Raw genomic sequence first — 60,948 nt, 5'->3', positions numbered from 1 at the left:
TTCTTGTTAAAGATAATATTATCCCGCTTATTTCAGATAAAACTTTATGGCAAGACTCCTTCATAGTAAAGGGTGCGTACTTCCTATCTCAGCGCATTAGGCGGCACATAATGCCTGGGCTCCCTGATTTTGAGCCCACGACAACAACAGTCCGCCGTGCGTCGTCTTTGGAAAGGACCTTAGGGGGCGAGGCCGATGCGCAGGTGTGGGCGGGCGCGTGCGCAGAGGGTGCACCATCTCGGCTGCCGTAGTTCGTCTTTGCACGTGGGCTCCCGTCGTCATGGCGGCTGTCCGGAAGCCAGTGCTACTCGGGCTTCCAGATGCCGCGGTGCACGGTCGCCCGACTGGGCCCGGCGCCTGGAGTGCCAGCAAGCTGGGCGGCCTTCCGGTGAGATGGGGCGCTGCAGTCGGGTTCGGCGGGTGCTGATAAGGGCTACGGGGTGAGGGAGTGGGCGAGGTACCGGGGCAGAGTCAGAGTTTGAGTGCCTCCTCTATCCTCAGGACGCCCTGCCCGCCGTAGCAGCGCCAAGGCCAGTGTGTGGACGTTGCAGGCAGTTGCTTGCCTTGGTCGTGCAAGTGTACTGCCCGCTGGAAGGTTCCCCGTTTCATCGGCTATTGCACGTGTTCACTTGCCCCCGCCCCAGGTGCGGCAGCTGCGGAGCGCGCAGGTTGGTGAGGAAGCCCCAGAGCTGACCCCGGGATTTTATACGGAGTGGGCGGGAGCGGGAGCCCGCACCCGGCGCGCTGGGATGGGGCTGGCCAGCCGGTTGGCGGTCAAGAGTGGAACCCTGACGGCCGTTTGTCTTTATCCTAAAGCTGGAAGGTGTTCCGCTCCCAGTGCCTGCAGATGCGAGAGAAAGAGGCGCCAGACACTCAGGTAAAGCCGTTGTGACTAACATGATTTGCTGTAAGTTGAGGGTATTTTCTAGATTATCCTTTAAGCTATGTTCTTTCAAGTACGTTGGAATGGTTTTTGCTCTTTTTCTGAATCGTAAAATGTTATTTCCTTAAGATTTTGTAGTTGTTTCTTTTAATACACACTGAAGGTCTTGAGGCACATAACTTACTGATTTTTCTGTTTGGGAAAACATATGGGTGTATACATATACACGGGCGTGTGTAATACATATATGTTTGCAGTAAATATACCTACTGTGATATGTATATAATACATTTAATAAGACGAAATCTGAACTTAATCGAAGTCAGGCAAGTTGGTAGCTGCAGAAGTAAATTCAGCCTCCCTTTGCCTGTAAATATTGCTTTACAAATATGCTGAACTCTTAATATGTGCCAGGCATGGTAATAGCAATACTGGGAAGCAAAACATGATGGTTCTGTCTTTCTGTATTTGCCAGGCTTCAACTTCAGATAATAGAAAAAACACTTTGACTTTTTAAAGGTGAGACACTTAAAATTAGGTTTTACTACCTTATTAGATAGGCTGGAGGAGGCAACTCCAGGAATGACCTCCAGAACCACACCTCAGAACTGGCTTTGGAGGAGCTGCTATGCTTCCTCTGCTACAGTCAGGAAGCTGAGGTGTGTGGTCTGGTGAACTGGAAGCTGCTCTTGTCAGAACTGTTGACTCCAGAGCCTTGCTCTGTCTCCTTCTACAGACTGGCTGCCTTTTGCTTCATGGACTTTCTTTCCACTTCACTCTGTCTCAAGTTTGTTTCTGTCTCTTTGTCTATCTCTCTGTCTTGTCTCTCTTTTTTTTTTCTCTCTCTCTCATCTGATCTGATTACCTGATTAGCAGACCCTTGATCACCTTTGGACCCCTAGATGCTCAGGAGCCTGGGAAATGTAGTTCTTTTTTGCCAGCATAAAGCACAGCTGAAAGAGTTTTAAACAGATAGTTAAGGAAGCCACTGTATTGTATTTGCCACACTGCCCATGAAAAGGAAAGCAACATGCTTTTGTGTAAAGGGGGTCCAGGAAGTGAATCAGAGTATGCTAGAGGGGAAGTGGCTGGTGCAAAGCCTGCCTCAGGAAGGTGAAGAGATGGGAAGGCTAAGGAAATAGATCAGATTACCCAAGTGTGCTTGGACCTCATTCACTGGGTATTCTTCCAGAGACAAGAGAATGGCCTTGCAGCTGAGGATTGGTGTGAAGGTGCAGATGACTGGGGAAGTGACAATGAGGAGATGTCTTCACCACAGCTTACCTTGGATTTTGGAAATGATTCTAACAGTGCCAAAGACTTAGACTGTACTGCCCAGCTCCAAGACCTCTGCCTGCAGGAGGCTGTCCTGGCTGCTGCTCTTACTGTGCCTCCTGGAGAAGAGACGGCCTTGCCTTCTGTAGTGCCACAGTTCCTGCCCTACTACATCTGTGTCGTAGATGAGGACGATTACAGGGATGTGGTCAGTCTAGATCATGCTCATAACCTTCTGAGGGAATATCAACAGAGAGAAGGAATTGATATGGAACAGTTGATTTCCCAAAGGTGAGAACGTGTGCTGCTGTTGTCTAAAGTGACTTGATCAGGAAGCTGCCACAGTAGATACACTTCGATTTTTACCCTGGTCCCTGGGGAAACTCTTTCAGGCAGAACTTGCGTGTATAGGACCTTTCTGCTTCACTCTTCTTGGAGGAGAAAGAAAGACAAACAAGGGGATTTTATCACCCACCCTTGAGTTAGCTTGAATATACTTTGTCCTGTTTATAAGTACCCTCAAGAAAATGAACAAAAAGAAGTTAGGGATGCCAAGTATTTACGGAATAAAATGTCCACTATCTCTTTAATTTGTTTTCTATTTTTAAATTTATAGCTGATACAGATAAGTTAGAAAAATACCATCTGTTTATTAACTCTTGGCTGTGACTCAAGAAATGGCCTAGGACCTCAGAGACCCTTCCAGACGCTCAGTTCTCACTTGTAAAATGGAAGTGATGTTGATATTTGTTGTCTGTCTCATCAGATGGCTTGGGAGTCAAGAGAGAGAATAGGTCTTGAAAGGCTTTATAAGCCAAAACCTTCTAAAGATGTAAGAATGATCATTTTTGCTGTTATAATAGAATTACAATAGTAAATTTGGAGAGATGACCTGGTTCTTTACCAGAGCTGTCTCTTTCATAAGGTTTTTCAGAATATTGGGTTGCATCAAGACGTGTTGGTATTTGAAAATAATCCACAATACAGAAATCAAGAGAGTCAGTGGGCATAATGACTTTTTAAATTGCAAATAGTCTGCAGCCATGCCACCCTGAGTGTGAGATAGATAGATAGATAAGATAGATAGATTGCAGATAATTATCCCAGAGTTGAAAATGGCTAGGGAGCAGAGTTTGGGAGAAAGGTGGACAGGGGATTACTGTTATACTTAATAACATGTTAAATTTATGATATTTAAATTGTGCGCCAGGTCCCGGGTATGCGTGGTAAATTTTTAAAAATTATCTTGTTCTAAATACTGAGAGTCTCAGGATATAGAGACTCAAAAGTATTTTCTGCTTCTCTTTGTAGTCTTCCTGGTGATGGTAATGAAAAATATGAGAAGACCACAATTAAAAGTGGAGATAAGATATTTTACAAATTCAAGAAAAGAATTGCTGCTTGTCAGGAGCAGATTTTGAGGTAAAGGTACATTTTCTTTTATTATTTCTCTTGATTATAAAAGTAATACATGTTAGTTTGGAAAACACAGGAAAGTATAACAAGAAAACCAAAATTGACAATATTCCCCAGACCAAGAAGTTAAGATTTTAGTATATTACATTCACTTATTTTTATGCATTTGGATGCATGCATGTAGATAGGTATTGTGTATTTTTAAAAAACATAATTGAGATTATAGAATATAACTTTTCAATAAACATTTATTGATATTGAATGTTTAATATATTAAAAATTCTTCAAAGTTTTTTCTGCTTTCAAAATAATTTTTTAATTTTTAAATTATAGTTGGCATACAGTATTAATTTCAGGTGTACACATAGCGATTAGACATTCATATAACTTATGAAGTGATCATTTTGATAAATCCAGTACCCATCTGACACCATACAGAGTTATTACAATATTATTGACTGTATTCCTTATGCTATACTATGACTATTTGGTAATTACCAATTTGTACTTCTTATTCTCTTCCCCTTTTTTACCCACCCTCTCAATCCCCTTCCCATTTGGCAGCCATGAAAATGTTCTCTGTATCTATGATTTTGTTTCTGTTTTGTTTGTTTATTTTGTTCTTTAGATTCCTCATGTAAATGAAATCACATGGCATTTGCCTCTCTCTGTCTCACTTACTCCACTCTGCAAAATACCTTCTAGGCCAATCCATGTTGTTACAGATGGCAAGATTTCATTCTTTTTTTATGGTGGAGTAATATTCCTTTATAAATATGCACCACCTCTTTCTTATCCATTTATCTATTGATGGAAACCTAGGTTCTATCCATATCTTGACTATTGTAAATACTACTGCAGTGAACATATGGATGTACATGTCCCTTTGAAGTAGTGTTTTCAGTTTCTTTAGCTTAATACCCAGAAGTGGGATTACTGGGTTCTTCTTTGTCTCCTATTATAGCCTTTATTTTAAAGTTTATTTTGTTCTGTATAAGTGTTGCTACCCCAGCTTTTTTTGTTTGTTTCTATTTTCATGATATACATTTTTCCATCCTTTTACTTTCAGTCTGATTGTATCTTTTGATCTGAAGTGAATCTTGTAGGCAGCATACGTAAGGGTCTTATTTTCTTATGCATTCATCCACCCTGTGTCTTTCAATTGGAGCATTTAGTCCATTTACATTTAAAGTTAATGTAGTTATTGCCATTTTATTCATATTTTTAACCTTTTTTTCTCTTCTCAAAGAAGTCTCTCAAACATCTCCTGTAATACTGACTTGGTGATGATGAACTCCTTTAGCTTTTTCTTGTCTGGGAAGCTCTTTATCTGTCCTTCAATTCTAAATGGCAGCTTTGCTGGGTAGAGTAATTTTGGCTATAGGTCCTGTCTTTTCATCACTTTGAATATTTCATGTCAGTCCCTCTGGCCTGCAAAGTTTTTGTTGAGAAATCAGCTGACAGTCTTATGGGAGCTCTCTTGTAGGTAACTAACTGCTTTTCTCTTGGTGCTCTTAAGATTCTCTCTTTGTCTTTAACTTTTGGCATTTTAGTTATGATGTGTCTCAGTATGGGCCTCTTTGGTTTCATTTTGTTTGGGCCTCTCTGCTTCCTGGGCTTGTATGTCTGTTTCCATATCCAGGTTAGGAAAGTTTTCAGTCATTGTTTCTTCAATTAGGTTTTCAATTCCCTGCTCTCTCTCTTCTCGTCTGATACCCCTATGATGTGAATGTTGGTACACTTGATGTTGTCCCAGAGGCCCGGCCCCTTAAACTATCCTCATTTTTTTGGATTCTTCTTTCCTGTTGCTATTCTGATTGGGTGTTTTCTGCTACCTTAATCGTTGATTAGATCCTCTGCTTCATCTAATCTGTTGATTTCTCCTAAGGTCTTCTTCATTTCAATTATTGTAGTCTTTATTTCTTACCAGTTCTTTTTTATGTTTTCTATCCATTTTAATGTTTTCTATCTCTTTGTTAAAGTTCTAACAGAGTTCATCTACTCTCCCTAAGTTTACTGACCATCCTTATAACAAGTGTTTTGAACTATGCATCTGATAGATTGCTTAGTTTTGTTTAGTTCTTTGTCTGGAGCTTTGTTCTCTTCTCTCATTTCATACACGCTTGTCTCCCCATTTCGGCTGTCTCCCTGTGTTTATTTCTGTGTGTTAGGTAGGGCTGCTATGTCTCCTGGTCTTAGTAGAGTGGCCTTAAGTAGTAGATGTCCTGTGGGGCCCAGTGGTGCAGTATCCCCGGTCACCTGAGCTGGGTGCTCCAGGTGTATGCCTCTTGTATGGGTTGTGTGTGCCCACTTATTATAGTTGAGCTTTGGTTGCAGTTTGCACATCAGCGGGAGGGACTGACCCTCGGACTGACTGGTTGTGAGGACTGGCCGGTGAATATAGTAGAGGAGCTGTTCTGCAGGAACTGATCTTACAACATAGGGTTCACTTTAGCAGGGTTCTGGTGCCTGCCCAGTCTGCCCTCGGGGTGTTGTTTGTGGAGGTGGCTGCTGGTGCTCTTACTGCTCAGAAGCTGGCCACTGGGTGTGCTGGCCCCAAGGCCTCCTGAGGAGCCTGCTACAGGCCAAGTTCAGCCACAGCCTGAGCTCTGCTCAGGGCTACCTGGCATGAGTCACCAAGCAGTCCACAGATGGACACCACCTATGTTGGGCTTGGAGGTGCCTGAAGAGGCCAAGCCGGAACCGAGACCAGTGCTACTAGTGTTGGGCTTAGGGCTGCTCAGCAAGAGGTATGGGACATGCTGAGGCCACTTGCTGCTTGCTTGGAGTTTGTGAACCTTTGAGAGACTTTAAGAAAGTCTGCAGCATGAGCCAAGTCAGGCCATTTGTAGGGAAAATCCACTAGAAGCAACTTGGGTGGGCCCACAAGTTCTGTGGGATGGGGTCTCAGAGAATCACCAGAGCCAGCTGATAAGTGTTAGCTAGGTTGATGGAAACTCATATGTGGCTGCTGCCTGAGTCTGCGTGCTGGGTGTGGGGAGGGCCCAACAAAGGAATAGTCAGTGGCCTCTGCCAGCACTTCTAACTGGGAGAAAGCCTCCCTGAAGCCAGACAATTTTGTTCCTCCTTGTATGTCTCTGGCACCCCAGAGCTGCTGCCCCAGCACTAGAGCTCAGAGCCAGCGATTCTGCCAGTGGGTTAGTTTGTGCTCCAGCCCTCCAAAAGGAATACCTGGGACTCCAGCAGCCTTCTGTCCCACTGATTTTCACATCCAGATTTTGTGAGGACTTGTCTTCCTGGCATTGGAGCTGTGGGTTGGGAAACCTGGTATGGGGCTGGGAACCCTTGCTTCTCTGGGAGGATCTCCGCAGCCGAGACATCCCGATTTTTAACCACCACATGTGGGTATGGGACCAGCCTGTTCTGCATCTCCACCCTTCCTACCAGTCTAAATGTGGTTTATTCTGTATGTTCATAATTGTAGGACTTCTGTTTAGCTAGACTTCAGGAGATTTTCAGTGATGGTTGTTCTGTAGTTTGCTTGTAATTTTGATGTGGTCGTGAGAGGAAGCAAGCACAGTGTTTACCTACTCTGCCATCTTGACCAGAAATCCCTTTCTGCTTTTTTTTTTTAAACTTAAATTTTAAATAGATAATGTATTCCTGACACTCAAAAATATAAAAATAAATACATCTTCATATATGTATAAATACAATGAAATAGTTACATTTCTGCCTTCCCGAATCTACTAGGTTACTACTATTGTTAGTTTCCTATGTGTGCTTACAGTTTCTTTATGCATGTATAAGCAAATATAATTACATATTATTTTTCTTTTTTTCACACAAAAGGAAGCATTCTAGGCACATTTTGTAGCCTGCTTTTTTAACTCTACCCTGTAGGTAGCAGTAATGTGTCGTCTTAGTACATAGAGAACTTTTTTTTAAACCTTTATAGTACTGTAGTCCCTTATCCATTTGCCTTGTCGATATACATTTAATGTTGTTTCCAAACTTTTATTGCAAATTATGCTAATGAACGAACTTACGCCTATGGTATTTTGTATAGGGTACTTTCTCTGAAGTGGTATAATTAAGCAAAAGGTATATGCAATTGTAATTTTGATGATAGCATCAAAGCGACTCCCATAGGACTTTGGCAAGGTATAAGTGCCTGTTTTCTCGTAGCCTTACCAATAGTGTGAGCTTCATGCTTCTGTATTTCTGCCAATTCAAGGTGAAAATGGCATCACAAAGTATAATTTTACTTTGCTTTTTTTCTTATTAGCATCATTCTCTGTGTTGTTGAATAATTTCGATCTATTCATATCCTTCACTCATTTTTTTCATAAGTTCTTAGTCCTTTTGATTTTTTAGGAACTCTTTATATATTAGGGAGATTAGCCCTTTAAGATGAGTAGTTTTCTTGGTTTGTTGTTTAACTTCGTTACGGAAATACTGGGTGTTTAAGTGCTCCCATCCAGTTTGCTTCAGTTTTGCAGTTTTAGAGCCGCGTTACACATCTCCTTCATAAATCGTAGAATTTTTTAATGATTTCCCCATAATCTAGTTCTAGAAGTGAATATCAGGATCAAAGGTTTGGCGTTTAAAGGTTCTTAATATGTATTGTTCGACCATCGTTTTTACTACTTAGTACAAAGTCAAACATTACTCTTGATTTCTGCATCCTAATTTTATTGATGAAAATCCAGTTTATTGTGTTTCTCCTTGTTTTAATTAGGTATGGCAACTAGAGATCTCATAACACAAATCCCTCACGGAAATATGCCCAACTTATGATACCTTCAATAGAATTTTCTGATTAAACAAATATTTTTAAGCATGTGGCACCTCAGTAGTGGCAGTGATTCTCAGCTGGAGACTACCCTGTAGAAGGGACTTCTTCCCCAGTGAGACTCACTGCTTCTGAAGGGGTGAGTTGCTGTGTCCTGGGGTGAGAGGAGAACCAATAACCCTGACCCTGGTGCTGGCCACAAAAATACCTTATCTGGTCAGGGAGACACAACGCTGTATGCTATGACAAGTGCCCAGTAGAGCTATGAATAGGTATGCAGGAAACAGGAGGGATGCGAGAGAGGCCTGTGCCTTGGTGCATCAGGGAAGGCATCATGCAGGAGGGACACACTTGGGCCCTGAGCTCTGCAGAAGAGACTAAAGGGAAAGGAAGCTCCAAGTCACAGGGGAATCACTGATTAAAGAAAAAGGTACCCAAGTGCATAGTGGTGTGTTGGAGGCAAGTCATTGAGCTGGACGTCATGGTGTCTGAAGTGAGAGCAGTTTGACTGAACAACTGCCCATTCCCTTCTGCTCCTACAGCTCCATACCTTGGCCTCCTTTAGGACACATACCCCTGTTGTCTTTCTTCCTTGCCAGACTAGGTGCTCCTGATACCTGGTACCTAGTACTGGCATGGATTGGGTCCTCAACTGTTATGTTTTCAGCACATTTTTACTAAAGAATTTATACTTTATTCCATGGCCAGTGGATACCAGGGATATGTTTTGATCACTCAGAGAAAAGGAATCCAGGTGAGAGGTAGTGAAAGGCTTTGGATCAAGGTAGAGGATATGGGAAGGAGGGGATAAATTTGGGAGATACTCGTATAATTAAATGACAAGTCTTGGTGACCATTTGATGTGAGCGTAAAATATTGTAAGACAACAAAAATGGTTTTGAGGCACTGGCTGGTAAAGTTGGACGAGTATTGATGCTATTCTGGAAATGGAGGTTTAGAAGGCTATTATCTGGAGTACAGGAGTCTTGATTTTTCTTGGACTACAGAATATGTCCTTGTCAGTTTGATTTACATCCTTATAATTAAATCTTTGTTACTTAAATAATTTTGATTTATTTCCTTTGTGCAGTCTATAAGTTTCCTGTATAAAGACATATTGCTTTTGTAGTAATAAGTGCTCATAGAATATTGAATCCGAGGCCTTGGAAGTTCAAAGCCTATGTCTTCCATTTCTAATTGTGGATCCTTTGGCAAGTCACTTAACCTTCTTATCCTCAGTGCCTCATCTCTAAAATAAGGATGATGATACAACTACGTATTTCATAGGATTTCTATGAGAAATGAGGTGGTGAGTGAAAATACTTTGTAAAACACATATAAATACTAACTTTTGTTTGAAATCGGTTCCCCGTTTTGGGGGAGCAGAGTTCTGTTAACATCTCTTACTAGTATTGGAATATCGATGGATTCTTCATGATCTTAGGATAACAGTCTACTGAAATACCTGATTTCTATAAATTCTTTGGCAGTAAGAACAGTATATAATTTAAGTGCAAAGCACCGTGCCCATATATGGTAGGTACTTCACTAAGTCTTGTTGGAGCCAACAACTTTTCAAACAAGGTGAGGATGAGAAGAGCCTTGGTTTTGGCATCAAAAGACTTGGCCTTGGGCACATGACTTTATCTTCGTTTTCACTTCTGTAAAATGAACCTAATACCTACTTTACAGGGAGGATTCAAATGATGTGTAAAGCATGTTTATTCACCCAACAAATATTTATTGAATCTGTTCTAGATGCAAGGCACTGTTATAGGTGCTACAAAAAATCACAAAGATAAAGTTCATGTTTTATAGATTTTACATTCTAGTGAGATTAAAAATAGATGTATGATTTCTGGAAGTGATAAATGAGGAAAATAAAACAGCTGTTTTAAATAGGATATCAGGGAGGTCTCAGAGGAAATAACATACCCAGCAGGTGTCGTATATAAAAATAGTGACATAGTGAAAACTTGTAAAAATTGGTATGGATAAAGTGAGCAGAGTGAAATCAAATGGTCTTCATTCCCTAATACCTGACACAATGAAGACAAAAGGTAAAAGTCAGCCAAAAATAAAATAGAAAAAACAAATGTAGTTGACCCTTGCCCCTTGCACAACATGAATTTGAACTGCATGAGTCCACTTACACTGGGATTTTTTTTTTTTCCTTTTTTGAAAAATATTCAATTGGCCATCAGATCTGTGGATTTCACATCCTCCGATTCAACCAACCACAGATCAAAGGACAGTATTTTTCATCTGAGATGGGGAAACTGCGGCTACAGAGGGCCAACTATATGTATTGTTCATGTCATTTCATATAAGGAACTTGAGCATTTCTGGATTTTGGTATCCGAGGAAGTCCTAGAACCATATAATTTCTGACTCCCCAAACATTTAGTCATCCCATGTATGCCAAGAGATGACTAAATGGGGAGTCAGAAATTATATGCAGATTTTTGACTGTGCACGGAAGTGGAGGAGGTGGCGTCCCTAAACCCTGCTGTTCAAGGCTCATCTGTAAATATTAAGAAAATTCCTTCCATTAGCACTGAAATTAGAAGAGAAACTTAATACCATAAAACTCGAAGTGGCAGCCTAGGCATAATATCACTAAATGTGTAACACAGTTCGAGTGCCTCACCCGTATTTGTATATGTAATTAATTTACTCCTCACAGAGAAAGGTACAGAAATTTCTGGTATGGTTTAGTACAAGTTCTAACCATGCAACCCTCTCTCTCACCTCTGTAAAATATACCAATTAATTCACAAAATCATGAGAATCGTAAGTAATCATCTTGAATCTGGAAAGAAACAGGAGGGGAGAATCTGTTATCTTCTGATGTGGGGGATAGTGGAACTGGTCGTTGGACAAAGAACTGGGTGCAGTGGGGCGGAATTAGGGGTTACCTCCCAGAAATAAAAGTTGCTGGGTTCCATGATGAGTTAGAGTAATGATAAGAAAGTCAAGATCAGTTTGTCCCTCATTTGAATGGGCTCTGTCCCAATATATAAGACATTTCACTCTATCTCAGAAGTAAAAACAAAGCCCAGCTGTTCTCGTAAAGATTGTATCCAGTCTTAGCAGATCTATCTTGCTACCCTAATTCCCTGTCTTTTACCACCTACTTTTCTAAGTAGAGGAAATGAAAACTACCCTTGGAGAAGGGGAAAAGAACAAACTGCAGATAGGAGATTGACAGGAAATCAGGAAGAAACCAGGAGTAAATAGATGGTCTAAACAGAGTTACCCCCTGTAGGCATGAGCTAGATGAAAAGTGACATACCACCCACATAATCATACTGTGGGCAATAAAATTAAAGAAATGAATAGTGCATACAAAAATGAGCCGAGAACCAAGTCTGGAAGAACACATAATCTAAGGAACACCTAACTCCCAGCAGATTTTTCAAAATACAGAAGAATCAAGAGCTCAAAGGTAAGAAAATAAAGTATGAGATGCCAAAGGAAATTGAAATGTTAAGCCACACAATATGATGTATCTAATAAACCTAGAACATGTAAGAAACTTAGTAGACTTGACTAAAAAATCAAAGTACTGATGTAGAGAAAGACTTGAAATAATCTAGTCAGTGCAGAAAAAGAAGACAAGCAACCAGAAAATGATATCTATGGAGGACTGATAAAAATAATTACAGTGAGGATAATTGATGTCCAAAATAGAGAACCCAACAAGTGGATCAAAAATAATATGCAAACATGAAATAGGAAATTTACCCCAAATAAGAACTAAATCTACAAATATTAAAGTTCATTGAGTAGAGAGCGATTGACAATGAGAGACTTATCCTGGTGGTGGTTTTAAAAATATTGTCAATCTTTTTAATTTTAACCATTCTAGTATATGGTAGTGATATTTCACTGTAGTTTTAATTTTCATTTTCCTAATAACTAATATTGAGCATCTTTTCATGAGCTTGTTTGGCATTTGTATATCTTATGTAATGAAGTGTGTCTTTACATCCATGTTTAAACACTTCTATTGAGGTACAGTTGACAAAATCAACTGTCCATATTTAAAATCCTTTGCGTCCTGATCTCTGCTGCTGCCACCGCCTTACACCACAACCACGCCACCCTACACCATCATCTGCTTCCCTGCTCGAGGCTGGAGTATCCCACTTGAGTGCTATGAGTTTATTGGAAGAACCCTCATCCCCATGGCCTCCTCCCAGGGCTCCGTGAGGCTGAGGTCTCTGTGTCCCAACACTCCTGTCTCCCGCCCCCCAGGGCACAGAAAGGGCATGCTCATGCGGGGGCTGACCAGGGCCAGAGCAGGAAGGAGGAGGTGGTGACCAAGGAGACCTGGCTGTAGGGCTCACTCAAGGCCTCCTGTCTCTACTGGCAGCTCCCCAAGCTACAGGACGGAGACCTCAGACCAGTCCAATGCCATTCTACACCACCTGGGCCACTCCTTCTGGCTGTGTGGGAAGGACTTGCGGGAGGCGGCTCCGGTGTATGGGTGAAGGGATGGTGTGGACCTCCGCTGCCAATAAGTCACACTCATCCGCGCCTTGCCTTTCATTTTATTAGTAGAACCTTTTGAAGAGACGTTTTAAATTTTGACCAAGTCCAATTTAACAGTTGTTTTGTTTTGTTTTGTTTTCAATGGTTCATACTTTTTATTTCCTAAGAAATTTCTGCCTAACCCAAGATAACAGGATTTTTCCTGTGTTCTTGTAGAAGTTTTTAGTTTTATTTCTTATATTTAGGTCTGTGATCCATTTTCAGTTAATTTTTGTATATGATATATGAGAGTCAAGGTTCATTTTTTTCCAAATGAATAGCCAATTGTTGTAATGCCAGTTTTTATTTATTACTGATTACCTTTTTCTTCTCGCTTATCAGTTACTGAGAAGAATGTTAAAACCTCCAACTGTGATTATGGATATGTCTTTATCTTCTGTCAGATTTATGTCTTATGAATTTCGTGCCGTTTTAAGATATGTGTACTTGTATTATATTTATCTGATGAATTAATCCTGTTATAATTATGACATGTTCTTATTTATTTCTGATCATACTCCTTCCTTGGAGTATATTTTGTCTGCTAATGTAGCCACATTAGCTTTCTTTTGTTTAGTCTTTGTATAGTTGATTTTTTTTCACCCTTTTACTTTCAACCTCTTCTTTTAAATACAAAGTATTTTTTTACATAAATTATTCCACTTATTTAAACTAAAAAGAAAGTTCACCTGTTTCTCCTACCTCCCACCCCACAGCAACCAGTCTATTCTCTGTATCTATGAGCTTGGTTTTGGTTTGGTTTTGTTTAGATTCCACATATAAGAGAGATCATATGGCATTTGTCTTTCTCTGACTTATTTCACTTAGTATAATGCCCTCCAGGTCAATCCATGTTGTTACGAATGGCACAATTGCATTCTTTTTTATGTGTACTTTATTGTATATATATGTGTGTGTGTGTCACAATTTATCCATTCATCTATCGATGGACATGTTTTCATATCTTGGCTAGTATAAATAACATTGCAGTGAACATGGGAGTGCATATATCTTTTTGAGTTAATGTTTTTATTATCTTTGGATAAATACCAAGAAGTGGAATTGCTGGATCATACGATACATCTATTTTTGATTTTTTGAGGAACTTCCATACTCTTTTCCCTAGTGGCTGTACCAATTTACAATCCCACCAACAGTGCAAAAGTGTTTCCTTTTTTCTACATCCTTGCCAACACTTGTTACTTCTTGTCTTTTTGATAATAGCCTAGTATGAGGTGATATCTAAAATGTTTTTCTTAAACGGCTTAAATATATGGCTCTTGTCTTTTTAAAAATCCATCTGTTTGCCTTTTACATGACATTTTAGTCCATTTAATGTAATTATTGGTGGTAGTGGGTTAATTTTATTCTGCTATTGACCTTTCCAGCTTTTATTTATTTATTTTTTTGCCCCTTTTTTGTTTAAACTTTTCAGTGAATTGAATATTCTTTTTTTTTGCGTTTTTTTTTCTTTTTTTAAGTTTAAGGGGTAACATTGGTTAATGCAATTATATAATTTTCAGGTGTACATTATCATTTGATATCTATATATTCTATTGTGTGTTTACCACCCAAAGTCCAGTTTCCTTCAGCCACCATATATTTGATCCCCTTTACCCACTTCACCCTCCCCCTAACTCCCTATATTTGTCCCCCTTTACCCTGTCCCCCCCTCCTCCCCCACCCCACTAATAACCACTACTCTATAGTCCTCTGGTAACCACTAGTCTATAGTCCATGTCCATGAGTCTCTGTTTGTTTGTCCTGCTAATTTGTTGCCTTTAGGTTTATATCTACATATAAGTGATATCATGTGATTTTCAACTTTTTCTAGCTGGCTTATTTTGCTTAGCATGATTATCTCAAGGTCCATCTATGTTGTCACAAATGGCAGTATTTCATCTCTTCTTATGACTGAGTAATATTCCATTGTATATATGTACCACAGCTTCTTTAGCCAATCATCTATCGTAGGACACTTTGGTTGCTTCCATGTCCTGGCCACTGTGAATAATGCTGCTGTGAACATTGGTGTGCAAATATCTTTTTGGATATGGGTTTTCAAGTCTTTGGGGAAAATATCCAGTAGAAAGATTGCTGGATCATATAGTAGATCAATTCTTAGTTTTTTGAGGAACCTCCATACTGTTTTCCATAGTGGCTGTACCAATTTGCAGTCCCACCAGCAGTATAAGAGGGTTCTTTTTGAATTGAATATTCTTAGTTTATGTTTTTGTCTCCTTTTGTGACTTTCCGTAGTGCCTCTCTTACCTTTTTTGTGTTAGCTTTGTGATTATAATATACTTCTCTGAGCTATTGCAGTCTACCTTCACATAATAGTTTACTACTTTATGAACTAAGAACCATCCAGATTCCCATTTACCTTCTCCTGCCCTTTGTGATCTTGTTTTCATATATCCACTTCTATATATGCTGTATACCCATAATACAGTATTATTTTTGCTTGAAATAATAGTTTTTAAGGAAAAGAAGTCTGTATATATTAAATGAAAATAATTATCAGAAGATCTTTTATGTTTGTTCATAAAAGGGTGCTCCACATTCCTTCACGCAGGTGTAAGCTTCCATCTGATATTTCCCTTCATCTTGAAGAACTACTTTTAATTTTTTTTGAAGTATAGATTTATTGGAGACAAATCTCTCAGGTTATGTCTGTCTAAAAATGTATTAATATTGCTTTTAATGGACATTTTCATTGCATATGAATCTTATTTTTTTACTTTTCTTCTTTCAGCTCTGAAAAGATTTGTCCCATTGTCTTCTTGCCTTTGTATTAAAAACTAGCTGTATTTCTTATTGTTCTATTTGTAATATATATGTGTACTTTATGTACTTTGTGTATTTTAATTTATCCTGCTAGGAATTTGCTGAGCCTTTTTGATTTGTAGGTTTGATGTCTTTTCACTAATTTGGGGGAAATTTTGGCTATTATCTCTTCAAATATTTTTTCTATCTTCTTTCTTCTAGGACTCCAGTTAATTATATGTTACAGTACTTGAAGTCGTCTCATGGTTTTTAAATGCTGTTTCTTTTTTAGTTTACACTTTTTGTTTCATTTTGGATATTTCTTATTTTCCTTAAATTCAGTTTTTGTTGTTTGTTTCCAGTCTGCTGTTAACTTTTATTGAATGAAATTCTTTATTTCTGATACACATTTCTGTTTCAGTCTCTCATGGTTTCCATTTCTGTGCTAAATTCCTCATCTGTTTATGCATGTTCACCTTTTCCACTAGATTCTTTTACATGTTTATTATTGGTACTTTAAAGTAGCAGTTCCCAACCTTTTTGGCACTAGGGACTGGTGCTGCTATGAGAATCTAATGATCTGAGATGGAGCTGAGGCGGTGATGAGTGCAAATACAGATGAAACTTTGGTCGCTCACCTACTATGTGGCCTGGTACCTAACAGGAGGCCATGAACTGGTACTGGTCTGTGGCCTGGGGATTGGGGACCCCTCCTTTAAAGTCTTTGTCTAATAATTCCATTATCTTGTCTGTTGTTTTCTTTGTATTTTTCTGCTTCTTTCTATATATAATAACTTTTTAAAATATTGTAGATACCGAAGTCCTTAGAAGGGCATGCCGGTAGTACAGAGGTCGGAGTTCATTTAATTTGCAGTTGAGCTGAGTCTGGGCTTTGTGGCATTTTTATTTAGATTCAGTTCCACATTGGCTTTAGTGCCTTCATCCAGACTGAATCAAGCGTGGGTAAGACTTCAGGTATCTTGCCGTGCTTTACAGGCTGCGGCTAGTGTTTTGGACTTCCGGATTTTCTTTTTCTCTGGTTTACTCCTGGTACCCTGCAAGAAAGAACAAAGCTTGGGAAGCGCGATCTTAGATGTTAGATGTGATTTCTGTGTGGTCCTGACTCAGTGTTCTTTGTTTTCTTATTCTAGGTATTCCTGGAGTGGAGAACCACTTTTTTTGACTTGTCCTACATCAGAAGTCACTGAGCTCCCAGCCTGCAGCCACTGTGGAGCCCAAAGGACATTCGAGTTTCAGCTTATGCCAGCACTGGTCAGCATACTGAGAAGTGCTAATTTAGGTAATAGCCCTTTATTAATTTGGATGTGAATTTCTTGCACTAAATTTGGAATTATTTCAAAATGAAAGACTTTCATTTTTGTTTACTTATAAAATATAAGCATATTACGGAAATTTGGGAGATCAGTATGTTTAGAATAATGTAGCTTTGTATTAAGTTTTGAAGTCAGGAAATGTGATTCTTCCACCTTTTTTTTTTAACGTTATTTTGGTGGTCCCTTGAGAATTCTTACGAATTTAAAAATGTTTTTCTATTTCTGTAAATAACACTGTTGAGACTTGATAGGGGTTGCATTGAATCTGTAGATCACTTTGAGTAGTATCGTTAACAATAATTAACAATATTAATTCTTCCAATCCATGAACACAGGACGTGTTTACATTTATCTGTCTTCTTTAATTTCTTTCAGCAACGTTTTGTACTTTTCATTGTACAAGTCTTTTGCCTCTTCAGTTAAATTTATTACTAGGTATTTTATTGTTTTTAGTGCTATTGTAAATTGTTGGTTTTTAAAAAAAAATTTATTTTAGTATTGTTCATTTAAGTGTATAGAAATATAATGAATTTGAGGGCATCGATTGTCTTATTCTGTGACTTTATTGAATATATTTGCGAGAGGTGGTGCTAAGAAGAAAAGTTAGAGCTGTAAACACATACATTAAAAACAAAGAAATCTCAAATTAATTACCTAACTGTATACCTTACAGAACTAGCAAAAGAAGACCAATCAACCAAAGCTGGAAGAAGAAAGGAAAAAATAAAGGCTACGGCAGAGATTTTGAGGGAGAATATAAAAACAGGAGAGAAAAATATACAAAACCAAATTATTTGGTGTGGATTCTTTAGTTTTCCACATATAAGATCAGATCATCTGAAACAGATCAGTTTACTTTCTCCTTTCCAGTTTGGATGCCTTTTATTTTTTTTTCTTGCCTAATTGCTCTGTCTAGAACTTCTGTGTTAAATAGAAGTGGCAGAAGTGGGCATCCTTGTCTTGTTCCCAAGTCTTAGGAGGAAAGCTTTCAGTTTTTCACCATCAAATATCATGTTAGCTGTGGGTTTGTCATATATATGGCCTTTATGAAATTGAGGAATTTCCCTCGCATTCTTAGTTTATTGAGTGATTTTTATCACTACAGGATGTCGAATTTTGTCAAGTGCTTTTTCTGTGTCAATTGAGATGATCATGCAGTTCTACTCTTTCTCTTAATGTGGTGAATTACATTGATTTTTTTTGTATGTTTAACCATCTTTGCATTCTTGGGATAAATCCCATTGGATCATGGTGTATAAACCTTTTTATAAGTTCTTGGATTCCGTTTGCTAGTATTTTGTTGAAGATTTTTGCATCTATATTTATAAGGAATATAGCTAGCCTCATAGAATGAGTTAGTATTCCCTTCCATTTTTAGGAGCGTTTAAGGATTAATAGTCATTCCTCTTAAAATGCTTTGTAATATTAAACTATCTAGTTCTTGCCTTGTCTTTGTTGGGAGATTTTTGATTACTGAGTCAATCTCCTTACTAGCTACAGGTCTATTCAAATTTCCTATTTCTTCTTGAGTCAGTTTTGCTAGACTGTGTTTCTAGAAGTTTGTCCATCTCATTTAGGTCATCCAGTTTGTTGGTAGACAGTTGTTCACAGTATTCTCTTTAATCTTTTTTATTCCCATAGTAGTAATTTTCCTACTTTCATTTCTGATTTTAGTAATGTGGGGTTTCTCTTTCTTATTCATTCTAGCTAAAGATTTGTCAATTTTGTTGATCTTCACAAAGAACAAACTTTTGGTTTTGTATATTTTTCTTTATTGTTCTTATAGTCTCCATTTTAAAAATCTCTACGGTTCGTGCCCCAGGTGGAGCCACGGACCATACCCTGGGTACGCCAGGCCCCGCAAGTGCACCAGGGGCACCAGGCGCTGACCACGAGCATGTGAGAGGAGACGCCTCGCCTTCAGAGATCCGGTTCTTAAGGGGAAATGGCAACATCCATAGGTCAGGGGTGGAAGTGGGGCGGGGGGAATTAAAGAGAGGAAAAAAAAAATCTCTTCTCTAGCCTTTATTTTTTTATTTCTTCTGCCAGCTTTGTTTGCTTGGTCTTTTTGTAGTTCCTTAAGGTATACAGTTATTAATTTGAGGTCATTAGTATACAGTTCCTTAAGGTATACAGTTATTAATTTGAGGCCATCTTTTTGTAGTTCCTTAAGGTATACAGTCATTAATTTGAGGTCATTCTTTGTTTTTAATGTATGTATTTGCATCTGTAAATTTTCCTCTTAGCGCTGCTTTCACTGCATCTCATATAAGGTTCGGTGTGTTGTTGTTTTTTCCTTTTTTCTCAAAAGTATTGTTTAATTTCCGTTGTTATTTCTTCTTTGATCTGTTGGTTTAAAATGTTTAACTTCCACATATTTTTGAATTTTCTAGTTTTCCTTCTGTTACTAGTTTTATTTCATTGTGATCAAAAAAGAAACTTTATATGATTTCAATCTTTTCCAATTCATTGAGACTTACTTTGTGGCTTAACATACAGTGTATCCCAGAGAATGTTCCATGTGCACTTCAAAAGAATGTATATACTGCTGTTAAGTGGAGTGTTCTTTATGTGTCCATTAGTTCTAATTGATTTATAGCATAATCATATTCTCTATTTTCTTATTGATCTGTCTGGTCCTCTTATTTATTATGAGTGGGGTTATTGAAGTCAACTGTCATTGTAATACTGTCTGTTTCTCCCTTCAATTCTGTCAATTTCTACTTTATATATTTCAGGTCTTTGCAGATAAAAGCATGTACGTTTACAGTTATTATATTTTATTGGCCCTGTTGAACCTTTTTATCAACATGTAACAACCCTTTTTGTCTCTTGTAACCATTTTTTCATTTGCAGTGTATTTTGTCTAACAGTAATATAGCTACTCCAATTCTCTTTTGGTTACTGTTTGCCAAGAATATTTTTTTCTGTCCTTTTGCTGTCATCCTTTTTGTGTTCCTATATCTAAAGAGAGTCTCTAATAGTGTATAGGGAGATCTTTTTTTTATTATTCAATTTGCCAATGCCTTTTTTAAGAGTTTAATCCATTTACATTTCATGTTATTACTGATAAAGAAGAATTGACTTCTGCCATTTAGCTATCTATTTTCTGTATGTCACAATTTTTTTTCTCAATTCCTCTATTACTGCTCTTTTTTGTACTTAGGTGATGATTTGTAATATACCATTTAGATTCTCTTCTTTCATTTTATATTTTTTAGCTATTTACTAAATAACTTAAAAAATCTCCAAATGGCTACTTTGAGAATTACAATTAATATTACAACAGTCTAGTTTGAGTAACGCCAACTTCGTTTCAGTAACATACAAACATTCTACATGTATATATATTTCTGTTCTTCTCCCTTTGTAGTGTTATTGTCACAGATTCTATCTTTATATCTCGTGCGTCTATTAACATAAATAATAATTATTTTATTCATTTGCCTCTTAAATCACATAGGAAAAAGAGAGAAGTTACAAACCAAACAAAAAGTACAATAAAGTAAAACTGGCTTTTATGAAGTTAATTTTACTAGTATTCTTTATTTTTTATCTTTGAGTTGCTGTCTAGTGTCCTCTCATTTCACCGTGAATAACTCCTCTTAGCATTTCTTGTAAAGCAGATCTACTGGTAATAAACTCCCTCAGCTTTTTCGAAATCTGATAATGTCTTAATTCTTAATTTTCAAAGGATGGTTTTGCTGCATATACAATTCTTGGTTTACAGTCTTTTTCTTCAGGACTTTAACAATGTCATCCCACTGCCTCTTAGCCTTCCTGGCTTCTGAGAAATTAGCTGTTAAATCTTAAGGAGGATGTCTTGTATGTAACTAGTTACTTCTATCTTGCTTTCAGAATTATCTCTTTGTCTTTGAGTTTTAATAATTTGACTATAATGTGTCTAGTGTGGATCTCTTTCAGTTTTTCCTGCTTGAAGTTTCTCGGATGTGTAAGTAGCTTAGCTGCTAATGAAAAGACTCTGAAATTTACCAACCTCTTAATAAAGTTCCCCCCTGAGAGATGAAGTGTTTGACTAGACTTCAGAGTTCCAAAACAGTTGCTTCAGATAGTTCTGGCAGCTCACTGGTGCTCCAGTGTAAAGTAAGATTCCTGGAGCTTCCTATTCTACCATCCTCCCTGACATTACTCCCACAATTGATTTTTATATATTAAGCCCTACAATGTACCTGATGACTTTTTTTGTTGATTACATCATGTTTTAGACATAGACAATCATGTCATTAGGGAATGAAGAGAGTTTTACTCCTTTCCTTAGCTAGCTGTCTTTTAATTTTTAAAATTTTTGCCTCCTAGTATTGACTAGAACCTCCAATACAAGGTTGAATATAAATATGAGAGCAGACATCTTTGTCATATTATAGGAGTAAAGCAGTCATCTTTAATCATTAAGTAACCTGTTAATTGTAGGGTTTTTGTAAATGTTCTTTTTCAAGTTGAAGAAGTTCCTGTCTATTCTTATTTTTTTCATTTTTTAAAAATTAATATATTTTTATTATGATGACATTGGTTAATGAAATCCAGTAAATTTCAAGTGTACAATTCAACAGTATGGCATATATATATTGCATTCTGTGTTCACTACCCATAGTTAGATTTCTTTCTGTCACCATATATTTGACCCCTTTTATCTCATCTACCTCTCCCCTCCCCCCACCCTCTGGTAACCACTAGTCTGTTGTCCACGTCCATGAGTCTCTGTTTGTTTGTCTTGTTTGTTTGTTGCTTTTAGGTTTATATCTCACATATAAGTGATATCATGTGGTTTTCAACTTTTTGCATTCTTTTTAATAGCTGTGTGTGTGTGTGTATTTATTATCCAAGTTATGTTAGGAAATTGCAGCTTAATAGGTCTGTACCACAGTTTATGTTATTCTAAGCCACATAGGAGAGTATTGATTTCTCTTCATCCTTAGCAGCATCTGGTATAAAATTTTGGAAAAGCTTTGTGAATATTATTGATAAAAGAAAGCAATTTCACTCCTTGGTGTAAACCCAAGAGAATTGAAAGCATAATGTGTACACAGATGCTCATATCAGCATTGCTCATAATAGCCAAAAAATAGAAATAACTCAAATGTCTATCAACTAATCAATGCATAAACAAAATGTGGGCTCCTCATAGAATATTATTCTGCCATAAAAAGTAATGAAGTACTGCATGACACATGCTACAGCATGGTTGTACCTTGAAAACATGCTAAGTGAAAGAAGCTAGGCACAAAAAGGCTACAGATTATATGATTTCATTTATATGAAATGTCCAAAATAGGTAAATCCATGGAAACAAAAAATATACTGGTGATTTCCAGAAGCTGGGGGCACGAGAGAATGGAGAGTGACTGCTAATGGATATGGGTATGGAGTATCTTTTTGGAGTGATGAAAGTGTTCTGGAAGTAGATCAGGGAGATGTTTGTATTCCTCTAGGAATATGCTAAAAAGAACCATTGAATTATACATTTTAAAATGGTGAATTTTATGGCATGTGAATTAGATTTCAATTAAGCAAAACACCATGTAAGCCGCTGTGCAACTCTTAATGCCTTTGGTGATTCTTACAAAGACAACAGGAAGAACAGCTATGACAGCAAAGCAATAGTTATAACAATTAGGTTTAATAGAGGTAATTAAGCCAGTTTTAATAAATGAGCATTCATTCTTTAGAAGAATTATTAGTTTTATTTTGCCCTTTCATGTGTTAATATGTAGTTGAAATTTTTGCTTTTATATATATTTTTAACCAGAATTTCTATTAGTATATTGATGTCAATCCTTTGGGCCCTTATTTTTTGAGATCTTAATATTTTTCTTACTGGTCTATTTATTCTACATCCTCCTTGTTTCTTGCAAATTCTCCCTTTTTCCTTCCTATTTTTGTTTTGTTAGGTTTTTCACAGTTTAAAAATTTATGGGATTCTCTCAGTCTTTTTTGTTGTTATTTCTTATTTTAAATTCTAAGTCAAAAAGTCTTTTATCTTCCAGAGTATGGCTTTTTAAAATACTTAATTCTTTACTCCTTGCTGACCGATATTTTCATGGTGTGTGTGTGTGGGGAGGGGGGGCGCGCTATGTGAAGTGAGGATTTATATTTGCCCCTAATTGCTGAACAATTTTTTTACACCATTCATTGACTATTTCTTCTGTTCTTGTTTAAAATACTTTGTATAGTACTTTTCATCTTTTATGTCCTAACATATATATTTTTTTCTGAGTTCCTATGTTAATTTTTCTAAAAAATATTTTTAATCATAACTACAATATTTACTGCAGAAATCTAGTTACCCAGAGATAATTGTTAGCGATATATGTTTCTGTCTCATTTGCTTTCTATACATTAAGAAATAAAAGAAATTAGTCTCAGAGATATTTTTGTTCTTCTCTTCACAACATTTTCCAGTGTCCTTAAATGTTCTGCCCAGTGGAAGTTCCATGTCATCTGTTTCCAAAGTTATTGTACATTTCAAACCATTTTCTTTTTTTATTATAAATAACACTTTAGTATCCTTCTTATATAGCTTTTTCTATATTTAGAAGTATTTCTTCATATGGCATCTTAGAAGTAGTAGAAGGATATGAATTTTTTAAAAGTTTGACACAAAAAAGAAATTATTTATAACTTGGTGTGTATCCTTTTATCTACCAAATAGGCAGTGTGCTTTAAACACACATAGATATGAAGATATATTTTTTGTTGATAACAGTGAATACTATTATGAAATACTGGTGTCCTTTCTATTTATTGAGTCAAACTTTATAAATGAAGTATTCACAATTTTTAAAAGACGCATAGTACCAGAAGGCTCATAACAAAACTGTAGCCCTTCTTGAATCCCTTCCTCCCTCCAGTTGCACTCAAGAGAGACACTGACAGCACTTTTAAGTTGTTTCTTCTAGAATTTACTTTTATATTTCTAAATAAAACATACTATTTTAAAATTGTTCTCTTTTAGACATTATCTGTTGAATTACACTTAATTATATTGGCATAGGAGGATTTAGATCTCTTACAACCCCCTTCCCATTTTTACTATATTTCACTTGACACACCTTCCCAATAGTGTTTACAATTTTTATTAAAATATAACTATATTTATAATGTTATAACTATATGTAGTTTTTATATATAGTATATTATAGTTTATATATTATTTATATTAAACTATAAAGTTATAACTATGTAGTTGTAACTACTGATTTAGTAGTTAATAAAGTAGTATATTGTGATCAGATGTTCTTTCTTGGATGAGAAATAAGTACCTATTTCATTCTTTTAGCCAGTTCTCACCTTCTTCTGAAGGTTCTCAATATTCTTTTCCTCACAAATCGAACTCTAGGTAATCTACTAGCTCCATTTTTCTTTCCCTAAAGACCTCCCATCCAGTGCCCCTTGTTCTTCTGGTCTAGTCTGCACTCTAGGCCTTCCACACCTCTAGCCTTGATGTCATCCTGGGTTACCTGCTGCCTTTATTCTGGTTTCCCCTTGGCCCCTCTTCCAAGTAGGTTTCCTCATTTCGTAGAACTCATGTCTTTCTCTTTCTCAGTTTATTCTTTCAGTTTGATATAGCACTTTGTCCAGTAGTTTCCTGAGATGGGATCATAGGAGATAAATATTTAAATACCACATGAGTCTTAAAATATATTTATTCTGTTTTTATGTTTAATTTGTAATATAGTCAGATGTGGAATCCTAAGCTGTAATCCTTTTTTTCAGAATTTTCAAAAGATTACTCCATTCTTGTAGCGTCCTGTACGGCTATTGAAAAGAACAGCGTCACTCACTATCAGTCCTTTCATTGTGAACTATTTTGCTTCTAGATCACTTTTCGAATCTTTATCCTCGATATTCTGAAATTACGTGAATTAGACTGAGTACTTGGTGGATGTTTTCAGATCAGAAAGTGGTTTCTTTCGGGTTCCTTGATTTTTTTTTTTTTTTTTTAATGTTTCTTGTTCTGCTTTTACTGGAACTTCTGTAGTCAAATGTTTGATTTCCTATTTTGATTCTGTATTTTCTTTTTTGTTGTCTGATTTTCGTTTTGCTTTCTGGAAGATTTTCCCAATTTTGTACTTTATTTACTTTTTAAATTGTGGTAAAAAAATATGAAACATAAAATTTATCATCTTAACCATTTCTAAGTGTACCATTCATTAATGTTAAGTTTATTCACATTGTGCAACCAATCTCCAGAATTTCTTCATCTCGTGAAACTGAAACTTTATTCCCATTAACAACTCCCCATTTTCCTCTCTCCCCAGCCCCTGGCAACTACCCTTCTACTTTATGTTTCTGTGAATTTGACTACTTTAGTTATGTCATATAAGTGGAATCATACAGTATTTGTCCTTCTATAACTGCCTTATTTCACTTAGCATGTTATCTTTAGGTTCATCCATGTTATATAGCATGTGTCAGAATTTTCTTTTAAGGCTGAATAATATTATTTCGTACGGATCTACCACATTTTGTTCATCTGTTTATTTGTCAGTGGATACTTGTGTTGATCCTACCTCTTCATTATTGTGAATAGTGCTGCTGTGAACATGGGTGTACAGATATCTCTTCAAGATCCAACTTTAAGGTTTTTTTCGATATATACCCAAAAGTACAATTGCTGCATCATATGGCAGTTCTATTTTTAATTTCTTTAGGAACCACCATACTATTTTCCTCAGTAGCTTCGCTATTTCATATTTCCAACCAACAATGCAGGAGGTTTCCAATTTCTCCACATCCTTACCAATAGTTATTTTGTGTTTTTTTGATAGTAACCATCCTAACTAATGTGGGGTGGTATCTTGTTGTGGTTTTGATTTGCATTTCTCTAATGATTAGTAATGTTGAGCATCTTTTCATATAAATGACTTTTAGCCATTTACATATTATTTTTGAAGAAATGTCCACTCAAATCTTTTATTTTTTAATCATGTTATTTGTTTTATTTGTTGAATTATAGGAGTTTTTTTATGTGTTCTAGATATTAACCTCTTGTCAAATATGATTTGCAGATATTTCCTCTCATTCTGTAGATTGCCTTTGACTGTTGTGTCCTTTGATGTGCATAAGTTTTTAATTTTGACATAGTCCATTTTGCCTGTACTTTTGGTATCATATCCAGGAACTACTTGCCATGTATATCTTATCTCGGAGATATTACAGATTCGGTTCCAGACCACCATTATAAAGTGAATATTTATATCAGTAGAGATTAACACAAATTTTTTGGTTCTCCAGTGTACATAAAGATTATTTTTATACTGTACTATAGTCTATTAAGTATGCAATAGCATTATGTCTAAAAAAAGTACATATCTAAATTAAAAAGTACTTTATTGCTAAAAAATGTTAACCATCATTTGAGCCTTCAGCGAGTTCTAATCTTTTTGCTGGTGGAGGCTCATACCTTCAATGCCTGTACTTTCTTAAAAAGAAAGCACATAGTAAAATGCTCTGATCTTAAGTATACAACTTGATGTATTTCTGTATATGTACACTCTTGTACTCACCTTCCCAATTAAGATAAGGAGTGTTTCCAGTGTCCTAGAAGGCCCTTTGTGTCCCCTTCCCAGTCAGTCAGCCCTGCCCTCTCTAAGGTCATCTCTATTCTCATCCCTGTTCCCATATGAATTTTGACTGTTCTGGAACTTCACACAAATAGAATCACAGAGTGTAGGACTGTTGGGCCTGGCTTCTTCTGTTTATTATTATGTCTTTGTTAATTTTATCTTCTAACCCTTCTCTTGCATTTTAGTTTGGGTGTTGTATTTTTATTTTTCAAAAGCTCCTCCTTTGAAACTTTCATACCACTTTTCTTTGTTTATTTTATGAGTTTAATATCTTTTATATCTTTAAGTAGTGTTTTATTTTTTTTTTTTAAGTTTTCACTTGTTACCTGCATTGTCTGTTTCTTGCAGTTTGCCTTCTTTTCTATGCTTGTTTTGATCTCTGAGTGTTATGTTGGAGATTTTCTGTAACTGTCTGGTGAACCCTGGAAATCATTGTTATTAACAACATCAGCGAGCATCACTCTTTTTTTTCCCCCAGTTTTCTCTGTTTTTTTTTTTTATTTTTTTTAAATTAAGTTTATTGGGGTAACATTGGTTAATACAATTATATAATTTTCAGGTGTACATTATCATTTGACATCTATATGTTCTCTTGTGTGTTTACCACCCAAAGTCCAGTTTCCTTCAGCTACCACCAGTCATCACTCTTGACGTGAATGCAGATGGAAAGTTAGATGAATGGATAGCATGAGAAAATTTTTTTTCTAAAAATGATAAATTCAATACATACTAATTAGAAATATTAGAATGAATTTATGCAAATTTAACATAAGGAAAATTAAGTGTAAGTGAAGCAAGTTGCTGGGCTTTAGGTAATAGATTTTTCCCTCAAGAAGCCCTAGTTTCTATAAGAGCTTTCTGAAATTAAGAGGATTACATTCATTCCATATTTCAATTTTAGATAGTATTCATTTGGCTCCTTACTATAATAGATAAGGAAATTTATACCGTACTCCACCTCCAAATATGAATTTTTCAGCCCCACTTTCTTCAGAATGTTGTAGACCCCATGCTGTCACCTTTCAGTGAGAGGGCTGCTGGCCCTTTTACTTGTTGCCTCTTGTCATCTCTGTGGCTGGGTCTCACTAAGAAGTACGTTTTCTGAAAATCTCTGAGATCTTTCGCTTTTATATAGATATCTTTTGGCATTGAATGTTGCTTTGTAGAAGTCTGAGGGTGGCCTGTTTTCACCTTTGTAACAGACATTTTTGCTAGGATGCCTGTAGGATTTTCTTTATTAGTGAACCCAGTCACCGAACTAGTTATGTCTTGCTGTCCCATTATTTTGTAGCCCTTTTATCATGGGACAAGAAGGGTTTTTGGACCTACATACATATTTAGTTCGTCTCCCTTTTTTATTTCTGAATATATTTTTTTGTTGCATTTGTAGCTTTTCTACCAAAATAACACAAGTCGTTTTAGTCACCTTTCTCCTCTCAAATCCATGTTAACATCTTTTCGTTTTATCCCTGCATTCACTGAGATTGCCTCAAACCTTTCCTTTCTACCTATAATTAGGTTTCACCTGTCTTTTCGGTTCCTGTGGTTTCTGACATTTTTCATTAGATGTGTAATGGAGCTGCTTTGACCTCCATATGTTTCCTCTTTCTCCAACCCCTCCCTCTCTCCCCAGCTGTGACACATCTCTGGGCTTAGGCCTCCGGTACAGTACTCAAGGACTTGGTATTTTATTCCATCTGATTCCTTGCACCGCTTTCTTTCCTATCCTGATGGTTATTATTAGTTCTGAGGCTCCAGCCTTCTGTCCTCTGCCAACTGCCTGTGCATATTCTTATTAGAAATTATATCAAGTTCACCAGGTTATTTCTCCTAAATCACCTCTATTTTGGTTTTTTGTTGTTGTCGTTCTGTTTGATTTTCTGTCCGTTATCCCTGCCTACGTTTTTTAAAAAATATTTTTCCTTTGTTTCTCCACAGCATTTACTCACCTCATCTTGTTGTTCTGTCTTCCTGTTCTGATATCAGCAGGAGTTGTTGCTCATGTTTTTTTGACACTATTCTTCATGGCGTCATCATTGATAAATTTCTATAACTCTTAGTATTTATTTTCTGTTTGTTTTTGTTTTTTTGCCTTAATCCTTTCTTAGAGGTAGTATGTTCTGTTAGTGTGACATATTTGTTAATGATTTTCAGTGTCGGTCTAGACAGTTGTAAAATATGTTTTCCTGTTAAATCAGCTTTTCATCATCAGTGGTCACTTACTGTTGCAGAATGTAACCGAAAGCTAGTGAGCACTGTTTTTGCTTTACATAATTATTTTTTCAGCTTGTAAGATAAAATCACTCCTTGTAGCAATATCAGTTATCCTGATACTAAGCCATCTTTCTCCTTCTCTTCTGTTATTGTCTAACTGCTTAACCTGTTCGTTTCACAGTGAACACATAAGATATGCCAGGCTCTGTTCTAAGTGTCTTACATGGACTGGTTTATTTAATCCCTCTCACAACAGTCTGTCATCACGATGAATACAGTCATTATTACAGAGAGGCGAAATCTTTTGCTCATGGTGGTAGGGCTGGAATATGAACCCAAGCAGTCTTGCTCCAGAGTCTGGGCTCTATCCACTAAGCAGACTCAAATATTGAATATGTCTCATAATACTTTCTGGAATCCTGAATATGTTATATTTTTCAGGTATTTCTGTGGAATTTGGAACAATTCTAATTTACACGTGTGAGAAGAGTTGCTGGCCTCATAATCAGCAGACTCCCATGGAAGAATTTTGTATTGTACAAGAAGACCCAGATGAATTATTATTTAAGTAGAGCATTTCCTTTATTTGTATAAATTAAAACAAATTTTACTTTCCAAATTCGTGTGTTTTTACTTCGTTTTGACTCACAAGTTAGTTACTCTTTAAGTGTTGTCCTTTTTGCTTTTTGGCACCCGTGCTGGGGCTGAAGCAAGGTTTAGAACCTCCTGACTGTGGGCTGGTCTACCTTTCCAGTGTCAGGGCCTTTCTCCACAGTGGCATCCCAGAATGTGACTCCTCTGTATTCCCTCCACAGGCACCTGGTGGACATTCTGGGAGGGAGAGCAGCTGAGGAGCCATGAGGCTGTAGTCAGCCTCTTATTGCCCCTGCTGCCTCTGCACTTCACTGTGTGTATGCTGTTACCGTCCCTGGATGCTGACAGATGAAGCCACTTAACCTGCTCCAGCTATTTCATGCTCCCATCCTGTGACACTAGCTGTTTATATCTGCCTCATGACTCACCCCTCCCCCGCCCCCACCTGCCTCCCCAGGCTCCCTGCCCTCATCCATTTCTGCTATAGACTGTGGACAGAAAAGGGGCCAGATACTAAACCTGACAAGCCCAGGGGAGGCTTGTGCGGTGGGCCTTAAAAACTCAGAGACCGAAAGTAACCACATAGGACAGTATGAACGTGAAAACTCAACTAAAAGCAGGTCATGGTGAGAGTCATGTCCTAGGCCTGTAGCTTCCTTGACAAAGTTCAGTGTTTACCTTAAGCAAGCCTGTCTGTTCTCTTTTTGCATCTAAGAGAACGTACCTTTGATATGTCAGAGTAATCTTTTCCAGACCCCTCAAGACACAGCCTCAGACACCAGAGCATAGACCACAGAACCCCTCATTGTTATCTCGTTCCCCACATACCATCTCTAAGTGCTGGAAATGTTAATTATTAACTGTCCTGTACCCACCAGTGTAAAAGAAGTATGTTTCTCTATTTTGCCTTTTTATCCAATTCCAAAGATTCCACCCCCACTGCTTTACTTTCTCTTGTCCCCTTAATCTACCACCGATGGGTTTCATGTAACCCTCTTTACATCTCTTCCTTTTATTCTGATATATAAAATAAGCTGCAAAACTGCCATTCTCTGGAGCATTTTCTCAGTCCATTGAGGTTTTGCTTCCCAGGAAGTATCAGTTTGGCTCAAACTCAAAAATTCTCTACAGGTTTGGACATTTCTTCAACGCTGCCTTCCTCCCCTGCAGCACCACAGGAAGGGGGCCTATACTCAGTTCTTGACATTGTCGCTCCATCTAGCCATCCACTTTTCCAATTTTCCTTCTCTCCATTGTTTTTGTTATTAACCCCTTCCATTCTGGTACCCTTTGACAACAGTATGAAAACATTCTCACCCACTAGTTGTACACAGACCTCTTTGCCTACATAGATGACGAAACTGGGTATAAACAATTGGATTTGCTACTCTGCTAAATAACACCTTAGGCCCAGATTATCATGAGGTGGAGGTTTCCTGGGCAGTGTGTGTCTGGTGAGAACCCCACCTGATCCTGCCCGCTGGGGCACCTGAGGGGAAAGTGGCCGGCCGTGTACAAACTGAAGATGTTGGTTGGTGAGGCCTTAGGCATGCTGGGTTTTGTAGGGGAGGAAAAATAAATTTCCCTTTTATCCTTCTAGGTTCTTTGCTGAGACCCACCCCAATGAATTAAATATTAACAGGATTTAACAGAAGTTTAATAACGTGTATACCTCCTGTATACATGGGAGAGGCCCTCCATGGTCGGGCACTCTGACACTTCTTGCACCTCATGCATCAGGGCAGCAACCTAAGTATTCTTCACAGACCAGCTTGGTATGTGGTTGTTGAACCAAGCAGCTGATGAGAAAGACCACAGAAGTCAAAAGCATTTTTCTCTATTTTTATATTTACTTTTTTTCTAATAATTTTTAATTGAGTATATTTGTCACAAAACATTGTGTAAATTTAAGGTGTGCAATGTGTTGATTTCATACATCGATATATTGTAATATTGCCACTGCAGCGATATTTAGCACCTCTATCATATTATGTAATTATCCTTTCTTTTCAGTGGCTGGATAATAATTTTCTGATTTTAAAATTAACATTTTCTTTAAGAGCATGAGCGTCTGGGAAATACACAAAAGTTTAAAGAGGAAATAATAATTACCCATAATTCCACCACACACACACATACACAAAAATATTAACTGTGGTTTTTTCTTCCTGCTTTTTAATTGTCAAAGGTTCAGAAATAGCCAAAGTAAAACCAATGAATTATTGAAGTAGTCATCGGTAAAATTTTATTTTGCACACACCAAAAAGTTTGCAAAACAGGAACACTCAAGCCAAAAGTTGGAATGAGGCTCAGTGGTACAGTGCTACAAAGCAGCTTATACAGTGAGAAAGCAGTGTCTCCACAGTGATTGATAATTAAGCTAAATTAATAACTAAACTGGATTTTTCTGCTCAGGGAACCTCCAAAACTGGTCTCCATTTGCTTTGGATTATAACAAATGTATTTTTTGCTTTTTTACAAAATTTAATCATACAAATGATTTTGTATCTTTTTCATTTAACATGAGAGCGTTTACCCTATCAATATTTGCCCATAATTTTTAATTGCTGCAAAGTATTCTTTTAAAATATACATCAAAAATACAATCTTTTTGCCATTTGTTTTTTCCATTTTTTGTTCTTGTGATGAACATCCCTATGGCTAAATATTTTTTTTTTAAATCAGTGATAAATGCCATAGGACAAATTCTTTGAGTTAGAATGAATGAGTCATATTTTAAAATTATCCTTGTTAAAAAAAAAAAAAAAAAAGCCCAAAATGGAGTTGCTCATACTAAGCCCCACATCACCAAACTGAGACTTAATTTTGATTTGTCCAGAAGTGGAATCTCAAACCGGTCTGTCAGGAATCACCTGTTCGGCACTATAACTAGGTATATAACTAGATAATCTGCCTGATATACCCCTGTTATCCTGTAAAGGAAAGTGACCTTGCAATAATCAACCCATTTTTCTGCCTAGTATAACTTTCTCGTTCCTACTCCCTTCTGCCTATTCATTTTGTCCAGCTCTTTGCAGCTCCTTTTTATCTGCTAGATTGGGTGCTGCCTAATTTGAATAGATTTTTGCTCAAATAAACTCTTAATGTTTTTAATGTCTCCATTTATCTTTTAACACCCTCTAGAGAAGGTTTGCTGTAGAATCCTTACCTGCAGTGTGTGGGAGTGCTTGTTTTCCTATCCTTTGACAACACAGTGTTACACTTTTTTTTGCCGTTTCTTTAAAAGAAAAATTTCAATTACAGGTGACATACTATATTATATTTGTTTTAGGTGTATAACATAATGATTAGACATTTATGTATCTTATGAAGTGATCCGATAAGTCTAGTACCCAGCTGGCATCATACATAGTTATTACAATATTTTTTACTATATTCTCTGTTTTACATCTCCTGAGTATTTTGTAACTGCCAATTTGTAATTCTTTTCACTTTTTTCACCCAGCCCTCCAATCCCACTCCCTTTTTGCTGGTAATAACTATAATACAATTTTACATTTCTTTAATTAAATTTCAATACGCTTATTGATCATATTATCAATTTTCTTTGTCAGGGCCTGCTCACATCTTCGGCCTATATTTTTTATTTGGGTGATAGTTTTCTTCTTAATTTGTAAGAGCTCTTTACATATAGGAGCATCTGTTTTCTAACCTGTAAGGAAACCTTGGCTGGCACTTCAAACCTCTCGGCTAAAAGGTGACCCTTCACCTACTTAAGCCTGCCAACAGGCTGCAGGCGGCTATGAAAAACACGACTAGGCGGGAGTGCAGCCCCAAGTGTGGGAGGCCGGCTGAAAGCCCAGCCCAAGCCGCCTGGGCCCACTCGCCCAGATCCTGGCCGCTGGCGCCTGGCGCCGACTGGCGGCCGCAGTGCGCAGGAACGGAAGCAGGGTCGCCCTTCCCCCACCCGCTTCCGGCCGCGGCTCAGTTCTCCCGCCTCCGCCTGTGTCGCGGCTCGTGGTCGTCCCGCCATGGCTCTGTCGCGGGGGTTGCCCCGGGAGCTGGCCGAGGCCGTGGCCGGCGGCCGGGTGCTGGTGGTGGGCGCGGGCGGCATCGGCTGCGAACTCCTCAAAAACCTCGTCCTTACCGGCTTCTCTCACATCGACCTGGTGAGGGCCAGGCGTGCGCGCGGGCTGAATGGCGGGCCGTGGTGCCGGGGCCCGGGAGTCGGGACCGTAGTTCAGGGTGGCGACAGGCCAAGAGGTCCCGGGGTCTTGGCCGAAGAGAGGGAGCCCTTCGGCAGGGACGGAGCCGGCCTCGCCGCACGCTGGGCCCGCTCGGGACGCCGAGGAGGCCGCGGCGCGGGTCTTCCGGGCGTCCCGCGGCGGGGCGGCCCCCGCTTCCCAGGCAGCGCCAATTTGTGGCGGCTCTAGGGTGTGGAAGCAGCCTCTTGTCCTTTCGCTTTAGAGCAGCTCCTAGCTTTAATTGGAGGTGGGAGGTGATTGAGTCCCTATTGGATGTTATGACTTAAATTCAGAGGTCTCCCTTAACTCAGATATAATGATTCAGAGCAGAGGGTGGCGGTATCAGCATCCAACTGAGCGCTTGTCCCAAGCTTGGTGAGGTCCTGAGCGGTTTACCCGCGATAACACATTTAATTAATCTTCACTGTTACCATAAGGTTGCAAACGCTGTTTTCATCACATTTTGTTTTTAACATAAGGGAAGAAAAGTGAGATACAGTGGGGTTTAGTAACTTGGGTCACGAAGCAAGTGGCAGAACTCCTTTGGAGCTCGCGCTTCTCTCTTCTGGGTACAATCTGCGTGACTGTCACTGTTACAGATACATTAGCTTAATTCATCAAAGACGGTTAGGATCTTAACTTTTGCATTGTTGTACAGGGACTAATTTTAAATTATTTCTATTAAGCTTTTTAGAGATTGGAGATGTTGCCTGGAATTGGATGTACGTTTAAAATATCTCAAGGTGTTGTAGAAACATGGAATGAAAAAAAAGTAGAGGTGGTTGGCTGAGCCTAATACGAGTGATGGGGGTACAGAATTTACACATTTTTTTCCTTGGCTTTTATAGGGTTTGTCTTCCCATTCACTTCTCTACCACGGATCCAAATATGATTTTGCATTAGCCGATAACTACTTTTTTTTTCTTCAGAATATGGTTGTGACTGTCCTGTATAACAATCTACTTATACTTATTTAAAAGAACCATTTTGTAATAGAACAGTGAATTCGAGCACTTGAAAAATAAATGCTAATCCTTTTTTATTTGCTTTAAGTTTTATAGTAAATTTAGAAAGTACAAATAAAAAACGTTTAGGTAGTTGGTTCTATGCTTTGATGATTTTCACAAATTATAACCAAAATCATTAAGATGTTTCACAATTAGAACATTTAATTTCTCTTAATATAAATTTATTGAAATGGAATGAAAACGGCTTTAGTCATTATTTTCTTCCCTTGTATTTGCTTTTGGCAGCAATTAGATAAGATTTAAAATGTGACACTTTTTTAAATTTAGAAATATTTCTTCACAGCTCTCAGGAAATAATTGTAAATGAAATTGTGTGTGTGAAGACTTTTGGATTACAGACATTAGAAAAATTCAATAAATTTGCTAAGTATCATTTAAGAACAAGGCACAGTTAATCTAAAACGTTAGATTCGAAAGAGTAGATTGAAAGGTGAATTATATAATGCATTCTCAATAAGTACACATAAATTTATGCTATCTAAGGAATTTCCTATTAGCCAGGATAATTGAAGAAGAAAAATAGCATACTTTCTAAAATATTTTTGAGAAAATTATCTCAAGTTAAACTTTTTTAAAATCTACATTAAATGATCAGTTTAACAATTTTGATATTATTGGTCAAAAAGCATATTCTCTCCACTGATACGGCAAATAAAGTGGGTTATGGATGCTGAGAATAGTGAATATTTCTTAAACATATCAGAAAATTTGTGATTTATCTGGAGTTTATGCATTTGTAGATTGATCTGGATACTATTGATGTCAGCAACCTCAACAGGCAGTTTTTGTTTCAAAAGAAGCATGTTGGAAGATCAAAGGCCCAGGTAACTGTAGATTTCTCATACCATTTCTGTTTATTCATTTATAATTCTACCTTTTAATGGGTCTTCTATCTATGGTATCGGGTTATTGTGGACTCTAGTAGAAGAAAGAATATGGCAGAAGCCATCTCTAGCTGAGGGATTGTGAAGAATATGTTGAGTAAAGGAGTAAAGACACCCTTTTTTGATTTATAGTGGAAAGGGAAGTGTACCCAAACCTGTAAGTGGTGTCCCTTTCTTATTTAAATTTCTGATTGTTCACTTAAGGATGAACGGAGTAGTGTTCCTACTTTCTCTGCAGCCTGGCTGCTCCTATATTTGGGTGCTAGAGAAGCTACATCCTGTGCTGTTGGCCCTTTTAAAAGAAGACAGCCTCCCCTGAGGTTCTAGTCACCCTGCCTTTGTTTAGTTCCTCTGATGTTCCATTTTGATTCAGGGTCTTAAAACATCTTTTCCCTTTGCCTTTTACCCTAGCCCTTTTGGCAAAAATCCCATGCTTTTCTGTGTTTGGCTCCCTTCTCTAGGGGTACTTTCTTAAACCTCTTAGACTAACTAAATCACATCTTCCCCCTCTTAAGAACCTCTACTTTTTCTCTATCATTTATCGTAGTTTGTAGTTATATTTACATAGATGGTGGTTTGATTAATGTCATTGGCTCACCAAGTGCCTTGTTACAGATCTCAGTATATAGATGTTCAGTGTATAGTAAATGAATGAATGACTCTTAGTTATTCTATTTTATGTTTTTGCTGAAGCTTGCCATTCTTGTAAAGTGTATATGGGAGTGTGGTGGATCCTGTTATTTTATAAATATGTGTATTTAGTTTTAATAAATATATTTTGTCACATTTTAACGTTTTAGTTTATAACATGAATAAGATACTATTTAAGTAGATGAAACAACACTATTGTCTGCCATAAATAGATTTCAAATGCAGATAGAAATGTAGTAATTTAGTAAATTGGTAATTTGATGTTTTGTTTTTTCAGGTCGCCAAAGAAAGTGTACTGCAGTTTTACCCGAAAGCAAATATCATAGCCTACCATGACAGCATCATGAAGTATGCTCTAATTATTACGTTGCAAAATTATTTATTGTGAACTTTAATTAAATTTTTAAAGTATAAGATATTTTTATTAGCCAAATATATGTGTTTGAAATCACTCTGCTTTTTTAAGATGATTTTTCTATAACAATTAAAACGTAAAAGTTTGTGCCCACGTAAGTCAAGTGGCCTTCTTGTAAACAGTTTATGTATATGAGTTTAATGATTTGGCTAAGAGGTGAGATATTTTAATACTTCTAATAAATGTTACTTGGGAACTTAATAAAGGATCTATATTCTTGTTTTAAGTAAAGATAATCTAAACTATGAAAATCTTTATATGTGATGATTCAGGTTTTGCTAAATATAGTGCTCTCATTATCATTGATTGCACCTGTGGTCTTTTTCAGTTTAAAAGGTTCCTTCCTAAAATAATTTGTTTATTTAGGACTGTGACTTCTGTAATATAACATGGAGAATCGTGATGGGGCATTAGTTTTGACAGTATATAAATATGCTCTGATCTCAGTAAAGATAAAGTAAATATATAATTTTGCAGGTGTTAGGGCAAAGGGCCTCATTATCCTTTATCTTTAGTTGTTATCTAGCTCACAGGTAATTGTCTTATACTTTCTCAGGGAATTTGTATCTCCAGCTTTTTTATCTCTAGATGTTTTCTCTGCAACCCTGCCTATAGCCCTATCATCACCCCCTTACCCTGTGTTGCTTTCCCAGTGTTGCTAAAAGCAGGGACTCTAGGGGCCTGAACCCTGCCTGATCCTAACCATGTGAGGTGAAGCCAAAGGCCAGGCAGATCCTGGGAATGTGTTCTTTGTACGTTCCCAGGCACTTGCTGCCCAGAGAAGGCCTGGTGGGACTAGTAAAGTCATGCCATCTTCTAATTTGAGATCCTGCTCTTGTGCCCTAGGTGGGTGGCCAGAAAGGATGTGTAGCCATTCAAAGGGATTAGGAGGAAGTAGTTTGTTTAAAATCTAAAAATCTACTTTAAAATCTGGTGTTTAGAAAAAGTCAAACCTACCTAAGTGGTAGAGGCCCCTAATTTAGCAGTTATTTTTGTATTATTATTTATGCTTTTTTAGGACCCTGTAGTGTACTGTGAAGATCATGTGTAAGGTCAATTGTTTTGGTGACCTTTTTTTGTTTTGCTTCGTAGCCCTGACTATAATGTGGAATTTTTTCGACAATTTATATTGGTTATGAATGCTTTAGATAACAGAGGTGAGATTATTTTAATATTCTTAATTTGTAAGTATTTCCCTTTCCCCATAACAAGGCTGTTTACACATTTAGTATTAATCAAAGTATTTTCTTATGAATTAGAACTTAAAGGCCTAAAGGGAAGTAAGATTAGGTTTAAGTCTTGCTAAATGATTATAATTTTAGCTGGTCTGTTTCCAAGTAGGAATTTAGCTATCATATACTCTGTCAATATACCAAAAGGTGTGAATATAAGGGAACTTAAAATATTAAAGACTGACTACATAGATTGTTTGCATAGGTGTTTGTTTCAGGTTATCCCAGCACATAAATTTTGTCACTGCCTTCATATATGTGGAAACCTAAGAAATATCAATGTTAGATCTTACCTACGACCAATTAAGTCAGACTCTGAATGGGGTCACATTTCTTCAGAGTTCCTCAGATAATTCTGAAGTACAGTCAGGGCTAAAAAACCACTGTTTTGAGAATGAGACAACAGGATGTTCAAGTTAATATAGAAGCCATAGCTCTTGAATTATTTTAAGTATATTTTATGACATAAGATATCAGACTGGATTCTATTAAATGTACACATTATAAATCATTTAAGCTTTTCAAAATATGGGATGATATTTCATGTAATCCAGCGTTGTGTAGCTAGTCATTGTTAACAAGTCTGTGTGCCTGGAGGGTGGGATGAAAATACTTTATTTTCCTGGCTTGTAATTACTTCCACAGGTAAAAGTATATTTGTCAAGTGAGTTTGTAACAGGTTTGGGCTAGAAATACCGAAAGAAAAAATCAAACAAATGAGCATGAGAAAGGGTCAGAATGACTCCTTTAAGTGGACTCATCTTGCCCCTAGCCTTAAACTGTCTTAATAGTTCCAAGTTAATAGTCCACATTCTCCTAAATATCCATGTCTTACCTGATAATTATATTAGAATAATAGCAAGTTAAGGACTCGGAGCACATTGAAGCAGTGTTTTTGCCAAAGTTAATAGATTAGGCACAACGAAAGAAGAAGCAGCCACTTTGGAATTTAAAGATTATATATGAGGGTGCTTTTCCTGGAGTAAATTTGTGGCATATATTTGAAATTTTGCTAGTGAATGTTTCTTAAATGTCTGTAACAGTTGTATTACTTGGGTCATAGCTGTAAGAAAATGCACATAAAATAAAAACAATAAGAAATAGTTTGGGTAAATGTCATCCTAATTAAAGATAACTCATTTCTTCCATAAACTCCTGCTAACTAGTATTTTTATTCCAGCTGCCCGCAACCATGTTAATAGGATGTGTCTAGCAGCTGATGTCCCTCTTATTGAGAGTGGAACTGCTGGTTATCTTGGGCAAGTAACTACTATCAAAAAGGTAAAGAACTTTTTTTTCCTTAACTTTCTAGATAACTTAATCGGAAGTTTAAGATGGAGGAGGGTAGAAGTAAACTTTGGATTTATATAATATGGGCTGGTTAGCATCTAAGACATAAGGAATTTTGTTCCCCTATTAAACTTAGGATACCCTAAAGGCACCCAAAAAGAGGATAGGCAGAGATCTTTTATTTCTGTGCTTCTTAGTTTCATTTAGCTTGTATATTAAAATCCTTAGACTGGTAAGCATAGTAAACTTTCCTTTTAAAATTCTTTATAGACATGAGACATGTCATACTATAGTTGATATATGGTAAACCAGGCTTCTAAAAGTTACTTTTTGTGTAAAGAAGTCTGGATGTATAGATTTGAAGAGTACTTTGAAAAAATTCTTGGTGCATTTGTGAAGTAATTCAAACACTGAGATAAAACTAGAAAGTAAAAGAGCGAATGTCTATACTCCTAACCCAGTTTTATAATATCTCAGCATTGTGATTCATTCGCTGTTCAGATCTTTTCCAGAACCTAAACATAGATATATTTGAAGAATGATTTTGCAGATTTTGAAACTGAAAGGAATGACAGTACTTGAAATTTGCTATTTTTGTTCGTTATTTGAAAATTGTGGCTCTACATTTGTTTTAACTGGTTGATATTGCTCTTTGAAGCTTATTTAGTATCATTCTACAACAACATGTAACAGTCAGTGGAGGTCATCAGATCTGTTGATAGGTCAAGGCCATAGTTTTTTTTTTCTACTGTGATATGAGGAATAACTGCTTGTCATATGACTGCCCCCAAGAAAGCATTTTGGAAGGCCCCCAGAAATGGTATTATGAAGAAAATTATGGATCTGCTGCAATTTATATTAAAACAGTATTTTCAGGTTTTGGTTCTTTAACCATTTTTAGAAAGACAGTTCTCACTACCATAATCCTGAGGTACTAGTATGTATTAAGACTGAGATTGAGAATGGCTGAGATTTAGAATATTCATTTGATGGTTTTGAAAAGTAGTCTCAGGTGCTATGGACTTCTAGGGATTCCTTAAAGTATAACTTAAAATGTAACCCTGACAGCAAAATGAAGAATATTTGATTTGGTAATACCTAGTATTTTTACAGGTCTCTAGACAGCTCTTGAAATTAATAATTACTTTTCACTTAATTTTTAAGAGATTATAAGGTAAGGGTATGAGTAATTAGTAAATAATTGAGTTTCACAGCTCTTAGAGTAATTGATTGGAAAGCTGTTTGTCTTTCTATTAGTTTTTTTTCTGTTTAGTGTAATCAAGGTAAACTTCTCGTATTTGATACTCAGGTACAGTGCTTTTTATTTGCCTTGTTATAAGCAGTGTTCACTGCACCAAGGGTCAGAGCAGTCCTGGCTTAGCTTTAGCTGTGACTATGGTTGATTCAGTTAGCTTTTTTATTATAGTTCCTTCTCTGTAAAGTAAGGATTTTGAAGTCACCAATATTCTATCCTTGGCAGCGTACAACCCAGTTAGAATGTAGGTGAATGAATGAAATGTTTATTATATTAACTTATTGAGAAACCACCATGCAGAGGGTAAATGTTTTTCTCATATTCTGACTTTGCAGGGTGTCACTGAGTGTTATGAATGTCATCCTAAACCAACCCAGAGAACTTTTCCTGGCTGTACAATTCGTAACACACCTTCAGAACCTATTCATTGCATCGTTTGGGCAAAGTATTTGTTCAAGTAAGAATATATATGTTTCTGGGCATATTTTCAGTACTGATAATGGAAAATGGGGTCATTTTTATTTAAAGTCTTAGATTGTACTTACGATGAATGATAATTTAAATATGGTGACGGGACAATTCAATATCTTTCTTGTGTTATTTCTTGGATTAAATTAAATTCAGCCAACATCGCATGCCTGTTGTATGTGATGTATTTAGGAAGCTTAGTCTTATATTGGAGATAGGCATGTAATTAAATGAATACAAATCTATGTATTTGGGAATATAAAAATATACTTATAAATAACTCATTGATTAAAAAAGAAATGGAGAAAGCCAAAAATACTTTGTAATAATAGTGAAAATAATACATGTGAAACTCGTTGGATGCACTGAATGTGGTAGTTAGAAGAAAAGTTATAGGCTTACATACATGGAGAAAGGTGAACATTAATGAGCTAAGGATTCAGCTTACTTTAGAAAAGAACTACTGAATAAACTCAAAAAATTAGAAGAAAGGTTATAAATGAGATAAGATCAAAAGGGAAAAAAATTTCATCAAAAGGAGAGAAGTAAATAACGAATGCAGAATGTAATAGCACAGATTAGAATGATAATTTTTTTTAAAAAAAAAGAACGATAATAAGAGAAGACCATGTAGCTACATTTAAAATTTTAATGGTCTGGATAAATTCATTTTAAAAAACCTTACAAAGCAGACTCAAAAAGAAATAGAAAGCCCAGATACTACAGTATGCCTTAGGGAAGTTTAATCAATCATTTAAATTCTTCTGACTAATACACCAGATCTATGTGAATTTGCAGGTGATTTCTACTAAATTTGCAAGAAATATTTCATCCTTACATAAACTCTCCTAAAGAAATTTTTATAAAAATTGAATACTTAGTTCATGTCATGGGGCTATGTTCAGTTAAGGCCATTATGACATAAAAGGAAAATTATAAGACATCTTCATACATAAATATAGGTGCAAAAATCCTAAACAAAATATTAGCCTACAAATCTAGAATTATATACAACAGAAAGTATACCATGATCAAGTATTTATTCCAGTAATGCAAGCATAATTTAACACTAGAAAAATCTATACATGTCATTCACTTCATTAAAAAATTAAAGAGAAACTGTATAATCTTCATAGGTAATAAAATTTAGCAGACACCTTTTTATAACAAAAATTCTTAGTAAAATAGAGAACTTTATCAACCTGATAAAAGTTATCTGGAAACCTACAATAGACATTATTTTTCTTTATCTTTTGATTAAGGTATAATATAAATCTTCTCAGAAAAGTACATATATAATGGTATAATGACAAAATTTTACAAAAAATACACTTGCAAGCTTTATTTGGCAAACTTTTTTTCCTTTTAATAGACTTTACTTTCGAGAATAACTTTAAATTTACAGAAAAATTGAGAAGATAGAGTTCCCACACTCAGTTTTCTCTATTAACAAATTAATATGATATGTACATTAATGAACCAGTATTGATACCTTATTTATTAACTAAAGTCTATAGTTTATTTAGATTTCCTTAGTTTTTATCCAATGTCCTTTTCCTGTTCCAAGATACATTACATGTAGTTGTCATGTCTCTTTTAGTTCCCCCTTAGCTGTGACAGTTTCTCAGACTTTCCTTTTTTTGATGACCATGATGGTGTTAAGGAATGCTAGTTCGCTATTTTGTAGGATGCCTGCTATTGGGATCATCTGATGTTCTTCTCATAATAATACTGTGGTTATGGGTTCTTGAGAGGAAAACCATAGAGGTAAATTACCATTTTCATCACGTATGCAGGATACATGTTCTTGATATGATTTATGACAATTTAATGTTGGCCTTGATCACTTAGTGATTGCCAGGTTTCTCCTGAAAAAGTTACTCTGCCCCTTTACTATACTGTAGTGTACACTTTGAAAGGCTGTCCCTATGTGTAAGGAAAGTTGTGTTCCACCTCTTCAAGGGCAGAGTGTCTATGAAATTATTTTGAGTGCCTGGAAGATTTGTCTCTTACCATTTATTCAATCATAACAATATGGACTCATCGATATTCAATGTATTTTATACTTTGGGTTATAGTCCATTACTACTTTATTTTTTTGCTCAGCTTGTTCCAGCTTTGGCTGTTAGGAGCTCTTTCAGTTGGCTCTGTGTCCTTTGACATACCACCATCAATGTCTGTCTTTTTGGGGAGCAATTCCTTACTTCTTGATTCTACAAGATGCTCCAAACTCAATTTTTATATTTCCTGCCTCAGTCCTAGAATCAGACATTTCTCCAAGGAGCCCTGGTTCCTTTTATTGAAGAATGATGTTAGAAACCAAGATCTGAGTGCTTAGGCTTGCTACTGGAATGTTGTTTCTTTTAGGCCCTCTTTGCTGACAAAGCAAAAAATACATTTATACAAACATGTATATACACAAATATGGAAATATTTCTCTATCAAACCATCCATATCTATATAAGCTAAACACTAATTCATACTAATGTCTCCAACTCTAACCCATAATTACATGGATCATTCCAGCTTCCTAATCTTGCTTATCTGTGAGCTCCCACTTCAACAGTCAAAATCCCGGCTCTCACTATTTGCCATCCATATACTTAATGCAATAATTTTTTTTTTTTTAGTTGAGGCAACCATTGATTGACCTCGCAGATTGCAAGGATCTTGTCATCTTATAATCCTTTATTTTTAATGCTTACAGCACCTGGTCTTCCTATCCAAGGTGGTCTCCCATCCAAGTACTATCCAGGCCCAACCCTGCTTAGCTTCCAAGATCAGACAGAATTGGGCTTGTTCAGGGTGACATGGCCGTAGATTTAATATGATAATTTTAATGATAAGAATTTTAGAGCATTTCTTTTGAAACCAGGGACAACATGAGGATGCCCATTAGTGCTATTTCTATTTGTTGTTATAACAAAGTTCCTAGCCCGCACAGTAAGACAAGAAAAAGAAAATACAGACTTAAGAACTGGAAAAGGAAGAAATAAAATTGTTTTGGTTTGTATGCAGTATAGGAAACCTACATAAAAAACTCTGGGTAATCTAGAAATTATTCTTTCTTTAGAAATAATGACAGTTTAGCAACATGGCCAACGAAAAGATTATTTAAAAAGTCAATCGCATTTCTAATCACAGCATCAGACAGGTAGAAAATATAATTTAAAAATAGATAACTCACTATAAAAGCATGCAACTATGAAAGATAACTAAATAAATATGAAGCATTGGGGGGGCGGAAAAAGCATGAAGTACCTCAGATTAAAGTTTAAAGTATATAAGCCCCAATATATAAAGTTCATGACTGTTGGAACATTAAAAGGAGAGAGTACGTTTATGAATCGGAAGTCCCAGTATTGTCAGTATGTCTCCAAATTGATCTATAGATTCAACGCAATTTCAATTTAAATCTCATCAGGGATTATATTGGAACTTGTTCAACTGATTCTGAAAGTTATATGGAAGAATAAGGCCTAAGAGGAACCAAAAAACATTCCTGGAGAAGAAAATGTTGAAATGACTTGCTCTAAAAAATGTCAAGATTTAATATATGCTAAAAATAATTAAGTGTGTTACTGGTGCAGGGATAGAAATACAGACCATTGGAACAATACATAGTTCATGATGGAGGTTGCATAATAGGTCCCAGATGAAAGATGGAATTAAAGAAAAAGTACAATTTATTATCATTGTGGGAAAATTTATATTATGTACTTCAAAAAATATGTAGAAATTAAGTATAGATAGATGAGATATTTAGATATGAAAGGCAGAACTTAGTTTTTATATAGGAGGAAATCTGTCCTCAGGGTTAGGGAATGATTTCTCAAGACAAAAAGTACTGACCATGTAAGAGAATTGATGCGCTCAAATTTTTTTAATATTTCGTCATCAAAAGATTTTAAATGATGTACAAATATTAAGCCATTATATGAGAAAGTATTTGCAACATACAGTCAACTAAAAATTGATCTAGAGTATGTTTCTATAATCAATAAGAAAAAGACAACCTGACAAAGTAATACAGACGCATTTTTTTCACTTAAAGAGAAAGCCAAATAGAAAATAAACAAATGATGATGTGTTTAACTTTATGACTAACTTGCAAAATTAAGGATAAAATCACAATAAGATAGTATTTTATACCACTTAGTTTGGCAAAACATTAAGTTTGGAGAGGAAATGAATCAATAGGAATTTTTAGATGCCATTGTGGGGGTGTAAATTGGTACAACTTTGGGAAACAAGTGGGTATTGTGAAATGTATTAGGAGCTTTGAAATGATAGCTTTTGGTGTTTTTATTTTTTAACTACAAAGGATTCTTTTAAGCTAACTTTTAAGCTTGAAAGTTTGGAAAACTATATTCCTGTAAGTGTTATTAAACAGTTTTTATGATAACTGTTGGATTAACAAGAGAATTTCAGCTTAATACTTTCATATCGTTTCCTAAGACTTTTCAGTAGTAAAGTCACATACTACCACCAAAAAAAAATGTCTTATTCACTCACTGCTGCATTTCCTGCACCTGGAGCAGTGCCTAGCATATAGCAGGTATGTGATGATGTTTGTTGAAAGCTAGCAGCAGATATACTTCACAGTCATTCCAGCATTAGAATGTTATCCAAGTTGGAATGTAAAAGCTGTTCGCCTGTCTTCTTGATCAAAGATTTTAACATACAAATTTGCAGAGCCTAGCTGATAGGAACGAATATAGATCTAATAAAATTTAGCCTTGCTTGTGTTATGATTGAAATTAGGATGCAGGCTGTCAACAGATAACTTGAATATTTTTAAGTTTACGAAGTATTATTTATCAATTCTTTGTTCATTATCCCTACCAAAGACTTGGGATATTCTAAATGAGTTGTTTGTGAGGAAAGTTGGAAAAGTAAACATTTGTTTAGAATATTTTGTTATCCATAAATATTTACTGCTTTTAAATTATAGTCAGCTGTTTGGGGAAGAAGATGCTGATCAAGAAGTATCTCCTGACAGAGCTGACCCTGAAGCTTCCTGTGAGTAAACTATTTGAGATATGTTTTCTTATTAGTGAGCACTACCTTTATTTTGCTAATTTAATATTGATGGCTTAAGGGGGAGAGAGGGTGCTGTTATGTGCTAGATACTGTATTGTGTGCTTAAGATGTATTATTTCATCTTTAAAGCAATGTTTTTTAAAATGGGGTAGTCCCATTAAGTCAAGGTGCAGAGAAATTTCACAAATCCAGTAAATAGAGCTGGGAGTTGTTCCTAGATCTGATTACAGGTTTATACTTTGAGCTGTTCCATATGTGGCCCTCAGAAACAGGTAGAATAAGGATGCTGATGAGCATGTTATTTATTCTCCTTGGACTCAGAATGTGTCATGTGCAGGTGACTGCCATGAGTAACTTTTTTCCCTAAAAGGTGAGATGAGAACTTAATTCTACATTTATCATAGTTGAAATTAAAAATGGTGTTTGTTTTGTAGGGGAACCAATGGAAGCCGAAGCCAGAGCCAGAGCATCTAATGAAGATGGTGACATTAAACGTATTTCCACTAAGGAATGGGCTAAATCAACTGGATATGATCCAGTTAAACTTTTTACAAAGGTTAGGTTTACTTTATAATTGTGGATATGGTTTATTTTAAAATAGTACATGAAATTGGATTATACATTTTATGCCTAATACTGTCTTAATAAATAGATTGATTTAGTTAGGATAAACAGATTTTGAAACTTCGGCATCTGTATTAAAGCAGTATAGCAACTTTATAGGAGACAAAGTGCAGAAGCTTATATACTCTTGGTTATCTTTCCTTTTTTCACTTTCACTGAAATTCTTGGTTTTTCTTATAACCGACCTTTAGTTCCTGCTGTTCTTTGTCTTATATCCTTTTCCTGCTTAAATCTTCTTTTGGCATTTCTCAGTAGCTCTTGAATCTTAAAGCCTCTTGTTCTTCGCTGAATCTCTTCTCATTAGTATGTATTATTCGCCTGCTGAATATTTCTAGAGAAATACACAAGATTGTTTTAACTGGATCTACTTAATTATATAGTTCAGGCCGTCAGGTCTCTATTTTAAAGTCTTTATTTCTTCTGCCTTCAGTCTCTAACAAGTTTATCTTAATAGATATTTGAAACTTTCTCAGCTCTCTTTTTTTTCTTCTTCTTGCCTGTGTACCTTTTTCAGATGTCATCTCCTTGATTTCTTTCCTCATTTCTCAGATAAATAAAACAGAATTTCTGATAGTACTCAAAGTTATGTGATTTTCACACTAAATTGTATTCTAATTATTTGGCTGGTTTCCAGAGATTAAAGATGTTTAATAAATATTGATTGAATAGAACATATTTTGATGAAATAATTCTAACTTTTTTATTAAGTCAAATCTTGAATGCATACCAGTATATATAATAAATATGTTGAATATATCAGTTAACAATAGAAAACACAGCTAAGGAAAAAGTAACATTAATGTCATCTGAAATTTTCCCACATAAGATAGTGTCATTCATGCGATGGTCTTTCAGTCCACATGTAGTAATGTCTATGTTTTTGTTTGTTTTTGTATTTGAAATAGTAATTGTTTTCTGGTTTGCTTTTTGTGGGGCACATTTCAGAAATGTTATAGATGGTTAAATTGTTTTGGAGCACTTTTAAAATGTGCGTGCTTTATTTGGAATGTACCCACAGACATGGAGCTGTTGCTAACTGGTATCTCTAGGCTCAGTGATTGTGTTCTGTTCTTGTGGCGTTGGTGTGTATTTATTTAGCTCCTTGACTGGTGTATTTGTGCTTCTCACAGATCTTTGGAGCTTTAGGGGAGCTTGTAGGTAGATGGCTTGGGAGGGCAGGGTCAGTCGGCACAGTTCAGAGTTCCCTTACACTGCTTTGCTCAGTACTCATCTGCTTTTTACTGTTTCAGATGTAGGAGTTCTGTATAAAATTTCCTTTTATAAAAGTCTTAAGTTTTTTTTTTTCCCTTTTAAAAATGAAATCTTTGGAAAACCAGCTAAATAATTATTAATCTATTGGTATATGACATGTTTTTAAATCAGAAGATTTTACAGTGTAATATTGTTAATCAGCAGTGATATTTTTTATATTTTTAACAGCATAAGGACTGTAGGGTTCATGGAATTTCTCTCTTTTTTTTTTTTTGAAGCTTTTTAAAGATGATATCAGGTATCTGTTGACAATGGACAAACTATGGCGGAAAAGGAAACCTCCGGTTCCTTTGGACTGGGCTGAAGTACAGAGTCAAGGTAAAGGATACATTTTAGTATTTGGGACACCTAAATTGGAAATTCCCTCACCTAAAGTCTTTAAATGGTTCTCTTCTTTCTTGACAATGTCATATGGTTCATGGTAAGAAGTTCAAACAGTTTCATAAAAGTTAAGAAGAAGGGGAAAATCACTGGAAATCATATCACCTAGAGAAATAGCCACTATTAACACAAAATGTTAACATTTTAGGGAATGTCTTATAGTCCACTCTGCACATAGACACAGGCAATCGTGTATGCACTTTACATAATGGAACCATACTATTCATATACTTTGACTTGCTCTTTTTAGTAAATATTTAATCCCTTATCAGTTCTAACATTTAGTTGTTTCATATTTTCCCTGAAACAAAGAGTACAATGAATATACATACATCTTTGTACCTCTGTATTTAGCACTAGTCAAGGAGCTAAATAAATACCAGAGGTACAAAGATGTATGTATATTCATTATACTCTTTGTTAATTTAGGAACATATAATTTTAAATACAAGTAAAACTATTGCCGTGGTAACTACTTCCTTATCCCACTCCCCCTTAACACATTGTGTCTCTGCTTTATCTGAATTGTATTGCAATTGATTTACGCTCAGTGATAGCACACTGGAACTTAAAGGATCCCAAGAGATTTTGGGCGTCAGTTTGGAGCACTTCTCTACAGTAATGGATGCTTGACTTTTTGGACCAATTTAAGTACGGCTTATTGAGTGCTAATTATGTCGGGCATGATGCTTATCTGTATCATATCCTTGAATCCCACAATAGCCTGCTGAGGTTCTGAGATAGTCTTACACCTTTCCCATCTCAATATTAGCAGTTTTTTGGTACACACATGTTTCATAGTGATAATTATTTTAATGGAATTTGTTTCATATTTTATTTTATTAGTCAGGCATTGAATTGTTAGGGTAGAGGAATGATGTTTAATAGTGAAGTTTCTAATATTTTTTTCCCTTAGGAGAAGAAACCAATGCATCAGATCAACAAAATGAACCCCAGTTAGGTCTGAAAGACCAGCAGGTTTTAGATGTAAAGAGCTATGCACGTCTTTTTTCAAAAAGCATTGAGACTTTGAGAGTTCATTTAGCAGAAAAAGGGGATGGAGCTGAGCTCATATGGGACAAGGTTTGTTTTGAAAAAGTGTGGCAATTACTTACATATCATATGTATATTTTAGTTCTTGAACTGTAATCAGAAGCTAGTAATTTTTGGATATTGTTTATTCTATCTGATTTCGAGGACATAATGTTGATTTTGGATGTTTTTATCTCTTAATTGCTACATTGAACTGAGTTTTCTATACATGAATTTAAGCAATATCATAAAACCTCATTTTAGATTAGTTGTATGTTCATGGTTTATAATTATGCTCCCTGGAGAAATAATGAGAATGTATTGGAGTTAAATATTTCATTGACTTAAGAAAACACGTAATATAGATTTGTTAATAGAAGTCAAAATCTTGTTGGAAGCAACAGTTCATGGGCCTAATTTGACCTTGAAAATGATAAAATTGCCTTTTTATTGAAATAATTGCAGCTATTTTAATAATCTGACGCCTCAATACAAAAATGAGATATAAAAATAATATTTAATAATATTTTACAACTAGGTGTTATATTTTGAAGTTTGATGAGTTAATTTTAGTTATTTTTAATTGTCAGTATTTTCTGTGGCTATAAGTGATATATCTGATAAAGTTTATATGTTCCTATGATGGTAAAGATTTGCTATGAGTTTTAAAGTCAAGGGAAAAGTTTGGTCAGTTTTAGCAAATGAAGATGATAACTATGTGTGCAGTTTTGGAACTGGTTAAATAAGGCATCGTAAATGAAGCTAGTAAATTTAGATTTAGGGGATTCTTGTAAATATTAGTCTCTTGGGCTTATGTGGTATAAGGAGTAACTTTTAAAAATTTTTTCATTGTTACTGTTATATTAGGGATCTCTGGGGAGTTTTTCTCTGTACATGGGTTCAGCGGTCCCCAACCTTTTTGGCATCAGGGACCAGTGCTCCTATAAGAATCTAATGCCAGATGATCTGAGGTGGTGATGCTAGCACTGAGGAGCAGCAGCAATACAGATGAAGCTTTACTCGCTCACCTGCCACTCACCTCCTGTTGTATGGCCCAGTTCCTAACAGGCCACTGACCAATAACGGTCCAGGCCTGGGGTTTGGGGACCCCTGGGTTAGATAACAAAACTTTGAAAGTGGGAATTGTTACACTGTGTGAATAAAAACTACACCTAATGGGTGTTATTAGTAAATTGCCTAGGGAAGTACTTGTGGACACTATTGGGTACTGTTAAATATTCATACTTAATTTTCACCACAACCTTATGAAAAGTTTATATAATTTTCCCTGTTTAACAGATTAATGAATTATGGATTGGGGAGTTGATTTGCCTGAGGTTACATAGCCAGCCAATAGTATATAAAGAACCCACATCCTATCAATGCTTTTTCTTCTGTACTTTGGTGCTTCTGAATTATAGGATAGGATAGAATCTTCTCAGGAAAGTTGGAAACCTTGGTGAAATCTAATTAAAGAGACTAGGATATAGTCTCAGAAAAAACATAAATTGTCAGGGGAAAACTTATATTGCCCTATCTGAAAAGAAACAGCAAATATAGGAGAGTAGTGTATTTGAAGAGAATTTGGAGTAGGAAAGCCAGAAGGAGTCATCCAGGTGTTTCTGAGGCTTTAATAAAACAGCTTGCTCAGAAAAGACTCCATTTCTTTGCGTGAAATCTTGTCAAGCAGCCTCATTACTGGCATACCTTGTTTGATTGTACTTCGCTTTATTGCGTTTCATGGATATTTTGTGTTTTACAACTTGAAGGCAGGACCCTCCACCAACAAAAGGATTATGTCGTGCTTTATTGTGATACTTGCTTTATTGCAGTGGTCTGGAACTGAGCCCAGAATATCTCCAAGGTATGCCTGTACTGCCTGATGGATCCAGGAAAGGATTGCCATTGTCAGTAAACAGAATCGGTGTTTTGTTAGATACACTTAGTCTCCAGCGATTTGTTTTAGGTAGGAGTGAGTTCCTAGAGGCCTGGTGGCTCTTGGCATCCTTTGTCAGATTACATTCCTGAGTCAGAGGCACTGATGATGACACCCTGTCCCATACTCATCTAATCTCCATGCTACTGTAAGGCTTTACCTCTCCCTCAAGGCCATCTCTTGTTCTTGTTGACTGACTGCAATGTGATAAACATGTGAAAGTACTGTTGTGAAAGTATACGACTCAAATTAGTAAATTTGTGGGGAGACTTGTTACATTATTTAAATTTTTGGCAGGATGACCCATCTGCAATGGATTTTGTCACCTCTGCAGCAAACCTCAGGATGCATATTTTCAGTATGAATATGAAGAGCAGATTTGATATAAAATGTAAGTTGTTTTGTACTTCAGTTGTATCATCTAAAATGATGTTATTCTTTCCTTTCTTTAACAGCTAAATATATTCATCTTTTATTTTTTATTTTATTTTTTTTTAGCAATGGCAGGGAACATTATTCCTGCTATCGCTACTACTAATGCAGTGATTGCTGGATTGATAGTATTGGAAGGATTAAAGATTTTATCAGGAAAAATAGACCAGTGTAGAACAGTGAGTATTTCTATTTGCATTTTTTATTCAGCCTCTTTTTGGAGTAATATATATGTGCAGGGGGAAATGATGTATAAACACATTAAACACAATTTTAAAAATTAAAACCGTCTGCGGCCATGCCACCCTGAACAAGCCCGATCCCATCTGATCTCGGAAGCTAGCAGGGTCAGGCCTGGTTAGTACTTGGATGGGAGACCACTTAAGAAGACCACCTGGGAGTAAAAAGTAAAAAATAAGGGATTATAAAATGACAAGGTCCTTACAATCCGTGAAGTCAACCAAGGATTGCCTCGCCTAAAAAAAAGTTAATTAAAACAAAGTTAATTTTAAAGCACTGGAAGATAATTACTCCAGTTATCTTGTGAATGCATATTTAAGCTTTCTGGAAATTACAACAAAAGAGAAACAAATTTGCTTCTCATTTTTGTCTAAAATGGAAGCAGAAGGTAGTTTGCTTCTAACATTTCCAGTTTTACTGAATTTTTAGAGGAACTAATTGTGTGTGTTCTTAAGCTTTTTCCATTGTTTTTCAATTCTAAGAGTTCTTTATGGGTTTTAAATTTCGTTGGGTTATTTTATAGTCCTCTGCTCTTTAATTATTTTCAATTTCCTTTTTTATTTTAAATCTACTTTATATTATTTGACATGTTTAATGTCTGAAATCTTTATGAATGAGTCTACTGTCAGGTCTGCCAGATCTCTCTCATGGTATTTTGTTTGCTTCTGCGGTGTGTGATTCATTTTTTAAACGTAATTAATGTTTATTAAAATTATATCTGTGATAATTCTTTAAGGACCTATTGAAGGTGTATTTCTTCAAAGAGGATTTATGCTTACTTATATCTGAGTGCCTGGGGACAACTTTTAAATTCTTTAGTTTTTTAACCCATATATATATATATATATATATTCATACAGCAAAGCTGCATGATCTCTACATTGTAATGAATTATAAAGAAAATTTCCTCCCTACCCCTTCCCAAAGCACCAAGGCCAGGATAGTTTTTCTGTTATTTCTGTGTGGGATATATTTTACTCCTCTTTACTCTCCTTCTCTTGCAGGTTCTTGCTTTAATGTAAGGGTCTCCTAGTATAAGAGTTCCTACATTAGTGAGACATGGGCTAGGTTGATCTGTTAAGATGAAAGCCATTTGGGTGTTCCATTTGGATTCCTGCTTTCATTCTGTATTAAGTTGGTGTGTTTGAAGATGCTTAGTTTTCTTATCAGTTTAGCAATTCAAAAAAACTTATAAGAAATAATTCTAGCCAATATTTTTGCTATTTAGGTTATCTTTTTTTACTATAAAGTTGAAATAACAGGACCAGTTTACTTTCAGGAATTTCTTAAAAATACTGAGTCTACGATGATACCCTTTATTTTTCAGCACAATTATTGATGTAGTCTTAAAATATCTTACTGTTTTTGTGAAGTTTCAGGGTGAAGGAATGTAGAATCATATTGTCAATCTGTCATCTTGATTCAGTTTTTTATTTAAATTGTTTTTGCTATTATATTTTTTTAACAACTTTATTTTTTTTCTGCTTTTCTATATAGCCTGAATTTATCCTATGGCTCTAGTATTCCTTTGAGCTGACAAACAGTACTGCTTATTGAGTTTATTAAAATGTGTGTTTCCTATAATACTCTTCTCGTTTCTTTGACTTCTCAACTCTGTCATCTCTTGGATTAATGATACTTATGTCTGGATTTTATTTGTTCATATTTGTAAATGAATTTTGAGATGGGTTAATATTGTTAGCTTGAGTATTAGTAGTGTTAGCAATTGTTTTCATTACTGTCAGTTTCACTCAACATAGTTAACCTTCCCAGCGAAGCCCAAGATCAAACAAATCTGTTCCCCCATTGTACCCTGCTTCCAGACTTGCCAGTTCAACGACTACTACCAGTAGTACTGTTACTATAGGAGGTCTCTTTTTAGCACTTAACTGCTTCTTGAGGGATTTACTTCTTTAAGCTTAGAGTCCATGGGATTCCTCTTTACAATTAATTAATTTTAGGAAATACCACAGTACATGATAGTCACAAGATGAAAATATGTATGTCAGCTTTCAGTATTGTCCTGACATTTGTTTGTATTGAATCTGGCTAGTGTTCTCCACACTTTGTAGTAGTATAAGGTTTGGGCCTTCTTAAATTTCAGTGCAGTTTTTTAAATTCACCTTTGTTCTTGTTATTTTTTTGTTTGGGTGTTAGAGAAATGGTAAATAGGTGCTTTTGGTGCCAGAAGTACATTATTTTTTTCTCAATTATGTGAATATCAGTATCATAGGCATAGAAAATTTGAAAAGAAAGGCACATCAGTTCCTTATGTCTGTGAAGGTGTTATCAGTAGTTGGAGATATTAATATATCTGTCTTGGTGAATAGTTGGCTTAAAATTGATTAAGAATAACCACTAGGAAGGCACCCAAAAGCTGAATTAATGATCCCAGGGATGAGTATGGCTAGGCCCTTTTTCTTGCTAAATTAGTTTGCACAATAGAGTCTTCAAGGAGATTTTTCTTTTCAGTAAGCTCAGCTTTTCAGTAGGTAGCTAATTTGAAAAGAGGTTTGGGAAATCAGACTATTAAGGTCATGATTTTCCTTACTGTTTTTGCCATCTAGAAGGGAATATTTAAGTCATTTTTTGATGGCTGTGCAGTAAATAAAACAATAAACTTCTGATTGTATGGTATATAAAATTGCATCATGAATTTCTGATTTCTGCTTGTTTTTTTTTTCCTCCAAAGATTTTCTTGAACAAACAACCAAACCCAAGAAAGAAGCTCCTTGTGCCTTGTGCACTGGATCCTCCCAACCCTAATTGTTACGTATGTGCCAGCAAACCAGAGGTGACTGTGCGACTGAATGTCCATAAAGTGACAGTTCTCACTTTACAAGATAAGGTAAGCCCAGAGGCTGCTTCTTTTCCACGTTTGTTCATTTTCCTTTTCCTTAAAAAAAAAAAACAAGTTCCCTTTTGCGTTTTAAAGTGTTACTGTGATAACAAACTGAAAACCAGATTACTACTCTTGAAAGACTGACTACTGAAGTGTTTTGCTCTGATACCCGGGACTGCTTTGCTATCTGGGATCGTGCTGGCTTTTCTCTCTGGTTCCAGAATATGTGCCTCACATCCCCAAAAGGAATTGGGTATATTTGGCTGGAAAACATGCCACAGGTAGTGCAGAGGTGGCACAGTATCTTAGCAAGCAAGAGACTCTGTGCTCGCTCTTTGTTTCCCAGATAGTTTGTAAATTCTATATTTTTTTTGGCAGATAGGAGATATCCTTAAATGGTCTGGTGACGGTCCTGATTCTGGTGTGTTAAGTTAGTCCCTGAGGAGGTGCACCATTTGTGTACCTGCATTCACCTATAGAGCTCTGGAGGGAGGGAAATGGGGGTTAGGATGTGGTCTGGTCCTATAACCTGGTCCTTGATTCTTCCTAAACTGGCTAGATTAGTTTCTTTATTAGGAAGGATGTCAAAAATAACCCCAATGGGCGTCACTTCTTATTTTGGGGATCACTTCAGATTGTTCTCTGATTATATCTGTCATCACATTACGTATTTACATACCTGCTAGACCTTTGTGGTCCTAAGGGCTGCTTGAGGAAATGAGGGAATGGCCTTTTTCCCAGAAATGGATGATATACAGGACAGGTGGCTTGCCCTTATGTTTTAGTTGGGGAAGCATCTGCTCATTCTTGAGCTTAAAAGCAGTTCCACTATTTGATTATTTGTAAGATATATGGACCTTTTAGAGGGTTCCTTTTTTTTTTTTTAAGGAGCAGTTACAGTTGACAGGATATTATCACTTTTGACCTATCTTGGAATTTAAAGAGAGATAGAACTTAGGAGGGGGAAGACTATCTGAGAATCAGGTTAATGAGAAAATCTGCATCTATAAAACATCTGCTAGTACAGGGTTGTTATTGAGACTAAGATAAAACATGTTATGTATTTAGCCCAGTACCTAATCTGCAAGGAAGAACAAAATACCAAGAGCCAATCGGAGTTCTCAGTTCCCCATTTGGAGGAAGTTTTATCTGATCCTCTATCTGTGGTCAAACATGGGGATGGAATGTGGGCATGAAATGTTGGGTGAATGCCTACTGCTTTCCTGCTTGCCCCCAGGTATCTTAGAACAACTTGGCCCCTTTCCAATGGAAGGGGAAAGTAAGAGCCTTTATGGAAAAAAGGTCTAGATTTTTTATGGTATTTAGTTATACATATTAATATTTTGAATCTTTTTTTCTTGTAGATAGTGAAAGAAAAATTTGCTATGGTAGCACCAGATGTCCAAATTGAAGATGGGAAAGGAACAATCCTAATATCGTCAGAAGAGGGAGAGACAGAAGGTATTATACATTGCATTTATTCACTCCATCGTTTGAGTGGAGACTGCCTAAATGAAGGAGCGCACATTAGTTTGTACACTGCTGTATATGTTACTCAGTGTCACAGCTTTAAGGGGAGATACTTGGTCATGGAGGTGCTCTCCCAAGATGTTATTGCCTTGGTGGGATCACTACACAGTTCCAGATTTTGGAACTCTGTGTCGTCATTGTGTCTCAGGGACTGTTTTTCAATACCACAGTGCACAGGCACCATTTACAGTTACCTCCATGCTCTTGTCTATTCAAAGGACCTGCCTTACCTGTGTCATAGGTCCTGGGAGCTAAATGAGTAATGAGAAGATCACTCAGAGTTAGGTAATCTAAGGCTGGGGAAGCCTTGATAGTTTACTCCAACCGTAGAGCAGAGAGTAGTGCTGAAAATCAGTGCCCAGTTTTGGCTTTTTAGCCCTTTTTTATTTTTAAAGTTCAAGCAGGCCATCCCTCATGTTAATGCCTTTGATTTTGTTTAAACTGTCTTAGAATTGGTTCTGGTTGCACCTCCTTAAGTCTACACTAGCCAGTTTGATTGGACTTAGAAATCCTCAGATCTCTTTTGTCACTTTGGCATCTCATCTTTTGGGTTATCATTTTAGTTGATTTCTTTACATCCCAAATTTTGCTAATGCACTATCGCTTTCAAAATCCAGGGGCATTGGTTTCCCCCTCTGTTGACTTAATTATTTACCTATTTGTTCAGTGATCATTTATTCAGTGTACTTTGCCAGATCTTAACAGGGATTTAAATGTCAAGCCTTCTTTAAATTAAAACTTTAGTGCCAGAATTCTTCTTGACTGTAGTTTCTTGTCAAGAAATTGTTCGGGATACTAGGTCATGAGTAATTGGAGACTGTGTTTTGGCTGGGTAATAACTATGTATAGCGCCAGGTGGGTACTAACTAGACATGGTTGGGGAATCACTTCATAAATTATGTGTGTCTAACCACTATGCTGTATACCTGAAACTAATATAATATTGAATGTCAACTGTAATGGAAAAGAAATAGATTTTTAAAAAAATCTCAGTGGCTTAAATGTACATGTGCTGCTCAGAGTGAGACAGCATTTATTCAAATATGTGTGGAGTCCTGTATTATAGGCATAGTCTTAAGTATTCATAATTTAAGAACAAATAAGACACTAGTAGTCTGGTTTGAAGTACTTTATAGCCTGGAAGAAGAGGAGAGATTATCAACAAGTAGATGTACAGTTGAAGAAATACTATGGAAAAAGATTATATGAATTGAAACTTTATTAAGGGTTGGGGGATTGTTATAGGAGAAAGAGGACTCGGGCCAGTTGAAGAAGGAAGGACCTTCTGAGCAGAGAAGGGAGTGTGCATTTGGACAGAATGAGCAGTATCTATAAAGGCCTGACTTATAAAACAACATAAAAGGCTCTGGGAATGGCCAGTTATTTTGTTTCAGTGGAAGGTGGGGTGCTGTGAGTGGGGTTGGCAGTGGTGGTGCACTGGAGGACTTTCTGTGGCAGATGTGTAACACGTATTTGTCTTTTTCCTCCCCCATTATCTTACTCCTACCAGAGTTTAAGCAGTGAAGTAATGGTTATCTTCTAGTATAATCTGCAGAGGGTGAGTTAAGGGTGTGAGTGGAGGCAGGAGCCAGCTAGGGAGAAAAAAAAAGTGAAATGAGTGAGGAATTTTTACTAAGATAGAAGCAGATGACAGATTTGAGATTTGCAAGGTCAGAATTCAGGGTGCAGGTGAGGAGGAGAAGCATTGTTAGGCCTGTACAGGACCGTTGCCAGGACTCTGGTTTTACAGATGACGCTAATTCATCAGGATAGACTGCACAGTAACTTTTCTTTTTGAATATGTTGGGTCTGAGGAGTTACTAGTGAGTGTTATGTGTGAAAATTCTTTGGGGATGGAAGTCTGGTTGGGAACTAATGTTTTCGAAAGACATTCTGAATAGATTAAAAAGTTAAAATAAGAAATCTGTATGTAAAAGAACTAGAAACTCAGTATTTTCTGGATTTCAAGGTCAAGGTAGGGACTTGCTAAACATTTTTCTATAAGCAATGAAGAAATAATAACTAAAGAAAAAATTTTGTACGATTATGTAGAAAATTACATAAATTTAAACATACCTAGAATTTAAAAGATAGTTTACTTAATATGTGTCGGGCACTGTGGATACAGGTCAGCAGGTTCTGTATAGTCTGTGCCCCTCACAGAACAAATGTTCAGTACTGAGCATTGTGAGCAGGGAGTGTAAGTAGGGAGCAAGATGAGGAAGCAGGGTTTTTTCCTTCTTCAAAGACTGCTTTTTTTTTCCTTAAATTTTTTTTTTTTAAATTTTCCAATTATAGTTGATATACAACATTATATTAGTTTTAGGTGCACAGCATAATGATTAGACATTTCTATACCTTACAAAGTGGTCACCCTAATAAGTCTAGTACCCACCTGACACCATATGTAACATAGTTGTTAAAATATTGATTATATTTCCTGTGCTATAGAAGAAGAGTTTTGTAGATTTGAGTGCTTTTGCTGATTAAGAGAGAGGAGCACTTGAATGTGCTGTATTTATAATCCATGTAGCAAAGGTTTATTGAGTGCTAACTGGCAGCTAGACACATTGGCGATATTCAGGTGAAGCAGAAATGACATGTGGAAGATGGAAATATGTTGGAGTATTTATTTTTGGGAGTCCACTAGCTCTTCATTGAATAATGTTGAAGTTTTTATGTTGAGAAATGAAAAGTTTATTTAAATGAAATTTCCTTATATTTCTAAATTGTGAAATTTGCTAAAAAGCAGTTTGTTGAAGTTGTCGTAGATAACCTCTTTGCAACAGAATATATTTTGAATGCTAAAAATTGTCTTTGACTTCTCTAAGATTCTAGATTAATTTGGTTTGAGTGGGAGAAGGTTCTCAGAATTTCTCACAGTTTGATACCCTGAAGTAGTTTTGGGAGTTGGGTGTTCAGGGCTGAATTCCTAAGTGCCTCATATTTTAGTGGATTAGTTTGCTACAGGTGCTATACCAGAATACACAGATAGGGTGACTTACATAACAGAAGTTTATTTTCTCATAGTTCTGGAGGCTATAGGCCTTAAAGTGTCGTCAGGTTTGGTTTCTCCTGAGGTCTCTCTTCTTGGCTTCTAATGTAGTTATCAGTTAGATTGGATTAGGGGCTACCCTAACAGCCTCATTTTAACTTAATCACTTCTTTAAAAAGTCCTATCTCCAGATAGTCACATTCTGAGATAATGGGGTTAGGGCTTCAACATATGCATTTTAGGGTACACAATTCAGCTTATAGTGGGAGATTAACCTTTTAAAAACTAACATGACTGCTCCATGGAGATAGAACTAAAGTATCTAAATTTCTTTCAAATTTTCTAGCTAATAATCACAAGAAGTTGTCAGAATTTGGAATTAGAAATGGGAGCCGGCTTCAAGCAGATGACTTCCTTCAAGACTATACTTTATTGATCAACATCCTTCATAGGTAGGAACTATTGATATTTTAAGTGTAAGAAATTGTTTGAATATACACATTTAAGATAAAGTAGATGGAGAAAAAACATGTTTTCTTGCCCTTAAACACTACCGTTCATTTGAAACTGCACAGTATATTTGCTCCAGTTGGCCACTAAATTCCCTGAGGTTTGACCTACAGAGAAATTTAGGAATTTAGAAATAAACGGAATAGGCAAAAAACGTTTTAAGGGTAACTTGTCAATGGTGGCTGATCAGAAAGAGGGTAGAAATCCAGGCATTTGAAGTTATAATTAGAGGTAAGTTAATTCTGATAATTAAAATAGAATAAAACTTTGTTACTTTTAAAGATTTATTGGAAGAAAGGGAAATATTTTTGTCTCATAAAACAAATTATTAATATTAAGAGTTATCCTGTATAGATTCCTGAGTCATGTATTTTTGATTTTACATCCTTTATAAAAAGCATTCAAAGTGCTTGCATTACAGAATGTTTACATATGTATAGCACAAATAAAATACTGATGGTCCTCCATTTTGGTAATTTTATCTATTGAGCAAGGTACATTTTTGTACATACTCATTGATACCCCTAAGCTGAACTCTTAGGACTTTGGGGTACCATCTAACCAACATAAAGCATTGCCAGCAGTGTCCACAGTTGTTTTGCCAGTGTCGCCATCTCTGTACAAACATATAGCTTGTGTAGTTGTTTGAAAGATATTGTATTTTATATACTTAGTTTATAAAGAGCATAAAATGACAGGGAAGACTGAATGTGGGTTATTAGTAATAAGTGTAAGTTTTAGAAAGATAGTCGCGTCAAAGAGATAATGGCTAGGAGTGATTGCTAGCCTCAAATAGACACCAGTTGGATGTCAGTGGTGTGCTTGTGTTGAGTTTTGAAAGAAAAGACGATGAAAGAACATGTACAGTAAAATGGAAATATATCAGATGGTGTCTAAAAGAGGAGGCATAATTAGGGTTTTTTTATCATATTTTTTTAGCTCTCTGGGAACAGAACCCCCCTTATAACATGTAAGTCTTTTGTTTGACTTTCATGCATTAAACTTTCATACATGTTTTTGGGAACTTGTTACAAAAACAGGATGCTGCCTGTAAAGATGGGGGGGGACCCAGAATTCATGTAATCCTACTTCTAAAACCAAATTACTTTTGGTCAGGATCAGAATAGAGTGTGTAGAATCTTTTCGCATAGTAGCTGAAGAAATAATGCCAAAGAATTACATTGGGCCATAGAGTTTGGACTCAATAAAAGATATTTCATGTTTTTTAAAAAAAATCTTTTCTCTGATTTGAAGGTGCAATGTATTGACCATTTGAGTTAGAGTTACAAATTATCACAAACATCTGTTATGTACAGTCTTGT

General features: G+C 36.2%; 2 protein-coding genes and 1 pseudogene across 7 annotated transcripts in view; 2 read left to right on the top strand and 1 right to left on the bottom strand.

Moving 5' to 3' along the window:
- The first annotated feature begins 227 nt into the window (after window positions 1-227).
- On the top strand, window positions 228-29,393 carry PDCD2L (programmed cell death 2 like). 5 transcript variants are annotated; one of them, XR_005658572.1, is made up of 9 exons: window positions 228-388; window positions 502-668; window positions 817-877; window positions 2,076-2,449; window positions 3,470-3,580; window positions 16,784-16,932; window positions 17,640-17,763; window positions 18,753-18,927; window positions 29,209-29,393. XR_005658572.1 is itself a non-coding variant. In XM_039888569.1 (8 exons), exons 1-8 carry the CDS (start codon window positions 281-283, stop codon window positions 29,249-29,251), a joined length of 1,152 nt encoding a protein of 383 aa, XP_039744503.1. In that variant the 5' UTR covers window positions 228-280; the 3' UTR covers window positions 29,252-29,386. The 5 variants fall into 5 exon arrangements, 4 of the variants coding, with proteins under 4 accessions (XP_039744503.1, XP_039744502.1, XP_039744504.1 ...); XM_039888569.1 differs by lacking the exon at window positions 17,640-17,763 and having other exon boundaries at window positions 18,789-18,927; window positions 29,209-29,386; XM_039888568.1 differs by lacking the exon at window positions 17,640-17,763 and having other exon boundaries at window positions 29,209-29,386.
- A 3,895-nt stretch (window positions 29,394-33,288) lies between these two features.
- UBA2 (ubiquitin like modifier activating enzyme 2) overlaps window positions 33,289-60,948 on the top strand; it is a 30,475-nt gene continuing 2,815 nt past the window's right edge. Inside the window, exons 1-15 of one of the 2 annotated variants that reach the window (XM_039888560.1) lie at window positions 33,289-33,491; window positions 35,335-35,418; window positions 36,407-36,477; window positions 37,637-37,701; window positions 38,957-39,057; window positions 40,657-40,778; window positions 45,744-45,811; window positions 46,267-46,388; window positions 47,947-48,046; window positions 49,026-49,192; window positions 51,375-51,468; window positions 51,576-51,688; window positions 54,442-54,597; window positions 55,956-56,052; window positions 59,463-59,568. In XM_039888560.1, coding sequence (XP_039744494.1) covers window positions 33,354-33,491; window positions 35,335-35,418; window positions 36,407-36,477; window positions 37,637-37,701; window positions 38,957-39,057; window positions 40,657-40,778; window positions 45,744-45,811; window positions 46,267-46,388; window positions 47,947-48,046; window positions 49,026-49,192; window positions 51,375-51,468; window positions 51,576-51,688; window positions 54,442-54,597; window positions 55,956-56,052; window positions 59,463-59,568 — 1,604 coding nt within the window. In that variant the 5' untranslated portion in view covers window positions 33,289-33,353. Of the gene's footprint in view, window positions 33,492-34,355; window positions 34,377-35,334; window positions 35,419-36,406; window positions 36,478-37,636; window positions 37,702-38,956; window positions 39,058-40,656; window positions 40,779-45,743; window positions 45,812-46,266; window positions 46,389-47,946; window positions 48,047-49,025; window positions 49,193-51,374; window positions 51,469-51,575; window positions 51,689-54,441; window positions 54,598-55,955; window positions 56,053-59,462; window positions 59,569-60,948 lie in introns of those variants that run through there. The other variant, XM_039888561.1, reaches the window with a different exon arrangement.
- LOC120581041 (uncharacterized) lies at window positions 43,488-43,611 on the bottom strand (annotated as a pseudogene).

Source organism: Pteropus medius, unplaced genomic scaffold (genome assembly GCF_902729225.1).
Source record: "Pteropus medius unplaced genomic scaffold, Ma_sr-lr_union100, whole genome shotgun sequence".
Lineage (NCBI taxonomy): Eukaryota > Metazoa > Chordata > Mammalia > Chiroptera > Pteropodidae > Pteropus > Pteropus medius.
Note: the sequence above shows the minus strand (reverse complement) of the source record. Positions and strands in the feature narration are given on the sequence as shown.

Excerpts from the sequence above, each read along its gene's own strand:
- PDCD2L (XM_039888567.1), top strand. The coding sequence starts at position 281 with ATGGCGGCTGTCCGGAAGCCAGTGCTACTCGGGCTTCCAGATGCCGCG. Across the intron at positions 389-501 it reads GCAAGCTGGGCGGCCTTCCG|GACGCCCTGCCCGCCGTAGC; the intron begins GTGAGATGGGGC and ends CTCTATCCTCAG. Across the intron at positions 16,933-17,639 it reads ACTGAGAAGTGCTAATTTAG|AACTAGCAAAAGAAGACCAA; the intron begins GTAATAGCCCTT and ends TATACCTTACAG.